Raw genomic sequence first — 60,948 nt, 5'->3', positions numbered from 1 at the left:
GGGCAGTGGAAAGTCCCGCCACTGACTGAGCAGGGTCCATTGCCAAGAGGCACTTTCTCGTAGTATGCCCTGAGTTAGGCTAAGAAACCTACAGGGAACTGCAATTGTGTCTGAGGTTGCAATAAACCTAGTCGACGTGACTTTACATCTTACTGGACTCTGTGGTTATTGGGGGTTCTCGTCGGGTCTGCTGTGTCAGCTATCTGCGCAGAGCTGGGGCAGCACACAGAGGGAACACACGCACACAGCCGAGTGATATCAACATTGGAGAAAGCAGAGCACCACACTGGTAGCACTCTGACAACACTTCTGACAACACTGGTGACCCCGACCGCTGATCTGGTGAGTAAGCGAACCTGCCGTGGTAAGAATCGCAATCCAACATGGCAGCAAACCTCGAGCTAGGGAACCCCCGATCCCCTCCCTTTTTTTCCCCACGGAGTTTGCTAACTCCTGGACCTGCTGGATTGCCAGTAAAGGGTGTGGAAGCAGGGAAAGAATTAATAAGGATTTGACGGGGATCTTAATGCATGTCAGTCAGTTAGCAAGAGTTAGCCCAGCTGTAACCCTAATGACGTGAGACTTCTAGAAGGAAGGATAGTGTGAGGCAGAGGGAAAGAACTGTGTAAAAAGTTATTACGACCTTGTAACTGATAACCAAATATGCAGCCTGGTGTCTTCTAGGAGTGAGAAAACAAGATAGCAGAATGGCTTATGTATAAACAAAATGAAGTTGTTGCTCTTTATTGTCTGTATTATTGCTAGTTATTGTCTGTAACAAAAGTATAAAGGCTTGCTGTAATTGGTTACCAGTTGAGAGACCTGTCCGGGACTGGGGCGACCCTGTGTCCTATGGCACTCTCTCCCTCCATTGTAATTACTGGAGAAATAATAAAGTATTTGATTTTGCTGCACCCAAAAGAAAAAGCGAGAACGGAGTTTTTCTCCGACAATTTGGGGGCTCGTCCGGGATGGCAACACCCACGGACCCACAGACGGCTACTACGGATCATTCCCCTTCGAACCCCATGGCGCCACATGAGAGGTATGAGACCTTTTGAAATCTCTATTGGGGTATCGGAGGAGGACTGTCCGTGAGGACGTCTGTCTCTGTTGGGCTCACGCCACTTGAACTTATTGACTGTGCAGCAAGATCAGATGCAGAGTGGTATTGGGGAAAGGCCCCAACAAGGTTAGTTTATAACAGTATTGGGAACTGCTGAGTTGGCCAACAAGCAGGGGTGAGCTGGAGCCGGTTCGCACCGGTTCGCGCGAACCCGTTGTTAAATTTAGAAGCGGTTTTAGAACCGCTTGTTAACTAGCTTCCCTGCGAGGGAAGCTTTGATGGGCTCTGCCTGGGAAGCCTGTAATTCCTCCTCCCGGCCGCCGGGGGGCGCTGCGCTGTGCTGCGAGAGCCATGTGAGCTGCTTCCTGGCCCTGTTGCTGCTCCTGCTCTTTGGACGTCTGGCCCTGGGACTCCTGCTGCTGCCTGGTGAGTCCCAGGCTGCGTCCTGCTGCTCCCAGCCCCTCCCCCCGTGTGAGTATCTGCGCCCCTCCCCCGCCTTCCCTGCCACAGCCGCCCCCTGCCCCCAGCCAGCCCCTGCCCCCAGCCACCCCCTGCCCCCAGCCGCCCCCCTGCCCGCAGCTACCCCCAGCCAGCTCCTGCCCGCAGCTACCCCCAGCCAGCCCCTGCCCGCAGCTACCCGCCGCTACCTGCAGCCAGCCCTTGACCCCAGCTCCCCAGCCAGCCCCTGCCCACATCCGCCCCTGCCCCAGCCACCCGCAGCCCGCCCCCGCCCGCAGCGACCCACCGCCCGCCCCCGCCACCCCCCCCCCCCCGCCGCCCCCCTCCCCCCACCCCGCCCCAGCCCCCCGCCAGCCCCAGCCACCCCCTGCCCCCAGCCAGCCCCCAGCCAGCTCCTGCCCCCAGCCAGCCCCAGCCACCCCCCTGCCCACCGCAACCCACAGCCAGCCCCAGCCACCCCCAGCCCCCAGCCCGCCCCCAGCGGGAAAAAAATTGGAACATGGGAGGGGTAGCTGGCGGTGAAACGTTTGTAGAGACTTGAGCTCAAGAATGGTAGAGCTTATGTTCTGTTAATGTGGCTAGTGGAACTAATGATGGGCCCAGGTGGGGTAGAAGATCTTGCTTATTGCTTTTGATTTGTGGGCTATATCATTTGGTTTGGACTTTGGTTACCTCAGAAAGGGGATGGAATTGAATGTGACCTGGCTGGAGGGCCGAGTCCCCATCCTAGACAACCAGAGTGTGAAGGAGGAGATGGGCTGAAGTTGCTGCAGTGCTGGGCCCTGTCATGAGGAGGTGTCTCTGGAAGAGCGAGTCTTGTAACAGCACTGCTGTTCTTGAATGTTTCCTTCACATTTTAAAACAGGAGAACAGAGTGAGGAAAACCCTCCTCATAACCACCTGCTGTTTCAGGGAGCATTGGAAGGCTTCTGACAAGAAGTACTTATACCCTGAGCCTGACAGCGGATATCTCGATCAGATAGGACACCCTGCACTGAAAATGCTGCAGCATGAGTTTGAGCATCAGACAATGCCACCCTGTTAAGATGGTGGGGGGGGGGGTGTTTGCTGACAAGATAACTTACTTCCGTTCCAGAACTTGGAATAGACAGAGGGCAAACTGTACAGGTGGCTGGGGAAGGAGGAGAGGAGTATGTGCAGTGTGGTTATGACCTAAGTTGGGGGTGCTCAAGGAAGTGAACTGTTGGCTCCGTGAGGACAGGCTACTCACTGCAGTGTGGTTACTGAGAACAGTTTTAGCAAAGCCGAGTTTTCTGTCCTAGCAGAGAGAAGCATCTTAGGCCTGGTCTACACTAGGACTTTAATTCGAATTTATCAGCGTTAATTCGAACTAACCGCTCAACCGTCCACACCAGGAAGCCATTTAATTCGAACTAGAGGGCTCTTTAGTTCGAATTTGGTACTCCACCCCGGCAGGTGGAGTAACGCTAAATTCGCACTTGCTAGCTCGAATTAGGCTTGGTGTGGATGCTAATCGAACTTAGCAGCTCCGGGAGCTATCCCACAGTGCACCACTCTGTTGACGCTCTGGACAGCAGTCCGAGCTTGGATTCTCTGGCCAGCCACACAGGAAATGACCCGCGAAAATTTGAATTCATTTTCCTGTCTGGGCGGTTTGAATCTGACGTTCTGGTTGCACATCGGGGCGAGCTCCGCAGCACCTGCAACGATGCAGAGCTCTCCAGCAGAGGAGTCCGGGCAATCCCAGACTAGAAAGAGGTCCCCAGCATGGACTGACCGGGAAGTCCAGGATCTGATCGCTGTGTGGGGCGAGGAGTCTGTGCTCTCGGAGCTGCGCTCCAACAAGCGGAACGCGAAGACCTTCGAGAAGGTCTCTAAAGCCATGAAAGACAAAGGATACAGCCGGGATGCGATGCAGCGCCGCGTGAAAGTGAAGGACCTAAGACAAGGGTATCAAAAGTCAGAGCGGCAAACGGACGCCCGGAGCCCAGCCCCAGACATGCCGCTTCTACGAGGCACTGCATGCCATTCTAGGTGGGTCTGCCACCAGTGCCCCACCAGTGACGGTGGACTCCGAGGACGGAATAGTGTACCGGGACAGATCCCCTCCCTGTTCGCCGATGGGGAAGATGAGGAAGGGTCTTTAGAGGACGGCGCAGGCGACATCGAACCCACTCCCGCTTTCCCTGACAGCCAGGATCTCTTCATCACCCTCACAGAGATCCCCTACCAACCGTCCGCCCGTTAACCAGGACTCGGAATCAGGGAAGGATCAGGCGGTAAGTGCTACAAACAGGGAAACATTTATTTTTAAGAAACAGGGATTTATATAAAAATAGAAATACTATATAAACATTTTTAAATATGAAACTAAACAAACAGCAGGTCTACACAAACAGCAATGGAGCAATAGTCCTCTGGGGATATTTCAAAAAAGCTCTCAGAGAGCAGCTGGAAAAGCCTCAGCAAGAGGTTTCTTGGGAGAGGTGCTTTATTGGGTGCTCCGTTGAAGCACACTCTTCCGCGCCATGCCATCCTCAGGTAGAGGGGGACCATCGCCTCTACGAGCATGGCAGCGTAGGGTCCTGGTCTGTGCAGGGCTTCTATTAACATCCGCTCTCTCTGTGTGCGCCTGACACGCCTCAGGGTGATGTCGTTGTGGAAGTGCTGCATCTAATTAGTGGAATTAGTGTACTGTTACTATTGTGCATGGTAGACTTTTACTTTGCATAAGAATGACCCTCGCTTAACAGAGTTTTACTTTGCATAAGAATGACCCTCGCTTAACAGAGTTTTACTTTGCATAAGAATGACCCTCGCTTAACAGCCACTTGTGGCAGGCCTCAGAGGAAAAGCATACAGGGGTCTTTCCCGTTCACTGGCGGGAGATGCCGCATAACGCTCATCTTTTCTGCTTTGCACATTGCCTCCAGCAGGAGAGCACAGCTAAGCACTAACTGATAAGCACTCTGTACTGTAAGGCTTACCAGGACTTTGTGCAAGAGGATGCAGCTGTCTCTCCTCGCTTGCGCTCTCCAGTGCAATGGCGCCGCCAATGAGCGTATTCCGAAATCTCGGACTAGTTCTGAGATCTCCTGAGACTTGGTTCCCTCTTTGGTCTTGTTCACTGAAACTGACTAGACTGTGTTTACTGTTGGCAAACATGTATGTGTTCAAGGAAATCACCTACTTTTTCACATCACACAGCTTCGGCTCCTTCCCGGACTGCCCCGCCATCCCCCTCGCAGAGGCTGGCTCGGATTAGACGCAGAAAGAAAAAGACAAGGGACGACATGTTCCAGGAACTGATGGCCAGCTCCAGAGCGGAGGCGGCAGAGCAGAGACAGTCGAGGGAGAGCCTGTGTCAGCAGCATCGCACACACCTGGAACGGGAGGATAGGTGGCGGCAGGAAGACCAGCAGGCGACTCAAACGCTGCTTGGTCTAATGAGGGAGCAAACGGACACGCTCCGGCGCCTTGTAGATGTTCTGCAAGACCGCAGTCAGGAGGAGAGAGCCCCCCTGCAGTGCATCTGCAACCGCCCTCCAACGCCAAGAAGTCCTGTCCCCCCCTCACCCAAAGTGACAAGACGGAGAGGCGGTAGGGGCCGTGAGAACTGTCCCTGCACCGCAGCACACCGATAATGTTAGAGACAACTGTCGCGCTGTAAATTTGTACAAGCTCTTTCTTTACAGCATCAACCAGTCCCAACTCCAAGTTCAAACCCCCCACTGTGTATTACATTATTAAAAGCGGTTTGGTGTTACTGACTGTTTCCGTCACGTTTCTGGTGTCAGAAGACTTTCTGTTGTTCTGTGGGGGGGGGGGGTAATTGTAATGTCACTGCATAGCCCACAGTGCCATGCTACAGACTTGGCTGCAGGGTCAACTGCAGGGCACACACAGACTGCAGTCACTAGGCACCAGGGACAGTCTGTGTGGTGTATGCTGCCCCGGTCTTTCCTTGAGGTGTATGCTTGTGCAGGGTCCTGGTGCCTGACATCCCCGAATGTAAAGGCAGGCTTCCTTCACATGCATTTGGACCGTAGTCACGATCCTCCCCGGTGCCCCGAGCCCCAAAAATAGACCTCATCCAGGGGCAGATACTCACCCTTCCCCCACACCCCTCACCCCTTCCAACGCCCAAACCCACAGCCGTCATGGTAACCCCTATCCAAGGACGGCACCCCTCGCCCCTTCCTGCAAACCCACCCATCAGTGCACACCTTAACCAGCACAGAATGCTTCCATGTTTCAACGAATAAACAGAAATGAAAAGTCAACGAAAGATTTATTATTAATTACTAAAACATGTCCTTAGTTTTAAAACGTCCTTGGGAAGTGGGGAAAACTTGGTTTATGATCAGGCTCTCTTAAAATCAAGTGGACAGTCACAGGTTACCCTGCTCTGCGAGGAAACTCGCTTTCAAAGCCTCCCTGATGCATATCGCTTCCTGCTGGGATATTCTCTCTCAGCACGGGTGTCTGGCTGATCGTAAACAGCAGCCAGGCGATTTGCCTCAACCTCCCAAGCGGCCAAACAGGTCTCGCCCTTGCTCTCACAGAGATTGTGGAGCACACAGCAAGCAGCAATAACTACGGGGATATTCTTTTCGCTGATGTCCGAGCGAGTCAGTAAGGTCCGCCATCTCCCCTTGAGACGTCCGAAAGAACACTCCACCACCATTCTGCACTTGCTCAGCCGGTAGTTGAAGAGTTCCTTTTCAGTGTCCAAGGCACCTGTATAGGGCTTCATGAGCCAGGGCATTAGCGGGTAGGCCGGGTCCCCGAGGATCACTGTAGGCATCTGCACATCCCCAACCGTTATTTTGTGGTCCGGGAAGAAAGTGCCTGCCTGGAGGCGTCTAAACAGACCAGAGTTCCTGAACACACGCGCGTCATGAACCTTGCCCGCCCACCCGACGTTGATGTTGGTAAAACGTCCACTATGGTCCACCACAGCTTGCAGCACCATTGAAAAGTAGCCCTTTCGGTTAATGTACTCGCTGGCCTGGTGGGCTGGTGCCAGGATAGGGATGTGAGTCCCATCTATAGCCCCACCGCAGTTTGGGAATCCCATCGCGGCGAAGCCATCTATGATGGCCTGGACATTTCCGACAGTCACTACCTTTGAGAGCAGTTGCTCAACGATTGCGTGGGCTACTTGAATGACAGCAATCCCCACGGTAGATTTGCCCACGCCAAAGTGGTTCGCTACTGACCGGTAGCTGTCTGGCGTGGCAAGTTTCCAGAGGGCTATGGCCACCGCTTCTGCACAGTCAGGGCTGCTCGCATCCTTGTGTCCTGGCGCTTCAGGGCAGGGGACAGCAAGTCACACAGTTCAAGGAAAGTGTCCTTACGCATCCTGAAGTTTCGCAGCCACTCTGTGTCATCCCAGACCTGCAGCACTATGCGGTCCCACCAGTCTGTGCTTGTTTCCGGGCCCAGAATCGCTGTTCCACACCATGAACTTGACCCATTGCCACCATGATCTCCACTGCCCGGCGTACCCTGCTTTGTGAGAGGTCTGCGCCACTCTCCTCACCGTGCTGCGGAGCCTCCTCGCCCGGTTTCTCAGCATCTGACTGTGGAAGAGGTGGACGATAACGTGCGAGGAGTTGACAACGGCCATAAGTGCAGCGATGATCGCAGCGGGCTCCATGCTCGCAGTGCTGTGGCGTCCGCGCTGTAACCGACCAGAGAAGGGCGCGAACAGATTTCTGGCGCTTTCAAGGAAGAGAGGAGGCGGGATTGACGGTTCAATGACGACACATTTTTCCCCCCAGCATGCATTGGGGTGAAATCCCACAATTCCAATGGGCAGCGGGGAGTGCGGGAACTGTGGGATAGCTTCCCACAGTGCACCGCTTCCAAAGTCGAAGCTGGCCCCGTGAATGTGGACTCAGAAGTTCGAATTTGTGTATTTAGTATGGATACACAAATTCGACTTATTAAGGTCGAATCCACAAATTCGACTTAAGTAGATTCGAAATAGTCCTGTAGTGTAGACAAGCCCTTACAGCATTCCTAGTGCAGAGATTGATTAGTTATCCTCAAAAAGAACAGGAGAACTTGCGGCACCTTAGAGTAACAAATTTATTTGAGCATAAGCTTTTACATGCTACTTCATGGGATGCATGCAGGGGAAAATACAGGAGGAAGATATCTATCTAATCTATCTATCTATCTATCTATCTATCTATCTATCTATCTCTCTATCTATATATACACAGAGAACATGAAACAATGCGTGGAAGGAGAGGCCCCGAGATAGGACAGACTCTTCTGCTGGGCTAAGAGAATAGCTGGAAAGATTAACAATATTGCTGGGTTGGTTAAGGATCCACTGTTGTGGCCCCTTGTGGTATGTAGTTAGTTTAGCTAGTTGAGTATCCTTTTCCTCTGTAGAGAAGCAAAGTGTGTGTTGTAAATGGCTTCTCTAGTTTTTGTAAAGTCCAGCCACGAGGAAGTTTGTGTGGAAGGTTGGTTTTTGATGAGAGTATCCAGTTTGGAGAGTTCATTCTTAATCTTTCCCTGTTTGCTGTATAGGATGATGGTCAGGTGGTTCCGCAGTTTCCTTGAGAGTGTGTGGCACAATCTGTCAGCATAGTCTGTGTGATACGTCGATTGTAATGGATTTTTTACCCTCAGTCCTTTTGATATGATGTCCATCCGTTTGCATTTGCAAAGAAAGATGATGTCTGTCTGTATCTGTGCGAGATTTTATGAAATTGATGAATTTCCACTCCATACGGCTGAATTCAGTGCCTTGCATAATGACAGGTTTCAGAGTAGCAGCCATATTAGTCTATATTTGCAAAAAGTACAGGAGTACTGGTGGTACCTTAGAGACTAACAAATTTATTTGAACATAAGCTTTCGTGGACTACAGTCCACTTCATCGCATGCATGTAGTGGAAATAAAGTAGGAAGATAGATAGAGATATATAAACACAGAGAACCTGAAACAATGGGTGTTACCATACACACTGTAATGAGAGTGATCACTTAAGATGAGCTATTACCAGCAGGAGAGAGAAGAACTTTTTGTAGTGGTAATCAAAACTTTATGTAATGACTCATACACTCCCCGTTTTTATTTAAGCCTAATGTAATGGTTTCCATTTGGCAAATTAATTCCAATTCAGCAGTCACTGGCTGGAGTCTGTTTTTAAGTTTTATTGTTGTAATTTTGCGACTTTTAGGTCTGTAATCGAGTGACCAGGGAGACTGAGGTGTTCTCCGACTGGTTTCTGAATGTTATAATGCTTGACGTCTGATTTGTGTCCATTTCTTCTTTTCCGTAGAGGCTGTCCGGGTTGGCCAATGTACATGGCAGAGGGACATTGCTGGCCCATGATGACATTTATCACATTGGTAGATGTGCAGGTGAACGAGCCTCTGACAGTGTGGCTGATGTGATTAGGTCCAATGATGATGTCCCCTGAATAGATATGTGGACAGAGATGGCAAAGGGCTTTGTTGCAGGGATAGGTTCCCGGGTTAGTGTTTTTGTTGTGTGGTCTGTGGTTGCTGGTGAGAATTTGCTTCAGGTTGAGGGGCTGTCTGTAAGCCAGGACTGTCCTGTCTCCCAAGATCTGTGAGAGTGATGGATCGTCCTTCAGGAGAGGTTGTAGATCCCCAGAGCAGTGCCGCTGATTGGAAGGGATATGTTGTCCCAAAATGTGAAATAGTTATGGGTGAGGAAAAAGCCACAAAGTTCAGCCCCCATGTTTGCCGTGACTTAGAACAATGCTTCCTCAGCTCTTGTCTCCTAACGCCCCTGCTTTCCTTGCGCTTGTTCTAAGTCACGGCAAACCTGGTGGCCGAACTTTGTGACTTTGTCCTCACCCATAACTAGTTCAAATTTGGGGACAACATATACCTTCCAATCAGCGGCACTGCTATGGGGACCCGCATGGCCCCACAGTATGCCAACATTTTTATGGCTGACTTAGAACAATGCTTCCTCAGCTCTCGTCCCCTAAAGCCCCTGCTCTACTTGCGCTACGTTGATGACATCTTCAGCATCTGGACCCATGGAAAAGAAGCCTTTGAGGAATTCCACCAGGATTTCAGCAATTTCCATTCCATCATCAATCTCAGCCTGTACCAGTCCACACAAGAGATCCACTTCCTGGACGCTACAGGGTTAATAAGCGATGGTCACATAAACACCACCCTATACCGGAAACCTACGGAGCGCTCTACTTACCTACATGCCTCCAGCTTTTATCCAGACCACACCACACGATCCATTGTCTACAGCCAAGCTCTACGATACAATCGCATTTGCTCCAACCCATCAGACAGAGACAAAAACCTACAAGATCTCTATCAAGTGTTCTTATAACTACAATACCCACCTGCTGAAGTGAAGAAACAGATAAACAGAGCCAGAAGAGTACCCAGAAGTCACCTACTACAGGACAGACCCAACAAAGGAAGTAACAGAACACCAGTAGCCGCCCCATTATCCCTCAACTAAAACCTCTCCAGCACATCATCAAGGATCTACAAGCTATCCTGAAGGATGATCCATCACTCTCACAGATCTTGGGAGACAGGCCAGTCTTTGCTTGCAGTCAGCTCCCGAACCTGAAGCAAATTCTCACCAGCAACCGCAGACCACACGACAAAAACACTAAGCCAGGAACCTATCCTTGCAACAAAGCCTCTTACCAACTCTCTGTCCACATATCTACTCAGGGGAAACATCATAGGACCTAATCACATCAGCCACGCTATCAGAGGCTCGTTCACCTGCACATCTACCAATATGATATATGCCATCATGTGCCAGCAGTGTCCCTCTGCCATGTACATTGGCCAAACCCGACAGTCTCTACGGAAAAGAAGAAATGGACACAAATCATTAAATAAGGCTTAAATAAAGACTGGGAGTGGATGGGTCATTACACAAGGTAAAACAATTTCCCCATGTTTATTCTCTCCCCCCCCCACCCCACCCACACAAACACTGGTCTTCACAACTTCTTGTCCACTGCTGCAAATAGACCATTTTGATTACCACTACAAAAAGTTTTTTCTTCTCTTTGAATATATATCTATATCTATCTTCCTACTGTATTTTCCACCTCATGAATCCGATGAAGTGGGCTGTAACCCACAAAAGGTTATGCTCAAGTAAATGTGTTAGTCTCTAAGGTGCCACAAGTACTCCTGGTCTTTTGCGGCTACAGACTAACACGACTGATGCCGTCCAGTAGCACTGGTTTTGAACGGAGAGAATGCAGATGGATTTTGATCCCCGATAGCAGCTGTTTCTTTGTGCTGCTATAGCATAGAGTTTGACGGGAAGGCTCCGAACTGCAGTATAGTTTACCTGCCAGACATCATGTGGTGGAATTTGAAACGGCATGGCCACGGGGACCATCCCTGGTGGTGTGTAGTCTCTCATCTGGTGACTGCTGGGAAGACAAAAAGCAACAAACAGGAACTTAGTAATAGCTTTAAAAGAAGGAAGTTTCAGAGTCTTTGCTATGATGAGACATCAGGGACAAATGGCTTTTCCTTCTCTTTTAAATGGATTTCTTTGTACAAAGGCCATTCCCATGGTATTAGCACTGTGTGGTGTATAGATACCCATAGAACTATAACCAGCTATGGTACAACAGCCTCCTCTGAGACAATATTTAGAAAAGGATAGGAATAAAAACCCTGATGGAAGCCTCTCTACTGTGTTTCAATGAACTGGGGAGAGCATTCCATGAAGATGACCTGCTGGAAACTGGGAAAAGAGATGATCTGAGAGAGAGTTGGAATGTCCCTTGGCTGTGGGACCCAGGAAGAAATAGGATCCTGCTTGATCTTTTACATCCTCTCTCCCTCCCCTTGGGCACCAGTCATTGCTACTTACTTTAAAGGTGGGCTGGACCCATGGATTTCCATGAGGAGCCTGAAAGAGAAGGGAAAGCAGAGTTAATGTCACACAGCCTAGAAGTATATTAGTCTTCTAAACATCAAGTGTTTTGGGAGAGGGGTTCCTTCTCAAATGTTGACACATTCACTTGGTATAATTCTCCGCCTAGAAGACCTACAGGCGCTCACGCAGCTCCCTTGATTCTAAAGTGGTGTTAGAAAAAGAAATCACCTTAGTGACTGAAGTGCTGAATTCCTCATTCTCATCTTCATTAATGACTGTACATATTTCTCAGTTATCCCTGCCCATAATAACTCAGCAAAAGATGGTTTGCTCTTTCTTATACTATTTACATCTCATGTGTACCAAACACCCTTAGTGATTTGGTTGTAAAGCATCACTTCTCTTTAGAGCAAAAACCAATCCTGGCAGTGTAAGGAAGGAAACAATGCTGAGAAAAGTGAGGCTGGTTTGATACTAATTATGTTGCATCTCCTGCAAGGAGACAGATCTCCCTTGTTGTCTCCAAATGGCCACTGGTGGTAGCTGCCTAGCATGGGAATAGAGAACTGCTGTGGAGGGCATGTCAAGCTGTGGGGTTGGATGTTTGCAAGTTCTCTTCCACCTCCCCCTATAGTATAATGGCAGTGGGTCACACAGTCAACATTTCATCCTCTTTGTCTTCTCTGAAATATAGTTCTAGTTTGTTGTGGCTGGAAATGCAGGATGTGGCCTCCAAAGAGGCACAAGGAGATTTTAAGAAGCACTAAATGTTTCATAATCGTTCAGCAAACTGAATGCTGCTGCTGCTGCTAAAAAAAAAGACATCCTCTGAAAAATGCAAGAAGGTGCAGCAAACAGCACATTCAGTCATCCAGTTCAATCCTCCCCTAGAGAACTGTAGAAATCACTTACCTCCTGACCCTCTGAAAGGAGAGGAAGTAATATGGCTGCTCTTTGGCTGCGCAGAGTTGCTGAAAAAGAGAAGGCATTCATTAGATGGGAAGACAGCTGCTACCGAATTGAGGAGATCGGGGGACATGGTTTGAGCTCAATAGCTTGTCCTTCAGAGGGACTTGACATTAAGAGTGGACCAAGCTGGGGTGTCTGTAAAATTAACGGCAATTATTGCATTCTCCCATGGTGCTGCTGGCCAGTTCCCAGCCCTCTCCATTCTTCTTTCCGAACCCCACCATTCAATGGGCTAAAGTGAGGCATGAGAGGGTGTGAGTCATGGAAAGTCCACACCACATTTAAGAGTTGACATGTTTTTATTTCTGCTCCTCGTCATCTAGAGCTCACTTGCCACATTGTCCCTTTAGGGGCACCCTCTGACTCTGTGCAAATTCAGGGTGTTCACAGCTCCCTCCACCCTCCCTGGCCTGTAGCTACAAGCTCACAGACAATCCTGTAATCTTCCCAGCGGATATTAATTGAAAGATTCCATAGTTGTTTCTTGGATGCTACCATTTTTGTTCAAACTCCTCCACCTAACTCTCCTTTTCAGTTCTTAGTTATTCAGGATAGTAAGGAACAGGGCAGATCCAACTGCAGACATTGGCAGTTAACTTGTTTGCCATAGCAATGACTGAGCCATCGAAGCATTGCACAAATGATATAATAAAAAAAAGACATTTCCCACTCAGCAAAGGAAAGGGATAGGAGAGAATAGGACTATCACTACACAGATAGTAGCAGGATGAGGTTGGGAGGGAGGAAAAGGACTGTTTGCATTGCAAGAAGATGTTAAGAGGAGGAAGAATGGTTGGGGCCTGTTGGTGGTCAGACAAAACCCCATCTTTCCTAAAACAACTGCAGAGAATTTGTCTTGTGAGTGCATTTTTTTAGAAGGGTGGCAACCGTATTCCATGTCTGCACTCAAAACCTTGTATGTATATGTACATCTACCCACTTGCCCTCCCTCTCCATGTGCACACAGACAAAGAATCCTAATGCTCACTCTCTGGCAGAGGGTCCACTCTCTTCCAGCAAAGCTATGTACTGGCTGTAGATCTGTGCCTCTGACAGACCGGGGGCAGGAAAAGGAAGGTCATTTCTTAAAGAGGCCCAGGAGGGAGCACTCATCCTAAAATAAAATGAACGACAAGGAAATATTAGCATCAGGAGCAATTCCCTTCTCTATCTCCTGCTTCCCATATGATATGATCCATGTTAACAACACCACATGATCCCACCTCCCAGTAAGATCCCTGTTAATCCAATTTCCTTCCGTTTTCCAATGAAAGCTGTATTTTATTAACTAGCAGAAATATCAAAGCCTATGTTTGAAACCAATCTCCTAAGTATCTCCAAAGTCTCATATCACGTCATTGGGCGAGAGACTCACTGGTGTTCCTCTCCAATGGCTGCCTAACCCTCCATGGCCTTCAGCCATCACAGCAGGTGCTTGTTCCATCACACCTTAGTAACTCAGTCAGAGATTAGGGGCCTATTACAGGAGTGGGTTGCTGCGGTTCTGTGGCCTGCAATGTGCATGAGGTCAGATCACGATGATTCCTTCTGACCTTAACATCTGTGAGCTATTGTTGTTGCTCTTGGTCACAAAGGAGAAAACTCCATCTCATCAGGAGGAGGTAGGACGTTACTCAGAGGCATTGAATCTTAAGGAATATTCTCCTTACAAGTGATTATTGGGCTCTTTAAAGGAACTGTCTGTTGCTCCTTCCCCAGACTGGACAGTAGAAATGGCTTGATAAAGACCCTGACAACATAGTAGTTGTCTTCCTCACCTTGAGCCTGCCCTACAGTCTACAGTGAAACACAAACAGTGAAACTGTCATCAACCTAGAGATGCGAGTACTTCATTTTCTGTCCCTGACTCCCTTCTTTCTCCTCTTTGAAGAGGAGCCTCATCACTTGAAAAGCGAGTCAATGCTGAGGGCCTGAGCCCTCCCAGAGTATTTTAAACCCAGACTTGACTGGGGTCTAGGCAGGATAGAGATCTCTGCCTGTGGGAAGTGTTTTTCAATGACTGCTGCATCCACACTTTCCGAATGGTGGGAGTTCGGCTCCCCGAAGTGCTGGATACTCAGGGGAGGAGGAAGCTGATCCCAGAATTACCTGCTGAATGAGGCTTGATATGCCTTTGTGGCATATAAGGCGCCTTCACTGGGCATAAAGAAGGCAGTGAGGGGCCAGAGGGATGCAGCAAATTTACTGCGGAGATGGGGTCTGGCCCTCGATGGCGCCTTCATCCTAAATAAAATGGAAACAACAAAATATTAGTAGTGAGTTCCCGATAATAATAATAAAGTATCAATAAGCACAGCAATTTAGGGACAGTGCTAGAAGGAAAACAGTGAAGAGTAGAGGAGCTAAATCATTGCTGACTCTAATATTGAACGGGAAACCCCATTGAAAATAGTGGCTTAATGCACCTTTCAGGTACCTAGAAAAAGGATATTGAGGAACGGGATCTCTGAGAGGAACCCAGACATTCAGCAACACAACAGTCAAGAGATTAAGAAGGAGACAGATTAAGAAGGAGACATGATTCGTTCTATACTAAGAGCTGCCTGCAGGGTTATCTGGGAAGCTGTCAGCCTCTGTGCCATTCGGAGACTGTTGGCTTAACTATGCGACTTTGACGCTCATCTTTCCCGACCGCCCACACGATATAGTGTGTGTAATGCAAAACTCTTTTCTTACCAAGAATCTAGCGTTGATTTCACGTAATCCATCCTCCTCTGATGGTACTCCGATTGTAACTGGATAAAAAGAGACATTCACACTAGACATTAATCAAATTTTCTAGGGAGTTAAACGGCAATCTCTGACAAAAGGAGTAAATTGCCTAGAATAGGAATTGAGGTTCCATCACTGGAGATCTTGAGAAATGATTTAAATTAGTGTATTCTCTATTTTCCACACTGTAGATATTCTTGTAAGAGAGTTCCCTTTCATGTACTTTCTCGATACTGCTTTGCTTTGTACTGAGTTTATTTCTTCAAACCATCAGAAAGGGCTGTGTTTACTTCTGATGGTCCATGGAGAATAGATAAAGAAGAACGGAGTTAGTTGAATTGATGGGAGATTCATATAGTGGAGAATCTGAAATGATGTGGGTGGGAGTAGGAGGGGTAGAGTCGATGATCAGCCAAATTCCACCCAAACCTGATCAGCAAGGAAGCTACTCAGGAAAGGGTACGTTTCTCATCATGACTGTCATCTTGTTTTATTATCACTGTACTCTGCAGGAGCAAAATCCATAGATGCTCTGGTGATTGGTAATACATACAAACCTTTGATCACTAGCTAGGGAAGGGATTAGAATCGACATTCGAAGGACTTTCCCCCAGGTGATTATCGCCTCATAAATGACACAGGACAGGAATTTATCCAGCAATGATGTGATTTGTGCAGCTGGGCCTGGTAGTCAAACTGTTTCCCCCAGTGAGCAAGTGTGACAATGGACTGCTCTGCTAGTTCCTTCAGGAGAAGTCCACAATTAGGCTGGTAGCCCTTGGAAAGGCATGTAGCTTCTTTACCCCACACACCAGCTGCTTTTTCAATTCAGTTAATGTCCCACAAAATAAATGACAAACCAGCATTTTCAACCAAGAGTGAAATAACTCCTCTGCCTCGCTGTGGCCGTTAACTCTCCCAGAGCCCTTATGTAAAGAAACGTCATCATATGCAGCCCTAGGGGCTGCATTCCAGCATGTGCTCTTTGACCAGTCCTTTCCCAGATGTACCCATCATGCACCACAGAACTGGATAATACACAGGGTGCTGCCCTCAGATCATCTAGGAGCTGCCTTAGGTATCTCATGAGTATGTCTGAAATCCCTAACCCAGGAAGCGGGCAGAACTTCTAAAATAGCTACAATTCAGCAACCCACTAATCAGCTCTTCCTGATACAAAGCTGAGCACTGACCTGAGCTGAATGCACTGATGGCTGGTCTTGGGCCAGGGGACTTCATTATGAGGGTGTGCCATGCCAACCAGGTCTGATCTCCATAAAGGGCAATGGACATACAGCCTTGCCCTGCCTACACAAGCCTTTGTGATCATAGTGCCCTCTCTAGAGACTAGTCCAGTCAAAGCCCAATAGGAACTTACAAAAGGGTTGGTGTCTTTAAGGAAATATTGATAAATGTCCTTAAAGACCGAACTTTTCAAGAAGGACTTTTTTGATACTAGTCAAAGTGCCTGCACTCAGCTAGCAACTAACTTGCTTCCAAGATTCTTAAAAGTGGCAACAATTATTAAGCCAGAATGTACACTGTGGAGTAGGTAACTATTATCTCTGTTTTAAAGATGGATAAACAGAGACTCAGTGATGATATTAGGATATTTATCAGCTATGAAAGAAATCACTTTCTGTTTCTGTGAATAAATATAGATGATATTAATAACATTTTCTACACTAAGGGTGTGATTGAAAGTTCACTGGAGTCCATAGGATCACCATTGAATGAATGCAATTGGTTTGGAATTAGCCCCTTAGATAACAAAACATTGTGCTTTCAAGGACCTCAAAATGCCAAAGAATAATTAATTCATAACTTTTTTAATACTTACCATTATCCCCGTTTTCAGGATGAATAAACTGAGACACCTCAAAGGTCGAGGATTGCCAAAATTAATGTTAATCAATGCCTGAAGTGAGTGAGGAGTTTTGCTTAATCCCGAATCTACCCACCAGAGCCCAAATGAGTGAGAATTCCTGCTGAATCTCCAGATGTAGTACAGCTCCCCCTCCCCCCCACAGACCCACCATGTGGACATTTTCTGAAAGCCACAATCTGATTAAAGTCAATGGGATTTTGGATTTTATTGTCCAAATGTATCAGTGAGCAGAGAACTCTGACTGACTATACTATAGTTGGACTCACCATGCCAGTGGACATTCTGCTAAAATTGCTCACATGCTGAGTTACAAGCTTGTATTTATTCCTTGTGTGTTACATGGGCATAGTGTAGCTTGACAAGGACAGAAGAAATGTTTTAAGAACTCCTAACTAGTCTGAGACCCCTGTGAAACCACAACTCAATTAGTATATAGCTTACACTGCTGTGTTACATTGGCCATCTGAAAAAATTCACTTACTTCTATCACAGGCCTGTCTGCCAAGTCTCACACTGATTGAAATATCCCTCAGCGCCAACCAGTTCTCCCAGAGGCTGTTGAGCACTGACTTGAGCTCAGTGCCCCAGTAGCTATGTGTGAGCCCGGTGATGCCATAATGAAAGCTGTACCACAATCGCCATGACAACTAGGTGCTAACTCCTACCAGGGGAATATGTTGGGTCTTATGTATGTGTGCATCACTGCTTGGTCTGCCCAAGTTTTTGTGATTATCTTGCTCTCTCTAGCCCAGAAAGAGGATAAAAGCCCAAATGTTAAGGAGATCTGACAGTGATGCTTCTTTCGTTCAAGTGACCGAGGCCCTTTTTTTGAATTTATGATCCTGAGAGCTTAGCACAGGAGCATAAAGTACCTGGCTTCTGTTGTGTCTGTCTGCATTCAGCCTCCGATTTAGTAACATCTGGGACCGTAGTTAATTCTAGCGGAGTTTGGAAGAGGAGCTTGAGAATCAGGAGAGCTGGTTTCCCATTGTAGTTATGCTCCTGGTTGTCTGTGACTTGCCAAAGTTACTGAACAACCCTGCCCCAGGGATAGAATGGGGATAAAAGCACCTAGACTCTTCTTTTTAGGTAAAGCAGTGTGTTTTTCATTCCTAGGATGCTTTGGGGGAGGGCCAAATAATTATTTTGTGCTCTAGGGGTGCATTGAGAGCAGAGTTCAATTGATTTGGATCACTGGTGAGAAGTAGGGAGAGGGTTTGGCCCAATCTATGAATCTTCTCTTAATTCTATTGATTACTTCAGAATTCCCAGTTCTCTCTCTGAGGTTTGACAGGTTCTTGTCCCAAGATCAGGCCTAGTATGATTAAAATTCCTATTTAGTTGGGAACCCTGATGTGCACAGTTGCAACACTTACATTTTAGGAACCCTTCCGCATTTACAGTAGTTAATACATTTAGCAAAGTCACAAACACTCTAACCCAGCAAGGTAGATAGAGGTGATACAGAATGTACATCTGAACATCCATATACTCACACCATCCTTGGAGAACAACCTGATATGCTAGCCATCACCTTCCTTATCATCACCAGTGGCTATCATCCTAGTATCTCCCAAGGGCTACATTTCTCTTTCCTCCTGCAGGCAGGCTGGGTAACAACTTTGATCATATGTTATGCTGATGCCACTATGTCCGATGTATATTCAGTGGGAGTTTCGTGCCTCTTCCTTATTTGAATGTCCTCGCTCTGCTCACGTTGGGTTGCCCTTCTCCTCTAGGTTAGTTTATTAACGATCTCAGCTTTTTGTAAGAGACATCAATTCGTTGCCATGGCACTGTTTTGGTCAGACTTCTGCAGATGTTCTATCCTAAGATATCCAAAAGCTGGTGTTAGCTCATGTTCATGTGGGTCGCTGGTGTTGTTATGGACCGACTTCTCCTTCAAACTCTGTTCCCAGTTCCCCAAACTTAAGGGCAACCGTTCAGCCATTTATCTGAGCCAGACTTGGAAGGCTTCAAGCCTTATGCTAACTGCTGCAGCCAGTGTCTTGTAGGCTAGAAGCCTGTAGGTTCCTTTGTTACTGCCAATTAAAATAAATGCTAAAGCTGGTTCTATGGGCTACAAGAGGGAGAGTGAATTTCCTTTTTGTGATTGGGGTGAGTTTGGGGGAGTTGGAGGAGTTGCTTTTTTTAGGAGTAATTTTTTTTTTTTTTTGGTGGGAGGGGAAGTTGAATTAGTTTTGTCTGTTTGGGTGATGATTTGGGTGTGGTTGCTAGGAGAGGCAATGGCATTGTCTTTTGTTACTCCAGAGTGTAGGGCTGGGAGCTGAAATGGGTTTAATTGTTAGGACATGTTTGGCTTGCATTAGCCCCAAGAGAAACACACATGAAAAGCTTCGATAATAAAGCCTCTATAATCAAAGCCTCTACAATAAGCACGTTTTTATGTCCTTTGGGGCTAATGCAAACCAAAAAGTTTGGGGATCCTTCGTTTGTTTAGGAAGTAGGGCTGTCAAGAAATTTTAAAAATTAGTTGCGATTAATTGCGGTGTTGAACAATAATAGAATACCATTCATTGAAATATTGTTGGATGTTTTCTACATTTTCAAATATATTGATTTCAGTTACAATGTAGAATACAAAGTGTGCAGTGCTCAGTTGATATTTTTCATATTTTTCTAACAAATATTTGCACGGTAAACCCCAAAAGAAATAGTAATTTTCAATACCTCATACAAGTACTCCTACAAGTACTGTAGTACAATCTCTTTATCATGAAAGTTAAACGTGCAAATGGCACCGTTGCAGCTGGCGTCGCAAGATAGTTACATGCCAGATGTGCTAAAGATTCATATGTGCCTTCATGCTTTGATCACCATTCCAGAGGACGTACATCCATACTGATGACGGGTTCTGCTCCATAATGATCCAAAGCAGTGAGGACTGGCGCATGCTCATTTTCACCTCCTGAGTCGATACCACCAGGAGAAGTTTGATTTTCTTTTTTGGTGGTTTGGGTTCTGTAGTTTTTGCATCGGAGTGTTGCTCTTGTAAGACTTCTGAAAGCATGCTCCACGCCTTGTCCCTCTCAGGTTTTGGAAGGCACTTCAGATTCTTCAACCTTGGGCTTGAGGTCTGTAGCTATCTTTAGAAATCTCACATTGGTACCTTCTTTGCATTTTGTCAAATCTGCAGTAAAAGTGTTCTTACAACGAACAACATGCTAGGTCACCATCCGAGACTGCTAGAACATGAAACATAGGGCAGAATGTGGGTAAAACAGAGAAGGAGACATACCATTCTCCCCCAAGGAGTTCAGTCACGAATTTAATTAAGACATCTTTTTAAGGAGTGTCATCAGAATGAAACCATGTCCTCTGGAATGGTGGCTGAAACATGAAGGGGCATACAAATATTTCGGACATCTGGCACGTGACTATCTTGCAACGCCGGCTACAACGGTGCCATGCAAATGCCCGTTCTCCCTTTCAGGTGACATTGTAAATAAGAAGTGGGCAGCATTATCTCCTTTCAATGTAAAAATACTTCTTAGTCTTAGGGATTGGCTGAACAAGAAGTAGCACCATGTGGACGTGTCGGCTCTAAAGTTTTACATTGTTTTACTTTTGAGTGCAGTTATTTTTTGGAACATGCCTCTACACCTGTAAGGTGCACTTTCATGACAGAGATTGCACTAGAATACTTGTATGAGGTGAATTGAGAAATGCCATTTCTTTTGCTTATCGTTTTACAGGGTACATATTTGTAATAAAAATATTAATAGAACGCGTGCTGTAATCAAAATCAATCTATTTGAAAATGTAGAAAACATCCAAAATATTTAATAAATTTCAGTTGGTATTCTATTGTTACGAGTGCGATTAAAACTGCGATTAATCACGATTTAATTTTTTTGAGTTAGGATACGAATTTCCCCTTAACAGCACACTAGGATCACCTAGTCCCAGCGGTTTATCTGGTATCATCTGGGTCGGACGTGTTCTTCTTTTACCTATAAAAGAAATAATAGAAAAATCTTCTCACTTCTCTCGGAGTCCAAACATTCGATTAACAACTAGGTACACAGTTATATTTGCAATTCTTTTCAGAATCTTCCTCCTATTACTTTAGTTGAGAGACGTGAAACCATTTTGATGCCCCCCTTTTCTATCTATCTATCTATCGAACGATCAATCGATAGTGGGACTGGCTTTATTTTATCTGTCACTCTTGTGGGTGCAAGATCCATTTTAGTTTTATTCTCTTTTTTAATATTGATCACATTTCTCAGGGCTATTTTATTAGTTTCTTCTTTCTTTTTACCTAGTCTAGCCTAATGAATACATTTTCATTTTTAATTTGATATCTTTCACTTTCAATTGATTGTTAATTTGGGGTAATATTTCTTAACTAAACTAGTATCTCTTAACAATCCCAAATATTTTTTCTCAAGATGCTTCTGGAGCTGTAATGGTTGTGCTCTTTGTGTTTGTTGGTTGGGTTTTTTTTGTTTGGTTATTTTTTTTTTAAATAGGGGCACGGTATATTCTTGTTGTCCCGCTTTTATTCTCTGAATGCTTTGTTAGTATACAAGGTACATACCTGTACCTATACATGACATTTTCTGTTTTAATTCTTATGTCACTAGGTTTTCTAACATGAAAACACACTTCCGTCTTCCAAATAAACAAAGGTTTTATCCCCTCCTAGTGTAAAAAGTAAATTACATTCCTCTTATTCATCAATACACATTGGATTTTTGGTATCCCATTCCTCATTTTAAAACAACACTCATCTTCTTTTCCAAAGCTTTCTTTTATTAAATATAGTTTGTTATTTAAACAAATAATGAAAGAACAATTGTAACAATATACACAACTAGTAAAAATGTGTAACTTTCCAGAGAACCTTTATTTACTAAATCAATTGTAACATTGAGGTTTTGTTTAATATCAATACCGATAACACCATAGTTTCCTATGCTCTTTAACAAAAATCATCCTTGTAAATCTTTTGTCCCTATCTGGAATCGCATAAAAGAACTTAAGGGGACTAAACTTCTATATCCATTGATCCCAAATATTGTCTTCCAGGATACTGGGGAATCATTTCTAAACATTCATTGGTTACTATCTGGGACACTTCGATGAGAGCAAGTGGCCTCCCTATTCAGATAGCACCACTGGCTATAAACACCTTCCTCAATGACTACTTGAGTCATTGGCCTTCCCCACTAATCCACCATGAGCTGTGCTACTATTCCTGGACATAGTTTTAAAGAGGGGGTGCTCTTGAAATAAACAGAATCTGTAAACTGTACCAATCCTTGCCTGCTCCTGGAACTCCTGGTCCATTCCTCTGAATTCTTTTCTTTTCTGGTAATTCCTCTATCCTAAGTAAAGACAGAGAATTGGGATTACTTACTAGTCTAACTGCAAGACTTCTAATGATAACTAGATAATTTGATTATTCTTTTTAAACAACTATACACTCCACTATTTTTAAATGGAATTTTACTCTCTGCTTTATTGAATCCTTGTAATATTTTCCATTAGTAAGCTTCACATCTTTTGTAGGGCTCCCCAGGTATCCTGATGAAAATATGCCATCGGCATGATCTTGTGTTGACCCTGGAGAGCTTGGGGGCATCTGGCCTCCGTAGGCTACTTCTCTGATGGTGGGGTTCAGCTCCCTTCTGATCTGCTCAGCTTCGAGCAGCTCGGCAGTGGATAGATAACCTGTCAGTTTGGTCCCTTCTCTCATATCACAATAGTCGCTTCCAAACCAAACTCCTGAATGAATCAAGGGCTCTCCATTTTCCCCTATTAGAACTTTGACCTTCCTTTATTTTGTTGGCCCCCTCTTTGCTGAGGACCATTGTCGGAAACTGATACCTTCTCAATCTTCCTTTTCGGGGATGGCCGCTCTTTCTTTTGTATTTTGGACTGTACTGAACCCAGTCAGCCACACTGGTTAACCACTGCAGAGAAGAATTGTATAGGTCATCAAGGGCCCCAGCAAAGTACGCGTACCAACAGGACACTAATTTTACACTTGTTCCATCGAGTCACAGGTATTTTCAGTGTGGGCACGGGTGACCCTAAAAATAGTGTTTCACCCTGTTATGTTGTATTTGTCTCCTGTTTAAGATAATTATTGTGTGGAACATATTCTTATGTGTTTGTGTTATTTCTTGGAAGTCTCCAACTATCTGGCAAGTAAGTGGAGATTACTCTGTAGGTGGAGTTTTCTGCCCAAGCTGCCCTGGTGACCCTGCCAGGAAGAAGCGAGGAGGTGGAGGCACCACCATATAATTTCATAGGGGAAAAAAAAAAGAGAAAAGATACACCCTGCTGAATGGGTGGCGGGATCCAAAAGAACCCAGCCCTGTTCATCGAAACCTGTAAGCGGATTGGCATTAAAGGAGGTAACCAGGTGGAGAGGAGCGCTACACCCTCATTGTACAAATTGGAGGACTCCCTAACCCAAGGATTGGTCCTTCCTCTTTATTGTGCAAGCCGGGGAAATCACCATCCCAATTTCTCCCTTGTGGCCCCTTTGCTGCCACTCTCGCTCCTTTTCTCACTTGCAACTCACTTTTCAGAGCATAATTTTGGCACTGACAGGCCTCGTGGCTAAGCTTATTTTCCTCCTCGACATCTGTAAGCACAGCTCTCACTGCAGCTTGCCCATCTAACACTTTTTGTTTTCACTCCGCCACTTCCTACCTTATCTTGTCCTGGTCTATGTGCCTCACTTGCCTCTTTCTGCGTGGCTATAGCCTGGGCTTCATGTGTTAAAGCATTTTTGTTAACCCTGTAGGGCAGCCTTTTATTTTCCTTTTTGTTTGGGCCTCCTGTACAGATTCCCTTTTTAATTAGGCTTATCCCATTGCTCATATAATTGGCGATATGCATCAGGTCCAATAAAAGCACCAGGCTTCCAAGGGCCATTCTGATATTTTAAAACAAAATCCTCTAACCCCATTTTTCCTAACCTAAATTTATTACCATTCAATTTTCCTTTCTTTGCTGACATTTTTTTATGTTATTTTGCACACTTAGCCAGATAATAATACCTGAGTGCTAAATTCCCTGGCTAACTCGGAGACTATGGCGGGAATGCAGATTATAACTCTAATTCCTATCCTCTCACTTACAGGATTGTGTTTTTTGGTTCTCGTCGTGACCACAATTATGTTTTCCACAAAAACACTCAAACTGTTATCTGTCCTGTTAGGGAATCTGCCATGTGTTATACAGATATCGCTTCTCAGGCGAGTCTACCTCTGTTTTCCACAAAAAAAGTAAACATTTCTTTTATCCTGGGAACTCTATCTATTTTTAGACTCAGCATTTCATTGGTTATCTGTTATATCATCCTACTTGTTTACATTCTGTTGGCTAGCTGCCTGTCAGCCCATGTGGGCCATTATCTGTCAATCATTGTTTAAAACTTTCCTAACCTTTAGCCTACATTCATTCAGTTATGACCCTTTTACCTACATTCACATACATTATGACCCTTTTACCTACATTCAGCGGCTACATTCCTACATTCCTTTACCTACATTCCTTTTCCCCTCAGGGTCTTAAGTCCAATCACCCCAATGTCCAACAAGCCAAAAGTCTTTGTCCCTGGTCAGTGCCGCCCCAGAGTTCAAAAGTTCATCTGCAGAGTTTTACCCCCCCAGCCTGGGTGAAAAGGAAGGGTGGGGCACACGAGGTGTTAAGAGGCACCTTACGTGGTCCGAGGCCGACTGCCCCGCCTCTCCATGGAGATCTGCTGCAGCCTTCACCATGAATGGCTCCGCTCCACCAGCCGATCCGCTCCTCCAGCTCCAGTCGTCCCCGCAAACTGCTCCGCTCTGCTCACTGTTCCGTGGGCTGCTCCAACCCTCCTGCAAACTGCTCCGCTCTGCCAGCCACTTAGCAATATATCTTCAGGCTCCTCCACTAGTTAACAGAGCACTCAGTGATCTCAGCTCAGTAATTTTAGCTCTTTTAGCAATTTCAGAATGTAGTAGGGAGCCCCAGTCCTGTTGCACCATTGTCCCAAAATGAATTCAGCTGATTTATACTTCATTTAAATGCTTAAAAATTTAGAGAATAAAATAGGATTTTAAAATCAATAGTATCCTGACAAATTTGAAAATTGCTCCAAATAGACCAGGCTTTGTACATTTCTATCCTAATAATAAATAATAATTAACAATAATAATTAACGCAGTCGACAGAGCTGTGTCCCTGCATTGTAATCAGAACATTTTAGTAGCAATATTTATTTGGGTGGCACGTGCACACCCATCTCGGGCTGTGAGCAGCAGTTACAGAATTTTGTGGTTTAACCACGTCAGTATCTCTCTTCTGCCGCCGAGATAAGACATGCAATAGTGTCTTCACTCAATGCTAAATAAAGGTAATGAAATAAAAAGAAAAATACTTAATCAAAGCCATCTGTCATGTTCCCCTCTTCCCCATGTAGTAAGAGGAGGCCCTGAGATATAAACCTTGGTATCAGAGGCCTGGTATGAGGCCTGAGGCCTAAACTAAAGTAATGGTCAAGACTTTGCTAACATAAAGCAAAGTTAAGCTGTGAGCCAGAGGCAGGCCCTGCTCACAGAAGCTGGCAAGGAAAGGGCTGATGCTGCAAGAAGATACATACCTAAAAGGTACTGAACACTAGATATCAGAACATTCACATACTTGCACATTCCACACAGATAACAAAGAACAGGCTGGCCCATCCCAAGGACAGGGGCAAAAGGGTAATATGATGGATAGAGTTGTTTTGATCGAACCAACATGTACAAGGTGAAAGGCAGCACCTTAATACGTAGAGGGGTTGTACCTTGCTACGTGGAGGGATTGTACCTCATACGTCAGGTGTGATGTGTAACTTGTTTGTATCTGTGTATAAGAATGCATCCCTGGGGCGGTGTCTTTGTCTGGCCGAGGGGGCAGTGGAAAGTCCCGCCACTGACTGAGCCGGGTCCATTGCCAAGAGGCACTTTCTCGTAGTATGCCCTGAGTTAGGCTAAGAAACCTACAGGGAACTGCAATTGTGTCCGAGGTTGCAATAAACCTAGTCGACGTGACTTTACATCTTACTGGACTCTGTGGTTATTGGGGGTTCTCGTCGGGTCTGCTGTGTCAGCTATCTGCGCAGAGCTGGGGCAGCACACAGAGGGAACACACGCACACAGCCGAGTGATATCAACATTGGAGAAAGCAGAGCACCACACTGGTAGCACTCTGACAACACTTCTGACAACACTGGTGACCCCGACCGCTGATCTGGTGAGTGTTTAACCTGCCGTGGTAAGAATCGCAATCCAACATGGCAGCAAACCTCGAGCTAGGGAACCCCCTGATCCCCTCCCTTTTTTTCCCCACGGAGTTTGCTAACTCCTGGACCTGCTGGACTGCCAGTAAAGGGTGTGGAAGCAGGGAAAGAATTAATAAGGATTTGACGGGGATCTTAATGCATGTCAGTCAGTTAGCAAGAGTTAGCCCAGCTGTAACCCTAATGACGTGAGACTTCTAGAAGGAAGGATAGTGTGAGGCAGAGGGAAAGAACTGTGTAAAAAGTTATTACGACCTTGTAACTGATAACCAAATATGCAGCCTGGTGTCTTCTAGGAGTGAGAAAACAAGATAGCAGAATGGCTTATGTATAAACAAAATGAAGTTGTTGCTCTTTATTGTCTGTATTATTGCTAGTTATTGTCTGTAACAAAAGTATAAAGGCTTGCTGTAATTGTTTACCAGTTGAGAGACCTGTCCTGGACTGGGGCGACCCTGTGTCCTATGGCACTCTCTCCCTCCATTGTAATTACTGGAGAAATAATAAAGTATTTGATTTTGCTGCACCCAAAAGAAAAAGCGAGAACTGAGTTTTTCTCCGACAAGTTGGGGGCTCGTCCGGGATGGCAACACCCACGGACCCACAGACGGCTACTACGGATCATTCCCCTTCAAACCCCATGGCGCCACATGAGAGGTATGAGACCTTTTGAAATCTCTATTGGGGTATCGGAGGAGGACTATCCGTGAGGACGTCTGTCTCTGTTGGGCTCAAGCCATCTGAACTTATTGACTGTGCAGCAAGATCAGATGCAGAGTGGTATTGGGAAAAGGCCCCAACAAGGTTAGTTTATAACAGTATTGGGAACTGCTGAGTTGGCCAACAAGCAGGGGTGAGCTAGAGCCGGTTCGCACCAGATCGCGCGAACCCGTTGTTAAATTCAGAAGCGGTTTTAGAACCGCTTGTTAACTAGCTTCCCTGCGAGGGAAGCTTTGATGGGCTCTGCCTGGGAAGCCTGTAATTCCTCCTCCCGGCCGCCGGGGGGCGCTGCGCTGTGCTGCGAGAGCCATGTGAGCTGCCTCCTGGCCCTGTTGCTGCTCCTGCTCTTTGGACCTCTGGCCCTGGGACTCCTGCTGCTGCCTGGTGAGTCCCCGGCTGCGTCCTGCTGCTCCCAGCCCCTCCCCCCGTGTGAGAATCTGCGCCCCTCCCCCGCCTTCCCTGCCACAGCCACCCCCCTGCCCCAGCCAGCCCCTGCCCCAGCCAGCCCCTGCCCCCCTGCCCCCAGCTACCCGCAGCCACCCCCTGCCCCCAGCCAGCCCCTGCCCGCTGCCCCCAGCCAGCCCCTGCCCCAGCTACCCGCAGCCAGTCCCTGCCACCCCCAGCCCCCCGCCAGCCCCAGCCCCCAGCCTCCCCCTGCCCGCCCCTGCCCCCAGCCACCCCCTGCCAGCCCCTGCCCCCAGCCAGCCCCTACCAGCCAGCTCCTGCCCCAGCCAGCCCCTGCCCCAGCCAGCCCCAGCCACACCCTGCCCCACCCCTGCCCACAGCCGCCCCTGCCCACAGCAACCCGCCGCCAGCCCCTGCCACCCCCTGCCCCCCGCCAGCCCCCAGCGGGAAAAACTGTGGAACATGGGAGGGGTAGCTGGTGGTGAAACGTTTGTAGAGACTTGAGCTCAAGAATGGTAGAGCTTATGTTCTGTTAATGTGGCTAGTGGAACTAATGACGGGCCCAGGTGGGGTAGAAGATCTTGCTTATTGCTTTTGATTTGTGGGCTATATCATTTGGTTTGGACTTTGGTTACCTCAGAAAGGGGATGGAATTGAATGTGACCTGGCTGGAGGGCCGAGTCCCCATCCTAGACAACCAGAGTGTGAAGGAGGAGATGGGCTGAAGTTGCTGCAGTGCTGGGCCCTGACATGAGGAGGTGTCTCTGGAAGAGCGAGTCTTGTAACAGCACTGCTGTTCTTGAATGTTTCCTTCACATTTTAAAACAGGAGAACAGAGTGAGGAAAACCCTCCTCATAGCCACCTGCTGTTTCAGGGAGCATTGGAAGGCTTCTGACAAGAAGTACTTATACCCTGAGCCTGACAGCGGATATCTCGATCAGATAGGACACCCTGCACTGAAAATGCTGCAGCATGAGTTTGAGCATCAGACAATGCCACCCTGTTAAGATGGTGGGGGGGGGGGTGTTTGCTGACAAGATAACTTACTTCCGTTCCAGAACTTGGAATAGACAGAGGGCAAACTGTACAGGTGGCTGGGGAAGGAGGAGAGGAGTATGTGCAGTGTGGTTATGACCTAAGTTGGGGGTGCTCAAGGAAGTGAACTGTTGGCGCCGTGAGGACAGGCTACTCACTGCAGTGTGGTTACTGAGAACAGTTTTAGCAAAGCCGAGTTTTCTGTCCTAGCAGAGAGAAGCATCTTACAGCATTCCTAGTGCAGAGATTGATTAGTTATCCTCAAAAAGAACAGGAGAACTTGCGGCACCTTAGAGTAACAAATTTATTTGAGCATAAGCTTTTACATGCTACTTCATGGGATGCATGCAGGGGAAAATACAGGAGGAAGATATCTATCTATCTATCTATCTATCTATCTATCTATCTATCTATACACAGAGAACATGAAACAATGCGTGGAGGGTCAGAAGGAGAGGCCCCGAGATAGGACAGACTCTTCTGCTGGGCTAAGAGAATAGCTGGAAAGATTAACAATATTGTTGGGTTTGTTAAGGATCCACTGTTGTGGCCCCTTGTGGTATGTAGTTAGTTTAGCTACTTGAGTATCCTTTTCCTCTGTAGAGAAGCAAATGTGTTGTAAATGGCTTCTCTAGTTTTTGTAAAGTCCAGCCACGAGGAAGTTTGTGTGGAAGGTTGGTTTTTGATGAGAGTATCCAGTTTGGAGAGTTCATTCTTAATCTTTCCCTGTTTGCTGTATAGGATGTTGGTCAGGTGGTTCCGCAGTTTCTTTGAGAGTGTGTGGCACAATCTGTCAGCATAGTCTGTGTGATACGTCGATTGTAATGGATTTTTTACCCTCAGTCCTTTTGATATGATGTCCATCCGTTTGCATTTGGAAAGAAAGATGATGTCTGTCTGTATCTGTGCGAGATTTTATGAAAATGATGAATTTCCACTCCATACGGCTGAATTCAGTGACTTGCATAATGACAGGTTTCAGAGTAGCAGCCATATTAGTCTATATTTGCAAAAGTACAGGAGTACTGGTGGTACCTTAGAGACTAACAAATTTATTTGAACATAAGCTGTGGACTACAGTCCACTTCATCGCATGCATGTAGTGGAAATACAGTAGGAAGATAGATATAGATATATAAACACAGAGAACCTGAAACAATGGGTGTTACCATACACACTGTAATGAGAGTGATCACTTAAGATGAGCTATTACCAGCAGGAGAGAGAAGAACTTTTTGTAGTGGTAATCAAAACTTTATGTAATGACTCATACACTCCCCGTTTTTATTTAAGCCTAATGTAATGGTGTCCATTTGGCAAATTAATTCCAATTCAGCAGTCTCTGGCTGGAGTCTGTTTTTAAGTTTTATTGTTGTAATTTTGCGACTTTTAGGTCTGTAATCGAGTGACCAGGGAGACTGAGGTGTTCTCCGACTGGTTTCTGAATGTTATAATGCTTGACGTCTGATTTCTGTCCATTTCTTCTTTTCCATAGAGGCTGTCCGGGTTGGCCAATGTACATGGCAGAGGGACATTGCTGGCCCATGATGACATTTATCACATTGGTAGATGTGCAGGTGAATGAGCCTCTGACAGTGTGGCTGATGTGATTAGGTCCAATGATGATGTCCCCTGAATAGATATGTGGACAGAGATGGCAAAGGGCTTTGTTGCAGGGATAGGTTCCCGGGTTAGTGTTTTTGTTGTGTGGTCTGTGGTTGCTGGTGAGAATTTGCTTCAGGTTGAGGGGCTGTCTGTAAGCCAGGACTGTCCTGTCTCCCAAGATCTGTGAGAGTGATGGATCTTCCTTCAGGAGAGGTTGTAGATCCCCAGAGCAGTGCCGCTGATTGGAAGGGGTATGTTGTCCCAAAATGTGAAATAGTTATAGGTGAGGAAAAAGCCACAAAGTTCAGCCCCCATGTTTGCCGTGACTTAGAACAACGCTTCCTCAGCTCTCGTCTCCTAACGCCCCTGCTTTCCTTGCACTTGTTCTAAGTCACGGCAAACCTGGTGGCCGAACTTTGTGACTTTGTCCTCACCCATAACTAGTTCACATTTGGGGACAACATATACCTTCCAATCAGCGGCACTGCTATGGGGACCCGCATGGCCCCACAGTATGCCAACATTTTTATGGCTGACTTAGAACAACGCTTCCTCAGCTCTCGTCCCCTAATGCCCCTGCTCTACTTGCGCTACGTTGATGACATCTTCAGCATCTGGACCCATGGAAAAGAAGCCCTTGAGGAATTCCACCAGGATTTCAACAATTTCCACCCCACCATCAATCTCAGCCTGTACCAGTCCACACAAGAGATCCACTTCCTGGACGCTACAGGGTTAATAAGCGATGGTCACATAAACACCGCCCTATACCGGAAACCTACGGAGCTCTCTACTTACCTACATGCCTCCAGCTTTTATCCAGACCACACCACACGATCCATTGTCTACAGCCAAGCTCTACGATACAATCGCATTTGCTCCAACCCATCAGACAGAGACAAAAACCTACAAGATCTCTATCAAGTGTTCTTATAATTACAATACCCACCTGCTGAAGTGAAGAAACAGATAAACAGAGCCAGAAGAGTACCCAGAAGTCACCTACTACAGGACAGACCCAACAAAGGAAGTAACAGAACACCAGTAGCCGCCCCATTATCCCTCAACTAAAACCTCTCCAGCACATCATCAAGGATCTACAAGCTATCCTGAAGGATGATCCATCACTCTCACAGATCTTGGGAGACAGGCCAGTCTTTGCTTGCAGTCAGCTCCCGAACCTGAAGCAAATTCTCACCAGCAACCGCAGACCACACGACAAAAACACTAAGCCAGGAACCTATCCTTGCAACAAAGCCCCTTGCCAACTCTCTGTCCACATATCTACTCAGGGGAAACATCATAGGACCTAATCACATCAGCCACACTATCAGAGGCTCGTTCACCTGCACATCTACCAATATGATATATGCCATCATGTGCCAGCAGTGTCCCTCTGCCATGTACATTGGCCAAACCAGACAGTCTCTACGGAAAAGAAGAAATGGACACAAATCATTAAATAAGGCTTAAATAAAGACTGGGAGTGGATGGGTCATTACACAAGGTAAAACAATTTCCCCATGTTTATTCTCTCCCCCCCCCCCCACCCCACCCACACAAACACTGGTCTTCACAACTTCTTGTCCACTGCTGCAAATAGACCATTTTGATTACCACTACAAAAAGTTTTTTCTTCTCTTTGAATATATATCTATATCTATCTTCCTACTGTATTTTCCACCTCATGAATCCGATGAAGTGGGCTGTAACCCACAAAAGGTTATGCTCAAGTAAATGTGTTAGTCTCTAAGGTGCCACAAGTACTCCTGTTCTTTTATGCGGCTACAGACTAACAGGACTGATGCCGCTCCAGTAGCACTGGTTTTGAACGGAGAGAATGCAGATGGATTTTGATCCCCGATAGCAGCTGTTTCTTTGTGCTGGTATAGTATAGAGTTTGCAGGAAGGCTCAGAACTGCAGTATAGTTTACCTGCCAGACATCATGTGGTGGAATTTGAAACGGCATGGCCACGGGGACCATCCCTGGTGGTGTGTAGTCTCTCATCTGGTGACTGCTGGGAAGACAAAAAGCAACAAACAGGAACTTAGTAATAGCTTTAAAAGAAGGAAGTTTCAGAGTCTTTGCTATGATGAGACATCAGGGACAAATGGCTTTTTCCTTCTCTTTTAAATGGATTTCTTTGTACAAAGGCCATTCCCATGGTATTAGCACTGTGTGGTGTATAGATACCCATAGAACTATAACCAGCTATGGTACAACAGCCTCCTCTGAGACAATATTTAGAAAAGGATAGGAATAAAACCCTGATGGAAGCCTCTCTACTGTGTTTCAATGAACTGGGAGAGCATTCCATGAAGATGACCTGCTGGAAACTGGGAAAAGAGATGATCTGAGAGAGAGTTGGAATGTCCCTTGGCTGTGGGACCCAGGAAGAAATAGGATCCTGCTTGATCTTTTACATCCTCTCTCCCTCCCCTTGGGCACCAGTCATTGCTACTTACTTTAAAGGTGGGCTGGACCCATGGATTTCCATGAGGAGCCTGAAAGAGAAGGGAAAGCAGGGTTAATGTCACACAGCCTAGAAGTATATTAGTCTGCTAAACATCAAGTGTTTTGGGAGAGGGGTTCCTTCTCAAATGTTGACACATTCACTTGGTATAATTCTCCGCCTAGAAGACCTGCAGGCGCTCACGCAGCTCCCTTGATTCTAAAGTGGTGTTAGAAAAAGAAATCACCTTAGTGACTGAAGTGCTGAATTCCTCATTCTCATCTTCATTAATGACTGTACATATTTCTCAGTTATCCCTGCCCATAATAACTCAGCAAAAGATGGTTTGCTCTTTCTTATACTATTTACATCTCATGTGTACCAAACACCCTTAGTGATTTGGTTGTAAAGCATCACTTCTCTTTAGAGCAAAAACCAATCCTGGCAGTGTAAGGAAGGAAACAATGCTGAGAAAAGTGAGGCTGGTTTGATACTAATTATGTTGCATCTCCTGCAAGCAGACAGATCTCCCTTGTCTGTCTCCAAATGGCCACTGGTGGTAGCTGCCTAGCATGGGAATAGAGAACTGCTGTGGAGGGCATGTCAAGCTGTGGGGTTGGATGTTTGCAAGTTCTCTTCCACCTCCCCCTATAGTATAATGGCAGTGGGTCACACAGTCAACATTTCATCCTCTTTGTCTTCTCTGAAATATAGTTCTAGTTTGTTGTGGCTGGAAATGCAGGATGTGGCCTCCAAAGAGGCACAAGGAGATTTTAAGAAGCACTAAATGTTTCATAATCGTTCAGCAAACTGAATGCTGCTGCTGCTAAAAAAAAAGACATCCTCTGAAAAATGCAAGAAGGTGCAGCAAACAGCACATTCAGTCATTCAGTTCAATCCTCCCCTAGAGAACTGTAGAAATCACTTACCTCCTGACCCTCTGAAAGGAGAGGAAGTAATATGGCTGCTCTTTGGCTGCGCAGAGTTGCTGAAAAAAGAGAGAAGGCATTCATTAGATGGGGAAGACAGCTGCTACCGAATTGAGGAGATCGGGGGACATGGTTTGAGCTCAATAGCTTGTCCTTCAGAGGGACTTGACATTAAGAGTGGACCAAGCTGGGGTGTCTGTAAAATTAACGGCAATTATTGCATTCTCCCATGGTGCTGCTGGCCAGTTCCCAGCCCTCTCCATTCTTCTTTCCAAACCCCACCATTCAATGGGCTAAAGTGAGGCATGAGAGGGTGTGAGTCATGGAAGTCCACACCACATTTAAGAGTTGACATGTTTTTATTTCTGCTCCTCGTCATCTAGAGCTCACTTGCCACATTGTCCCTTTAGGGGCACCCTCTGACTCTGTGCAAATTCAGGTGTTCACAGCTCCTCCACCCTCCCTGGCCTGTAGCTACAAGCTCACAGACAATCCTGTAATCTTCCCCAGCGGATATTAATTGAAAGATTCCATAGTTGTTTCTTGGATGCTACCATTTTTGTTCAAACTCCTCCACCTAACTCTCCTTTTCAGTTCTTAGTTATTCAGGATAGTAAGGAACAGGGCAGATCCAACTGCAGACATTGGCAGTTAACTTGTTTGCCATAGCAATGACTGAGCCATCGAAGCATTGCACAAATGATATAATAAAAAAAAGACATTTCCCACTCAGCAAAGGAAAGGGATAGGAGAGAATAGGACTATCCTTACACAGATAGTAGCAGGATGAGGTTGGGAGGGAGGAAAAGGACTGTTTGCATTGCAAGAAGATGTTAAGAGGAGGAAGAATGGTTGGGGCCTGTTGGTGGTCAGACAAAACCCCATCTTTCCTAAAACAACTGCAGAGAATTTGTCTTGTGAGTGCATTTTTTTAGAAGGGTGGCAACCGTATTCCATGTCTGCACTCAAAACCTTGTATGTATATGTACATCTACCCACTTGCCCTCCCTCTCCATGTGCACACAGATAAAGAATCCTAATGCTCACTCTCTGGCAGAGGGTCCACTCTCTTCCAGCAAAGCTATGTACTGGCTGTAGATCTGTGCCTCTGACAGACCGGGGGCAGGAAAAGGAAGGTCATTTCTTAAAGAGGCCCAGGAGGGAGCACTCATCCTAAAATAAAATGAACGACAAGGAAATATTAGCATCAGGGGAGCAATTCCTTCTCTATCTCCTGCTTCCCATATGATATGATCCATGTTAACAACACCACATGATCCCACCTCCCAGTAAGATCCCTGTTAATCCAATTTCCTTCCGTTTTCCAATGAAAGCTGTATTTTATTAACTAGCAGAAATATCAAAGCCTATTTTGGAAACCCATCTCCTAAGTATCTCCAAAGTCTCATATCACGTCATTGGGCGAGAGACTCACTGGTGTTCCTCTCCAATGGCTGCCTAACCCCTCCATGGCCTTCAGCCATCACAGCAGGTGCTTTGTTCCATCACACCTTAGTAACTCAGTCAGAGATTAGGGGCCTATTACAGGAGTGGGTTGCGGCGGTTCTGTGGCCTGCAATGTGCATGAGGTCAGATCACGATGATCCCTTCTGACCTTAACATCTGTGAGCTATTGTTGTTGCTCTTGGTCACAAAGGGAGAAAACTCCATCTCATCAGGGAGGAGGTAGGACGTTACTCAGAGGCATTGAATCTTAAGGAATATTCTCCTTACAAGTGATTATTGGGCTCTTTAAAGGAACTGTCTGTTGCACCTTCCACAGACTGGACAGTAGAAATGGCTTGATAAAGACCCTGACAACATAGTAGTTGTCTTCCTCACCTTGAGCCTGCCCTACAGTCTACAGTGAAACACAAACAGTGAAACTGTCATCAACCTAGAGATGCGAGTACTTCATTTTCTGTCCCTGACTCCCTTCTTTCTCCTCTTTGAAGAGGAGCCTCATCACTTGAAAAGCGAGTCCAATGCTGAGGGCCTGAGCCCTCCCAGAGTATTTTAAACCCAGACTTGACTGGGGTCTAGGCAGGATAGAGATCTCTGCCTGTGGGAAGTGTTTTTCAATGACTGCTGCATCCACACTTTCCGAATGGTGGGAGTTCGGCTCCCCGAAGTGCTGGATACTCAGGGGAGGAGGAAGCTGATCCCAGAATTACCTGCTGAATGAGGCTTGATATGCCTTTGTGGCATATAAGGCGCCTTCACTGGGCATAAAGAAGGCAGTGAGGGGCCAGAGGGATGCAGCAAATTTACTGGAGATGGGGTCTGGCCTCGATGGCGCCTTCATCCTAAATAAAATGGAAACAACAAAATATTAGTAGTGAGTTCCCGATAATAATAATAAAGTATCAATAAGCACAGCAATTTAGGGACAGTGCTAGAAGGAAAACAGTGAAGAGTAGAGGAGCTAAATCATTGCTGACTCTAATATTGAACGGGAAACCCCATTGAAAATAGTGGCTTAATGCACCTTTCAGGTACCTAGAAAAAGGATATTGAGGAACGGGATCTCTGAGAGGAACCCAGACATTCAGCAACACAACAGTCAAGAGATTAAGAAGGAGACAGATTAAGAAGGAGACATGATTCGTTCTATACTAAGAGCTGCCTGCAGGGTTATCTGGGAAGCTGTCAGCCTCTGTGCCATTCGGAGACTGTTGGCTTAACTATGCGACTTTGATGCTCATCTTTCCCGACCGCCCACACGATATAATGTGTGTAATGCAAAACTCTTTTCTTACCAAGAATCCAGCGTTGATTTCACGTAATCCATCCTCCTCTGATGGTACTCCGATTGTAACTGGATAAAAAGAGACATTCACACTAGACATTAATCAAATTTTCTAGGGAGTTAAACGGCAATCTCTGACAAAAGGAGTAAATTGCCTAGAATAGGAATTGAGGTTCCATCACTGGAGATCTTGAGAAATCATTTAAATGAGTGTATTCTCTATTTTCCACACTGTAGATGATCTTGTAAGAGAGTTCCCTTTCATGTACTTTCTCGATACTGCTTTGCTTTGTACTGAGTTTATTTCTTCAAACCATCAGAAAGGGCTGTGTTTACTTCTGATGGTCCATGGAGAATAGATAAAGAAGAACGGAGTTAGTTGAATTGATGGGAGATTCATATAGTGGAGAATCTGAAATGATGTGGGTGGGAGTAGGAGGGGTAGAGTCGATGATCAGCCAAATTCCACCCAAACCTGATCAGCAAGGAAGCTACTCAGGAAAGGGTACGTTTCTCATCATGACTGTCATCTTGTTTTATTATCACTGTACTCTGCAGGAGCAAAATCCATAGATGCTCTGGTGATTGGTAATACATACAAACCTTTGATCACTAGCTAGGGAAGGGATTAGAATCGACATTCGAAGGACTTTCCCCCAGGTGATTATCGCCTCATAAATGACACAGGACAGGAATTTATCCAGCAATGATGTGATTTGTGCAGCTGGGCCTGGTAGTCAAACTGTTTCCATATCTCTCATACAACAGAAATATGGAAATCCTTCTCTTCAGAAGCCCCCAGTGAGCAAGTGTGACAATAGACTGCTCTGCTAGTTCCTTCAGGAGAAGTCCAAAATTAGGCTGGTAGCCCTTGGAAAGGCATGTAGCTTCTTTACCCCACATTATTATTAATAACATTTTCTACACTAAGGGTGTGATTGAAAGTTCACTGGAGTCCATAGGATCACCATTGAATGAATGCAATTGGTTTGGAATTAGCCCCTTAGATAACAAAACATTGTGCTTTCAAGGACCTCAAAATGCCAAAGAATAATTAATTCATAACTTTTTAAATACTTACCATTATCCCCGTTTTCAGGATGAATAAAGTGAGACACCTCAAAGGTCGAGGATTGCCAAAATTAATGTTAATCAATGCCTGAAGTGAGTGAGGAGTTTTGCTTAATCCCGAATCTACCCACCAGAGCCCAAATGAGTGAGAATTCCTGCTGAATCTCCAGATGTAGTACAGCCCCCCCTCCCCCCCACAGACCCACCATGTGGACATTTTCTGAAAGCCACAATCTGATTAAAGTCAATGGGATTTTGGATTTTATTGTCCAAATGTATCAGTGAGCAGAGAACTCTGACTGACTATACTATAGTTGGACTCACCATGCCAGTGGACATTCTGCTAAAATTGCTCACATGCTGAGTTACAAGCTTGTATTTATTCCTTGTGTGTTACATGGGCATAGTGTAGCTTGACAAGGACAGAAGAAATGTTTTAAGAACTCCTAACTAGTCTGAGACCCTGTGAAACCACAACTCAATTAGTATATAGCTTACACTGCTGTGTTACATTGGCCATCTGAAAAATTCACTTACTTCTATCACAGGCCTGTCTGCCAAGTCTCACACTGATTGAAATATCCTCAGCGCCAACCAGTTCTCCCAGAGGCCAAGTTGAGCACTGACTTGAGCTCAGTGCCCCAGTAGCTATGTGTGAGCCCGGTGATGCCATAATGAAAGCTGTACCACAATCGCCATGACAACTAGGTGCTAACTCCTACCAGGGTCTTATGTATGTGTGCATCCCTGCTTGGTCTGCCCAAGTTTTTGTGATTATATTGCCATCTATAGCCCAGAAAGATGATAAAAGCACAAATGTAAACGAGATCTGAGAGTTATGCTAATATCGTTCAAATGACCGATGCCCTTTTTTGAATTTATGATCCTGAGAGCTTAGCACAGGAGCATAAAGTACCTGGCTTCTGTTGTGTCTGTCTGCATTCAGCCTCCGATTTAGTAACATCTGGGACCGTAGTTAATTCTAGCGGAGTTTGGAAGAGGAGCTTGAGAATCAGGAGAGCTGGTTTCCCATTGTAGTTATGCTCCTGGTTGTCTGTGACTTGCCAAAGTTACTGAACAACCCTGCCCCAGGGATAGAATGGTGATAAAAGCACCTAGACTCTTCTTTTAGGTAAAGCAGTGTGTTTTTCATTCCTAGGATGCTTTGGGGAGGGCCAAATAATTATTTTGTGCTCTAGGGGTGCATTGAGAGCAGAGTTCAATTGATTTGGATCACTGGTGAGAAGTAGGAGAGGGGTTTGGCCCAATATATGAATCTTCTCTTAATTCTATTGATTACTTCAGAATTCCCAGTTCTCTCTCTGAGGTTTGACAGGTTCTTGTCCCAAGATCAGGCCTAGTATGATTAAAATTCCTATTTAGTTGGGAACCCTGATGTGCACAGTTGCAACACTTACATTTTAGGAACCCTTCCGCATTTACAGTAGTTAATACATTTAGCAAAGTCACAAACACTCTAACCCAGCAAGGTAGATAGAGGTGATACAGAATGTACATCTGAACATCCATATACTCACACCATCCTTGGAGAACAACCTGATATGCTAGCCATCACCTTCCTTATCATCACCAGTGGCTATCATCCTAGTATCAAGGGCTACATTTTTTCTTCCTCCTGCAGGCAGGCTGGGTAACAACTTTGATCATATGTTATGCTGATGCCACTATGTCCGATGTATATTCAGTGGGAGTTTCGTGCCTCTTCCTTATTTGAATGTCCTCGCTCTGCTCACGTTGGGTTGCCCTTCCTCCTCTAGGTTAGTTTATTAACGATCTCAGCTTTTTGTAAGAGACATCAATTCGTTGCCATGGCACTGTTTTGGTCAGACTTCTGCAGATGTTCTATCCTAAAATATCCAAAAGCTGGTGTTAGCTCATGTTCGTGTGGGTCGCTGGTGTTGTTATGGACGACTTCTCCTTCAAACTCTGTTCCCAGTTCCCAAACTTAAGGGCAACCGTTCAGCCATTTATCTGAGCCAGACTTGGAAGGCTTCAAGCCTTATGCTAACTGCTGCAGCCAGTGTCTTGTAGGCTAGAAGCCTGTAGGTTCCTTTTGTTACTGCCAATTAAAATAAATGCTAAAGCTGGTTCTATGGGCTCCAAGAGGGAGATTGAATTTCCTTTTGATTGGGGTGAGTTTGGGGAGTTGGAGGAGTTGCTTTTTTAGGAGTAATTTTTTTTTTTTTGGTTTGGTGGGAGTTGAATTAGTTTTGTCTGTTTGGGTGATGATTTGGTGTGGTTGCTAGAGAGGCAATGGCATTGTCTTTTGTTACTCCAGAGTGTAGGCTGGGAGCTGAAATGGGTTTAATTGTTAGGACATATTGCTTTGCATTAGCCCCAAGAGAAACACACATGAAAAGCCAACTTTGATCCTATGTTATGCTGATGCCACTATGTCCGATGTATATTCAGTGGGAGTTTCGTGCCTCTTCCTTATTTGAATGTCCTCGCTCTGCTCACGTTGGGTTGCCCTTCTCCTCTAGGTTAGTTTATTAACGATCTCAGCTTTTTGTAAGAGACATCAATTCGTTGCCATGGCACTGTTTTGGTCAGACTTCTGCAGATGTTCTATCCTAAGATATCCAAAAGCTGGTGTTAGCTCATGTTCGTGTGGGTCGCTGGTGTTGTTATGGACCGACTTCTCCTTCAAACTCTGTTCCCAGTTCCCCCAAACTTAAGGGCAACCGTTCAGCCATTTATCTGAGCCAGACTTGGAAGGCTTCAAGCCTTATGCTAACTGCTGCAGCCAGTGTCTTGTAGGCTAGAAGCCTGTAGGTTCCTTTTGTTACTGCCAATTAAAATAAATGCTAAAGCTGGTTCTATGGGCTACAAGAGGGAGAATGAATTTCCTTTTTGTGATTGGGGTGAGTTTGGGGGAGTTGGAGGAGTTGCTTTTTTTAGGAGTAATTTTTTTTTTTTTTTTTTTGGTGGGAGGGGAAGTTGAATTAGTTTTGTCTGTTTGGGTGATGATTTGGGTGTGGTTGCTAGGAGGCAATGGCATTGTCTTTTGTTACTCCAGAGTGTAGGGCTGGGAGCTGAAATGGGTTTAATTGCTAGGACATGTTTGGCTTGCATTAGCCCCAAGAGAAACACACATGAAAAGCTTCGATAATAAAGCCTCTATAATCAAAGCCTCTACAATAAGCACGTTTTTATGTCCTTTGGGGCTAATGCAAACCAAAAAGTTTGGGGATCCTTCGTTTGTTTAGGAAGTAGGGCTGTCAAGAAATTTTAAAAATTAGTTGCGATTAATTGCGGTGTTGAACAATAATAGAATACCATTCATTGAAATATTGTTGGATGTTTTCTACATTTTCAAATATATTGATTTCAGTTACAATGTAGAATACAAAGTGTGCAGTGCTCAGTTGATATTTTTCATATTTTTCTAACAAATATTTGCACGGTAAACCCCAAAAGAAATAGTAATTTTCAATACCTCATACAAGTACTCCTACAAATACTGTAGTACAATCTCTTTATCATGAAAGTTAAACGTGCAAATGGCACCGTTGCAGCTGGCGTCGCAAGATAGTGCCATGCAAATGCCCGTTCTCCCTTTCAGGTGACATTGTAAATAAGAAGTGGGCAGCATTATCTCCTTTCAATGTAAAAATACTTCTTAGTCTTAGGGATTGGCTGAACAAGAAGTAGCACCGTGTGGACGTGTCGGCTCTAAAGTTTTACATTGTTTTACTTTTGAGTGCAGTTATTTTTTGGAACATGCCTCTACACCTGTAAGGTGCACTTTCATGACAGAGATTGCACTAGAATACTTGTATGAGGTGAATTGAGAAATGACATTTCTTTTGCTTATCGTTTTACAGGGTACATATTTGTAATAAAAATAATAACAGAACGTGTTCTGTAATCAAAATCAATCTATTTGAAAATGTAGAAAACATCCAAAATATTTAATAAATTTCAGTTGGTATTCTATTGTTACGAGTGCGATTAAAACTGCGATTAATCACGATTTAATTTTTTTTGAGTTAGGATACGAATTTCCCCTTAACAGCACACTAGGATCACCTAGTCCCAGCGGTTTATCTGGTATCATCTGGGTCCGGACGTGTTCTTCTTTTACCTATAAAAGAAATAATAGAAAAATCTTCTCACTTCTCTCGGGAGTCCAAACATTCGATTAACAACTAGGTACACAGTTATATTTGCAATTCTTTTCAGAATCTTCCTCCTATTACTTTAGTTGAGAGACGTGAAACCATTTTGATGCCCCCCTTTTCTATCTATCTATCTATCTATCTATCTATCTATCTATCTATCTATCTATCTATCTATCTATCTATCTATCTATCTATCGATCTATCGATCGATAGATAGATAGTGGGACTGGCTTTATTTTATCTGTCACTCTTGTGGGTGCAAGATCCATTTTAGTTTTATTCTCTTTTTTAATATTGATCACATTTCTCAGGGCTATTTTATTAGTTTCTTCTTTCTTTTTACCTAGTCTAGCCTAATGAATACATTTTCATTTTTAATTTGATATCTTTCACTTTCAATTGATTGTTAATTTGGGGTAATATTTCTTAACTAAACTAGTATCTCTTAACAATCCCAAATATTTTTTCTCGAGATGCTTCTGGAGCTGTAATGGTTGTGCTCTTTGTGTTTGTTGGTTGGGTTTTTTTTGTTTGGTTATTTTTTTTTTAAATAGGGGCACGGTATATTCTTGTTGTCCCGCTTTTATTCTCTGAATGCTTTGGTTAGTATACAAGGTACATACCTGTACCTATACATGACATTTTCTGTTTTAATTCTTATGTCACTAGGTTTTCTAACATGAAAACACACTTCCGTCTTCCAAATAAACAAAGGTTTTATCCCCTCCTAGTGTAAAAAGTAAATTACATTCCTCTTATTCATCAATACACATTGGATTTTTGGTATCCCATTCCTCATTTTAAAACAACACTACGCATCTTCTTTTCCAAAGCTTTCTTTTATTAAATATAGTTTGTTATTTAAACAAATAATGAAAGAACAATTGTAACAATATACACAACTAGTAAAAATGTGTAACTTTCCAGAGAACCTTTATTTACTAAATCAATTGTAACATTGAGGTTTTGTTTAATATCAATACCGATAACACCATAGTTTCCTATGCTCTTTAACAAAAATCATCCTTGTAAATCTTTTGTCCCTATCTGGAATCGCATAAAAGAACTTAAGGGGACTAAACTTCTATATCCATTGATCCCAAATATTGTCTTCCAGGATACTGGGGAATCATTTCTAAACATTCATTGGTTACTATCTGGGACACTTGATGAGAGCAAGTGGCCTCCCTATTCAGATAGCACCACTGGATATTCACACCTTCCTCAATGACTACTTGAGTCATTGTCCTTCCCACTAATCCACCATGAGCTGTGCTACTATTCCTGGACATAGTTTTAAAGAGGGGGTGCTCTTGAAATAAACAGAATCTGTAAACTGTACCAATCCTTTCCTGCTCCTGGAACTCCTGGTCCATTCCTCTGAATTCTTTTCTTTTCTGGTAATTCCTCTATCCTAAGTAAAGACAGAGAATTGGGATTACTTACTAGTCTAACTGCAAGACTTCTAATGATAACTAGATAATTTGATTATTCTTTTTAAACAACTATACACTCCACTATTTTTAAATGGAATTTTACTCTCTGCTTTATTGAATCCTTGTAATATTTTCCATTAGTAAGCTTCACATCTTTTGTAGGTTTCCCCAGGTATCCTTATGAAAATATGCCATCGGCATGATCTTGTGTTGACCCTGGAGAGCTTGGGGGCATCTGGCCTCCGTAGGCTACTTCTCTGATGGTGGGGTTCAGCTCCCTTCTGATCTGCTCAGCTTCGAGCAGCTCGGCAGTGGATAGATAACCTGTCAGTTTGGTCCCTTCTCTCATATCACAATAGTCGCTTCCAAACCAAACTCCTGAATGAATCAAGGGCTCTCCATGTTCCCCTATTAGAACTTTGACCTTCCCTTTATTTTGTTGGCCCCCTCTTTGCTGAGGACCATTGTCGGAAACTGATACCTTCTCAATCTTCCTTTTCGGGGATGGCCGCTCTTTCTTTTGTATTTTGGACTGTACTGAACCCAGTCAACCACACTGGTTAACCACTGCAGAGAAGAATTGTATAGGTCATCAAGGGCCCCAGCAAAGTACGCGTACCAACAGGACACTAATTTTACACTTGTTCTATCGAGTCACAGGTATTTTCAGTGTGGGCACGGGTGACCCTAAAAATAGTGTTTCACCCTGTTATGTTGTATTTGTCTCCTGTTTAAGATAATTATTGTGTGGAACATATTCTTATGTGTTTGTGTTATTTCTTGGAAGTCTCCAACTATCTGGCAAGTAAGTGGAGATTACTCTGTAGGTGGAGTTTTCTGCCCAAGCTGCCCTGGTGACCCTGCCAGGAAGAAGCGAGGGAGGTGGAGGCACCACCATATAATTTCACAGGGGAAAAAAAAAAGAGAAAAGATACACCCTGCTGAATGGGTGGCGGGATCCAAAAGAACCCAGCCCTGTTCATCGAACCCTGTAAGCGGATTGGCATTAAAGGAGGTAACCAGGTGGAGAGGAGCGCTACACCCTCATTGTACAAATTGGAGGAATCCCTAACCCAAGGATTGGTCCCTTCCTCTTTATTGTGCAAGCCGGGGAAATCACCATCCCAATTTCTCCCCTGTGGCCCCTTTGCTGCCACTCTCGCTCCTTTTCTCACTTGCAACTCACTTTTCAGAGCATAATTTTGGCACTGACAGGCCTCGTGGCTAAGCTTATTTTCCTCCTCGACATCTGTAAGCACAGCTCTCACTGCAGCTTGCCCATCTAACACTTTTTGTTTTCACTCCGCCACTTCCTACCTTATCTTGTCCTGGTCTATGTGTGCCTCACTTGCCTCTTTCTGCGTGGCTATAGCCTGGGCTTCATGTGTTAAAGCATTTTTGTTAACCCGGTAGGGCAGCCTTTTATTTTCCTTTTTGTTTGGGCCTCCTGTACAGATTCCCTTTTTAATTAGGCTTATCCCATTGCTCATATAATTGGCGATATGCATCAGGTCCAATAAAGCACCAGGCTTCAAGGGCCATTCTGATATTTTAAAACAAAATCCTCTAACCCCATTTTTCCTAACCTAAATTTATTACCATTCAATTTTCCTTTCTTTGCTGACATTTTTTTATGTTATTTTGCACACTTAGCCAGATAATAATACCTGAGTGCTAAATTCCCTGGCTAACTCGGAGACTATGGCGGGAATGCAGATTATAACTCTAATTCCTATCCTCTCACTTACAGGATTGTGTTTTTTGGTTCTCGTCGTGACCACAATTATGTTTTCCACAAAAACACTCAAACTGTTATCTGTCCCGTTAGGGAATCTGCTATGTGTTATACAGATATCGCTTCTCAGGCGAGTCTACCTCTGTTTTCCCCAAAAACGTAAACATTTCTTTTATCCTGGGAACTCTATCTATTTTTAGACTCAGCATTTCATTGGTTATCTGTTATATCATCCTACTTGTTTACATTCTGTTGGCTAGCTGCCTGTCAGCCCATGTGGGCCATTATCTGTCAATCATTGTTTAAAACTTTCCTAACCTTTAGCCTACATTCATTCAGTTATCACCCTTTTACCTACATTCACATACATTATGACCCTTTTACCTACATTCAGCGGCTACATTCCTACATTCCTTTACCTACATTCCTTTTCCCCTCAGGGTCTTAAGTCCAATCACCCCAATGTCCAACAAGCCAAAAGTCTTTGTCCCTGGTCAGTGCCGCCCCAGAGTTCAAAAGTTCATCTGCAGAGTTTTACCCCCCCAGCCTGGGTGAAAAGGAAGGGTGGGGCACACGAGGTGTTAAGAGGCACCTTACGTGGTCCGAGGCCGACTGCCCGCCTCTCCATGGAGATCTGCTGCAGCCTTCACCATGAATGGCTCCGCTCCACCAGCCGATCCGCCTCCAGCTCCAGTCGTCCCGCAAACTGCTCCGCTCTGCTCACTGTTCCGTGGGCTGCTCCAACCCTCCTGCAAACTGCTCCGCTCTGCCAGCCACTTAGCAATATATCTTCAGGCTCCTCCACTAGTTAACAGAGCACTCAGTGATCTCAGCTCAGTAATTTTAGCTCTTTTAGCAATTTCAGAATGTAGTAGGGGAGCCCCAGTCCTGTTGCACCATTGTCCCAAAATGAATTCAGCTGATTTATACTTCATTTAAATGCTTAAAAATTTAGAGAATAAAATAGGATTTTAAAATCAATAGTATCCTGACAAATTTGAAAATTGCTCCAAATAGACCAGGCTTTGTACATTTCTATCCTAATAATAAATAATAATTAACAATAATAATTAACGCATGATCGACAGAGCTGTGTCCCTGCATTGTAATCAGAACATTTTAGTATCAATATTTATTTGGGTGGCACGTGCACACCCATCTCGGGCTGTGAGCAGCAGTTACAGAATTTTGTGGTTTAACCACGTCAGTATCTCTCTTCTGCCGCCGAGAGAAGACATGCAATAGTGTCTTCACTCAATGCTAAATAAAGGTAATGAAATAAAAAGAAAAATACTTAATCAAAGCCATCTGTCATGTTCCCCTCTTCCCCATGTAGTAAGAGGAGGCCCTGAGATATAAACCTTGGTATCAGAGGCCTGGTATGAGGCCTGAGGCCTAAACTAAAGTAATGGTCAAGACTTTGCTAACATAAAGCAAAGTTAAGCTGTGAGCCAGAAGCAGGCCCTGCTCACAGAAGCTGGCAAGGAAAGGGCTGATGCTGCAAGAAGATACGTACCTAAAAGGTACTGAACACTAGATATCAGAACATTCACATACTTGCACATTCCACACAGATAACAAAGAACAGGCTGGCCCATCCCAAGGACAGGGGCAAAAGGGTAATATGATGGATAGAGTTGTTTTGATCGCACCAACATGTACAAGGTGAAAGGCAGCACCTTAATACATAGAGGGGTTGTACCTTGCTACGTGGAGGGGTTGTACCTCATACGTCAGGTGTGATGTGTAACTTGTTTGTATCTGTGTATAAGAATGCATCCCTGGGGCGGTGTCTTTGTCTGGCCGAGGGGGCAGTGGAAAGTCCCGCCACTGACTGAGCCGGGTCCATTGCCAAGAGGCACTTTCTCGTAGTATGCCCTGAGTTAGGCTAAGAAACCTACAGGGAACTGCAATTGTGTCCGAGGTTGCAATAAACCTAGTCGACGTGACTTTACATCTTACTGGACTCTGTGGTTATTGGGGGTTCTCGTCGGGTCTGCTGTGTCAGCTATCTGCGCAGAGCTGGGGCAGCACACAGAGGGAACACACGCACACAGCCGAGTGATATCAACATTGGAGAAAGCAGAGCACCACACTGGTAGCACTCTGACAACACTTCTGACAACACTGGTGACCCCGACCGCTGATCTGGTGAGTAGCGAACCTGCCGTGGTAAGAATCGCAATCCAACATGGCAGCAAACCTCGAGCTAGGGAACCCCCTGATCCCCTCCCTTTTTTTCCCCACGGAGTTTGCTAACTCCTGGACCTGCTGGACTGCCAGTAAAGGGTGTGGAAGCAGGGAAAGAATTAATAAGGATTTGACGGGATCTTAATGCATGTCAGTCAGTTAGCAAGAGTTAGCCCAGCTGTAACCCTAATGACGTGAGACTTCTAGAAGGAAGGATAGTGTGAGGCAGAGGGAAAGAACTGTGTAAAAAGTTATTACGACCTTGTAACTGATAACCAAATATGCAGCCTGGTGTCTTCTAGGAGTGAGAAAACAAGATAGCAGAATGGCTTATGTATAAACAAAATGAAGTTGTTGCTCTTTATTGTCTGTATTATTGCTAGTTATTGTCTGTAACAAAAGTATAAAGGCTTGCTGTAATTGTTTACCAGTTGAGAGACCTGTCCGGGACTGGGGCGACCCTGTGTCCTATGGCACTCTCTCCCTCCACTGTAATTACTGGAGAAATAATAAAGTATTTGATTTTGCTGCACCCAAAAGAAAAAGCGAGAACTGAGTTTTTCTCCAACAAGTTGGGGGCTCGTCCGGGATGGCAACACCCACGGACCCACAGACGGCTACTACGGATCATTCCCCTTCAAACCCCATGGCGCCACATGAGAGGTATGAGACCTTTTGAAATCTCTATTGGGGTATCGGAGGAGGACTGTCCGTGAGGACGTCTGTCTCTGTTGGGCTCAAGCCATCTGAACTTATTGACTGTGCAGCAAGATCAGATGCAGAGTGGTATTGGGGAAAGGCCCCAACAAGGTTAGTTTATAACAGTATTGGGAAATGCTGAGTTGGCCAACAAGCAGGGGTGAGCTGGAGCCGGTTCGTGCCGGTTCGCGCGAACCCGTTGTTAAATTTAGAAGCGGTTTTAGAACCGCTTGTTAACTAGCTTCCCTGTGAGGGAAGCTTTGATGGGCTCTGCCTGGGAAGCCTGTAATTCCTCCTCCTGGCCGCCGGGGGGCGCTGCGCTGTGCTGCGAGAGCCATGTGAGCTGCCTCCTGGCCCTGTTGCTGCTCCTGCTCTTTGGACCTCTGGCCCTGGGACTCCTGCTGCTGCCTGGTGAGTCCCCGGCTGCGTCCTGCTGCTCCCAGCCCCTCCCCCCGTGTGAGAATCTGCGCCCCTCCCCCGCCTTCCCTGCCACAGCCACCCCTGCCCCCAGCCAGCCCCTGCCACCTCTGCCCCCAGCCGCCCCCTGCCCGCAGCTACCCCAGCCAGCCCCTGCCCGCAGCTTCCCGCAGCCAGCCCCTGCCACCCCTGACCCCTGCCCGCATCTACCCGCAGCCAGCCTCTGCCCCCAGCCAGCCCCAGCCAGGCCCTGCCCCCAGCCAGCCCCAGCCAACCCTACCCCACCCCTGCCCCAGCTACCCCCAGCCAGCCCGTGCCCACAGCCACCCCTGCCCCCAGCCACCCACAGCCCCGCAGCTACCCGCAGCCAGCCCCTGCCACCAGCCGCCCCTGCCCGCAGCTACCCGCAGCCAGTCCCTGCCCCCAGCCAGCCCCTGCCACCCCTACCCCAGCCAGCCCCCAGCCAGCTCCTGCCCCCAGCCAGCCTCACCCAGCCCCAGCCACCCCCTGCCCACAGCTACCCGCAGCCAGCCCCAGCCACCCCTGCCCCAGCCAGCCCCAGCGGGAAAACTGTGGAACATGGGAGGGGTAGCTGGCGTGAAACGTTTGTAGAGACTTGAGCTCAAGAATGGTAGAGCTTATGTTCTGTTAATGTGGCTAGTGGAACTAATGATGGGCCCAGGTGGGGTAGAAGATCTTGCTTATTGCTTTTGATTTGTGGGCTATATCATTTGGTTTGGACTTTGGTTACCTCAGAAAGGGGATGGAATTGAATGTGACCTGGCTGGAGGGCCGAGTCCCCATCCTAGACAACCAGAGTGTGAAGGAGGAGATGAGCTGAAGTTGCTGCAGTGCTGGGCCCTGTCATGAGGAGGTGTCTCTGGAAGAGTGAGTCTTGTAACAGTACTGCTGTTCTTGAATGTTTCCTTCACATTTTAAAACAGGAGAACAGAGTGAGGAAAACCCTCCTCATAGCCACCTGCTGCTTCAGGGAGCATTGGAAGGCTTCTGACAAGAAGTACTTATACCCTGAGCCTGACAGCGGATATCTCGATCAGATAGCACACCCTGCACTGAAAATGCTGCAGCATGAGTTTGAGCATCAGACAATGCCACCCTGTTAAGATGGTGGTGTGGGGGGGTGTTTGCTGACAAGATAACTTACTTCCGTTCCAGAACTTGGAATAGACAGAGGGCAAACTGTACAGGTGGCTGGGGAAGGAGGAGAGGAGTATGTGCAGTGTGGTTATGACCTAAGTTGGGGGTGCTCAAGGAAGTGAACTGTTGGCTCCGTGAGGACAGGCTACTCACTGCAGTGTGGTTACTGAGAACAGTTTTAGCAAAGCCGAGTTTTCTGTCCTAGCAGAGAGAAGCATCTTACAGCATTCCTAGTGCAGAGATTGATTAGTTATCCTCAAAAAGAACAGGAGAACTTATGCACCTTAGAGTAACAAATTTATTTGAGCATAAGCTTTTACATGCTACTTCATGGGATGCATGCAGGGGAAAATACAGGAGGAAGATATCTATCTAATCTATCTATCTATCTATCTATATATACACAGAGAACATGAAACAATGCGTGGAGGGTCAGAAGGAGAGGCCCCGAGATAGGACAGACTCTTCTGCTGGGCTAAGAGAATAGCTGGAAAGATTAACAATATTGCTGGGTGGGTTAAGGATCCACTGTTGTGGCCCCTTGTGGTATGTAGTTAGTTTAGCTAGTTGAGTATCCTTTTCCTCTGTAGAGAAGCAAAGTGTGTGTTGTAAATGGCTTCTCTAGTTTTTGTAAAGTCCAGCCACGAGGAAGTTTGTGTGGAAGGTTGGTTTTTGATGAGAGTATCCAGTTTGGAGAGTTCATTCTTAATCTTTCCCTGTTTAGGATAGGATGATTGTCAGGTGGTTCCGCAGTTTCTTTGAGAGTGTGTGGCACAATCTGTCAGCATAGTCTGTGTGATACGTCGATTGTAATGGATTTTTTACCCTCAGTCCTTTTGATATGATGTCCATCCGTTTGCATTTGGAAAGAAAGATGATGTCTGTCTGTATCTGTGCGAGATTTTATGAAAATGATGAATTTCCACTCCATACGGCTGAATTCAGTGCCTTGCATAATGACAGGTTTCAGAGTAGCAGCCATATTAGTCTATATTTGCAAAAAGTACAGGAGTACTGGTGGTACCTTAGAGACTAACAAATTTATTTGAACATAAGCTTTCGTGGACTACAGTCCACTTCATCGCATGCATGTAGTGGAAATACAGTAGGAAGATAGATATAGATATATAAACACAGAGAACCTGAAACAATGGGTGTTACCATACACACTGTAATGAGAGTGATCACTTAAGATGAGCTATTACCAGCAGGAGAGAGAAGAACTTTTTGTAGTGGTAATCAAAACTTTATGTAATGACTCATACACTCCCCGTTTTTATTTAAGCCTAATGTAATGGTGTCCATTTGGCAAATTAATTCCAATTCAGCAGTCTCTGGCTGGAGTCTGTTTTTAAGTTTTATTGTTGTAATTTTGCGACTTTTAGGTCTGTAATCGAGTGACCAGGGAGACTGAGGTGTTCTCCGACTGGTTTCTGAATGTTATAATGCTTGACGTCTGATTTGTGTCCATTTCTTCTTTTCCGTAGAGGCTGTCCGGGTTGGCCAATGTACATGGCAGAGGGACATTGCTGGCCCATGATGACATTTATCACATTGGTAGATGTGCAGGTGAATGAGCCTCTGACAGTGTGGCTGATGTGATTAGGTCCAATGATGATGTCCCTGAATAGATATGTGGACAGAGATGGCAAAGGGCTTTGTTGCAGGGATAGGTTCCCGGGTTAGTGTTTTTGTTGTGTGGTCTGTGGTTGCTGGTGAGAATTTGCTTCAGGTTGAGGGGCTGTCTGTAAGCCAGGACTGTCCTGTCTCCCAAGATCTGTGAGAGTGATGGATCGTCCTTCAGGAGAGGTTGTAGATCCCCAGAGCAGTGCCGCTGATTGGAAGGGGTATGTTGTCCCAAAATGTGAAATAGTTATGGGTGAGGAAAAAGCCACAAAGTTCGGCCCCCATGTTTGCCGTGACTTAGAACAACGCTTCCTCAGCTCTCGTCTCCTAACAGCCGTGCTTTCCTTGCGCTTGTTCTAAGTCACGGCAAACCTGGTGGCCGAACTTTGTGACTTTGTCCTCACCCATAACTAGTTCACATTTGGGGACAACATATACCTTCCAATCAGCGGCACTGCTATGGGGACCCGCATGGCCCCACAGTATGCCAACATTTTTATGGCTGACTTAGAACAACGCATCCTCAGCTCTCGTCCCCTAACGCCCCTGCTCTACTTGCGCTACGTTGATGACATCTTCAGCATCTGGACCCATGGAAAAGAAGCCCTTGAGGAATTCCACCAGGATTTCAACAATTTCCACCCCACCATCAATCTCAGCCTGTACCAGTCCACACAAGAGATCCACTTCCTGGACGCTACAGGGTTAATAAGCGATGGTCACATAAACACCGCCCTATACCGGAAACCTACGGAGCGCTCTACTTACCTACATGCCTCCAGCTTTTATCCAGACCACACCACACGATCCATTGTCTACAGCCAAGCTCTACGATACAGTCGCATTTGCTCCAACCCATCAGACAGAGACAAAAACCTACAAGATCTCTATCAAGTGTTCTTATAACTACAATACCCACCTGCTGAAGTGAAGAAACAGATAAACAGAGCCAGAAGAGTACCCAGAAGTCACCTACTACAGGACAGACCCAAAAAAGGAAGTAACAGAACACCAGTAGCCGCCCCATTATCCCTCAACTAAAACCTCTCCAGCACATCATCAAGGATCTACAAGCTATGGATGTAGATGATCCATCACTCTCACAGATCTTGGGAGACAGGCCAGTCTTTGCTTGCAGTCAGCTCCCGAACCTGAAGCAAATTCTCACCAGCAACCGCAGACCACACGACAAAAACACTAAGCCAGGAACCTATCCTTGCAACAAAGCCCCTTGCCAACTCTCTCTCCACATATCTACTCAGGGGAAACATCATAGGACCTAATCACATCAGCCACACTATCAGAGGCTCGTTCACCTGCACATCTACCAATATGATATATGCCATCATGTGCCAGCAGTGTCCCTCTGCCATGTACATTGGCCAAACCGGACAGTCTCTACGGAAAAGAAGAAATGGACACAAATCATTAAATAAGGCTTAAATAAAGACTGGGAGTGGATGGGTCATTACACAAGGTAAAACAATTTCCCCATGTTTATTCTCTCCCCCCCCCCACACCCCCCCACACAAACACTGGTCTTCACAACTTCTTCTCAACTGCTGCAAATAGACCATTTTGATTACCACTACAAAAAGTTTTTTCTTCTCTTTGAATATATATCTATATCTATCTTCCTACTGTATTTTCCACCTCATGAATCCGATGAAGTGGGCTGTAACCCACAAAAGGTTATGCTCAAGTAAATGTGTTAGTCTCTAAGGTGCCACAAGTACTCCTGTTCTTTCCAGTAGCACTGGTTTTGAACGGAGAGAATGCAGATGGATTTTGATCCCCGATAGCAGCTGTTTCTTTGTGCTGGTATAGTATAGAGTTTGCAGGGAAGGCTCAGAACTGCAGTATAGTTTACCTGCCAGACATCATGTGGTGGAATTTGAAACGGCATGGCCACAGGGACCATCCCTGGTGGTGTGTAGTCTCTCATCTGGTGACTGCTGGGAAGACAAAAAGCAACAAACAGGAACTTAGTAATAGCTTTAAAAAGAAGGAAGTTTCAGAGTCTTTGCTATGATGAGACATCAGGGACAAATGGCTTTTTCCTTCTCTTTTAAATGGATTTCTTTGTACAAAGGCCATTCCCCATGGTATTAGCACTGTGTGGTGTATAGATACCCATAGAACTATAACCAGCTATGGTACAACAGCCTCCTCTGAGACAATATTTAGAAAAGGATAGGAATAAAAACCTGATGGAAGCCTCTCTACTGTGTTTCAATGAACTGGGGAGAGCATTCCATGAAGATGACCTGCTGGAAACTGGGAAAAGAGATGATCTGAGAGAGAGTTGGAATGTCCCTTGGCTGTGGGACCCAGGAAGAAATAGGATCCTGCTTGATCTTTTACATCCTCTCTCCCTCCCCTTGGGCACCAGTCATTGCTACTTACTTTAAAGGTGGGCTGGACCCATGGATTTCCATGAGGAGCCTGAAAGAGAAGGGAAAGCAGAGTTAATGTCACACAGCCTAGAAGTATATTAGTCTGCTAAACATCAAGTGTTTTGGGAGAGGGGTTCTTTCTCAAATGTTGACACATTCACTTGGTATAATTCTCCGCCTAGAAGACCTACAGGCGCTCACGCAGCTCCCTTGATTCTAAAGTGGTGTTAGAAAAAGAAATCACCTTAGTGACTGAAGTGCTGAATTCCTCATTCTCATCTTCATTAATGACTGTACATATTTCTCAGTTATCCCTGCCCATAATAACTCAGCAAAAGATGGTTTGCTCTTTCTTATACTATTTACATCTCATGTGTACCAAACACCCTTAGTGATTTGGTTGTAAAGCATCACTTCTCTTTAGAGCAAAAACCAATCCTGGCAGTGTAAGGAAGGAAACAATGCTGAGAAAAGTGAGGCTGGTTTGATACTAATTATGTTGCATCTCCTGCAAGCAGACAGATCTCCCTTGTCTGTCTCCAAATGGCCACTGGTGGTAGCTGCCTAGCATGGGAATAGAGAAGTGCTGTGGAGGGCATGTCAAGCTGTGGGGTTGGATGTTTGCAAGTTCTCTTCCACCTCCCCCTATAGTATAATGGCAGTGGGTCACACAGTCAACATTTCATCCTCTTTGTCTTCTCTGAAATATAGTTCTAGTTTGTTGTGGCTGGAAATGCAGGATGTGGCCTCCAAAGAGGCACAAGGAGATTTTAAGAAGCACTAAATGTTTCATAATCGTTCAGCAAACTGAATGCTGATGCTGCTAAAAAAAGACATCCTCTGAAAAATGCAAGAAGGTGCAGCAAACAGCACATTCAGTCATCCAGTTCAATCCTCCCCTAGAGAACTGTAGAAATCACTTACCTCCTGACCCTCTGAAAGGAGAGGAAGTAATATGGCTGCTCTTTGGCTGCACAGAGTTGCTGAAAAAGAGAGAAGGCATTCATTAGATGGGAAGACAGCTGCTACCGAATTGAGGAGATCGGGGGACATGGTTTGAGCTCAATAGCTTGTCCTTCAGAGGGACTTGACATTCAGAGTGGACCAAGCTGGGGTGTCTGTAAAATTAACGGCAATTATTGCATTCTCCCATGGTGCTGATGGCCAGTTCCCAGCCCTCTCCATTCTTCTTTCCGAACCCCACCATTCAATGGGCTAAAGTGAGGCATGAGAGGGTGTGAGTCATGGAAAGTCCACACCACATTTAAGAGTTGACATGTTTTTATTTCTGCTCCTCGTCATCTAGAGCTCACTTGCCACATTGTCCCTTTAGGAGCACCCTCTGACTCTGTGCAAATTCAGGGTGTTCACAGCTCCCCTCCACCCTCCCTGGCCTGTAGCTACAAGCTCACAGACAATCCTGTAATCTTCCCCAGCGGATATTAATTGAAAGATTCCATAGTTGTTTCTTGGATGCTACCATTTTTGTTCAAACTCCTCCACCTAACTCTCCTTTTCAGTTCTTAGTTATTCAGGATAGTAAGGAACAGGGCAGATCCAACTGCAGACATTGGCAGTTAACTTGTTTGCCATAGCAATGACTGAGCCATCGAAGCATTGCACAAATGATATAATAAAAAAAAGACATTTCCCACTCAGCAAAGGAAAGGGATAGGAGAGAATAGGACTATCACTACACAGATAGTAGCAGGATGAGGTTGGGAGGGAGGAAAAGGACTGTTTGCATTGCAAGAAGATGTTAAGAGGAGGAAGAATGGTTGGGGCCTGTTGGTGGTCAGACAAAACCCCATCTTTCCTAAAACAACTGCAGAGAATTTGTCTTGTGAGTGCATTTTTTTAGAAGGGTGGCAACCGTATTCCATGTCTGCACTCAAAACCTTGTATGTATATGTACATCTACCCACTTGCCCTCCCTCTCCATGTGCACACAGACAAAGAATCCTAATGCTCACTCTCTGGCAGAGGGTCCACTCTCTTCCAGCAAAGCTCTGTACTGGCTGTAGATCTGTGCCTCTGACAGACCGGGGGCAGGAAAAGGAAGGTCATTTCTTAAAGAGGCCCAGGAAGGAGCACTCATCCTAAAATAAAATGAACGGAAAGGAAATATTAGCATGCCTATAGAGAATGCATATAGAGAATGCGTTTATTCTCCTATGTTTCATGCTAGAAACAAAGTAAATGTGAATCCAAAGAGAAGGCTAGATCATCAGCTGTTGTAAATAAAGATGATCCACTGACATCAACAGAGCTAGACTAATTGACACCAGCTGAGGATCAGTTGCATTAATTTGATGCAATTAAATTAATGCAACTTCTGTTATCTTCTGTATCTTACAGATGTACAGAACCTTCTGTATCTCCTGCTTCCCCATATGATATGATCCATGTTAACAACACCACATGATCCCACCTCCCAGTAAGATCCCTGTTAATCCAATTTCCATCCATTTTCAAAGGAAAGCTGTATTTTATTAACTAGCAGAAATATCAAAGCCTATTTTGGAAACCCATCTCCTAAGTATCTCCAAAGTCTCATATCACGTAATTGGGTGAGAGACTCACTGGTGTTCCTCTCCAATGGCTGCCTAACCCCTCCATGGCCTTCAGCCATCACAGCAGGTGCTTTGTTCCATCACACCTTAGTAACTCAGTCAGAGATTAGGGGTCTATTACAGGAGTGGGTTGCTGCGGTTCTGTGGCCTGCAATGTGCATGAGGTCAGATCACAATGATCCCTTCTGACCTTAACATCTGTGAGCTATTGTTGTTGCTCTTGGTCACAAAGGGAGAAAACTCCATCTCATCAGGGAGGAGGTAGGACATTACTCAGAGGCATTGAATCTTAAGGAATATTCTCCTTACAAGTGATTATTGGGCTCTTTAAAGGAACTGTCTGTTGCTCCTTCCCCAGACTGGACAGTAGAAATGGCTTGATAAAGACCCTGACAACATAGTAGTTGTCTTCCTCACCTTGAGCCTGCCCTACAGTCTACAGTGAAACACAAACAGTGAAACTGTCATCAACCTAGAGATGCGAGTACTTCATTTTCTGTCCCTGACTCCCTTCTTTCTCCTCTTTGAAGAGGAGCCTCATCACTTGAAAAGCGAGTCCAATGCTGAGGGCCTGAGCCCTCCCAGAGTATTTTAAACCCAGACTTGACTGGGGTCTAGGCAGGATAGAGATCTCTGCCTGTGGAAGTGTTTTTCAATGACTGCTGCATCCACACTTTCCGAATGGTGGGAGTTCGGCTCCCCGAAGTGCTGGATACTCAGGTGAGGAGGAAGCTGATCCCAGAATTACCTGCTGAATGAGGCTTGATATGCCTTTGTGGCATATAAGGAGCCTTCACTGGGCATAAAGAAGGCAGTGAGGGCCAGAGGGATGCAGCAAATTTACTGCGGAGATGGGGTCTGGCCCTCGATGGCGCCTTCATCCTAAATAAAATGGAAGCAACAAAATATTAGTAGTGAGTTCCCGATAATAATAAAGTATCAATAAGCACAGCAATTTAGGGACAGTGCTAGAAGGAAAACAGTGAAGAGTAGAGGAGCTAAATCATTGCTGACTCTAATATTGAACGGGAAACCCCATTGAAAATAGTGGCTTAATGCACCTTTCAGGTACTTAGAAAAAGGATCTTGAGGAACGGGATCTCTGAGAGGAACCCAGACATTCAGCAACACAACAGTCAAGAGATTAAGAAGGAGACAGATTAAGAAGGAGACATGATTCGTTCTATACTAAGAGCTGGCTGCAGGGTTATCTGGGAAGCTGTCAGCCTCTGTGCCATTCGGAGACTGTTGGCTTAACTATGCGACTTTGACGCTCATCTTTCCCGACCGCCCACACGATATAATGTGTGTAATGCAAAACTCTTTTCTTACCAAGAATCCAGCGTTGATTTCACGTAATCCATCCTCCTCTGATGGTACTCCGATTGTAACTGGATAAAAAGAGACATTCACACTAGACATTAATCAAATTTTCTAGGGAGTTAAACGGCAATCTCTGACAAAAGGAGTAAATTGCCTAGAATAGGAATTGAGGTTCCATCACTGGAGATCTTGAGAAATGACTTAAATTAGTGTATTCTCTATTTTCCACACTGTAGATGATCTTGTAAGAGAGTTCCCTTTCATGTACTTTCTCGATACTGCTTTGCTTTGTACTGAGTTTATTTCTTCAAACCATCAGAAAGGGCTGTGTTTACTTCTGATGGTCCATGGAGAATAGATAAAGAAGAACGCAGTTAGTTGAATTGATGGGAGATTCATATAGTGGAGAACTTACAAAAGTGTTGGTGTCTTTCAGGAAATATTGATAAATGTCCTTAAAGACCGAACTTTTCAAGAAGGACTTTTTTGATACTAGTCAAAGTGCCTGCACTCAGCTAGCAACTAACTTGCTTCCAAGATTCTTAAAAGTGGCAACAATTATTAAGCCAGAATGTACACTGTGGAGTAGGTAACTATTATCTCTGTTTTAAAGATGGATAAACAGAGACTCAGTGATGAAATTAGGATATTTATCAGCTATGAAAGAAATCATTTTCTGTTTCTATGAATAAATATAGACAATATTAATAACATTTTCTACACTAAGGGTGTGATTGAAAGTTCACTGGAGTCCATAGGATCACCATTGAATGAATGCAATTGGTTTGGAATTAGCCCTTTAGATAACAAAACATTGTGCTTTCAAGGACCCCAAAATGCCAAAGAATAATTAATTCATAACTTTTTAAATACTTACCATTATCCCCGTTTTCAGGATGAATAAAGTGAGACACCTCAAAGGTCGAGGATTGCCAAAATTAATGTTAATCAATGCCTGAAGTGAGTGAGGAGTTTTGCTTAATCCCGAATCTACCCACCAGATCCCAAATGAGTGAGAATTCCTGCTGAATCTCCAGATGTAGTACAGCCCCCCCCCCACAGACCCACCATGTGGACATTTTCTGAAAGCCACAATCTGATTAAAGTCAATGGGATTTTGGATTTTATTGTCCAAATGTATCAGTGAGCAGAGAACTCTGACTGACTATACTATAGTTGGACTCACCATGCCAGTGGACATTCTGCTAAAATTGCTCACATGCTGAGTTACAAGCTTGTATTTATTCCTTGTGTGTTACATGGGCATAGTGTAGCTTGAGAAGGACAGAAGAAATGTTTTAAGAACTCCCTAACTAGTCTGAGACCCCTGTGAAACCACAACTCAATGAGTATATAGCTTACACTGCTGTGTTACATTGGCCATCTGAAAAAATTCACTTACTTCTATCACAGGCCTGTCTGCCAAGTCTCACACTGATTGAAATATCCCTCAGCGCCAACCAGTTCTCCCAGAGGCCAAGTTGAGCACTGACTTGAGCTCAGTGCCCCAGTAGCTATGTGTGAGCCCGGTGATGCCATAATGAAAGCTGTACCACAATCGCCATGACAACTAGGTGCTAACTCCTACCAGGGGAATATATTGTGTCTTATGTATGTGTGCATCCCTGCTTGGTCTGCCCACGTTTTTGTGATTATCTTGCCCTCTCTAGCCCAGAAAGAGGATAAAAGCCCAAATGTTAAGGAGATCTGAGAGTGATGCTTCTTTCGTTCAAGTGACCGAGGCCCTTTTTTTGAATTTATGATCCTCAGAGCTTAGCACAGGGAGCATAAAGTACCTGGCTTCTGTTGTGTCTGTCTGCATTCAGCCTCCGATTTAGTAACATCTGGGACCATAGTTAATTCTAGCGGAATTTGGAAGAGGAGCTTGAGAATCAGGAGAGCTGGTTTCCCATTGTAGTTATGCTCCTGGTTGTCTGTGACTATCCAAAGTTACTGAACAACCCTGCCCCAGGGATAGAATGGGGATAAAAGCACCTAGTCTCTTCTTTTTAGGTAAAGCAGTGTGTTTTTCATTCCTAGGATGCTTTGGGGGAGGGCCAAATAATTATTTTGTGCTCTAGGGGTGCATTGAGAGCAGAGTTCAATTGATTTGGATCACTGGTGAGAAGTAGGGAGAGGGGTTTGGCCCAATCTATGAATCTTCTCTTAATTCTATTGATTACTTCAGAATTCCCAGTTCTCTCTCTGAGGTTTGACAGGTTCTTGTCCCAAGATCAGGCCTAGTTTGATTAAAATTCCTATTTAGTTGGGAACCCTGATGTGCACAGTTGCAACACTTACATTTTAGGAACCCTTCCAAATTTACAGTAGTTAATACATTTAGCAAAGTCACAAACACTCTAACCCAGCATGGTAGATAGAGGTGAAACAGAATGTACATCTGAACATCCATATACTCACATCATTCTTGGAGAACAACATGGCAGATTCCCTAACGGGACAGATAACAGTTTGGGTGTTTTTGTGGAAAACATAATTGTGGTCACGACGAGAACCAAAAAACACAATCCTGTAAGTGAGAGGATAGGAACTAGAGTTATAATCTGCATTCCCACCATAGTCTCCGAGTTAGCCAGGGAATTTAGCACTCAGGTATTATTATCTGGCTAAGTGTGCAAAATAACATAAAAAAATGTCAGCAAAGAAAGGAAAATTGAATGGTAATAAATTTAGGTTAGGAAAAATGGGGTTAGAGGATTTTGTTTTAAAATATCAGAATGGCCCTTGGAAGCCTTGGTGCTTTTATTGGACCTGATGCATATCGCCAATTATATGAGCTATGGGATAAGCCTAATTAAAAAGGGAATCTGTGCAGGAGGCCCAAACAAAAAGGAAAATAAAAAGGCTGCCCTACAGGGTTAACAAAAATGCTTTAACACATGAAGCCCAGGCTATAGCCATGCAGAAAGAGGCAAGTGAGGCACATATAGACCAGGACAAGATAAGGTAAGAAGTGGCGGAGTGAAAACAAAAAGTGTTAGATGGGCAAGCTGCAGTGAGAGCTGTGCTTACAGATGTCGAGGAGGAAAATAAGCTTAGCCACGAGGCCTGTCAGTGCCAAAATTATGCTCTGAAAAGTGAGTTGCAAGTGAGAAAAGGAGCGAGAGTGGCAGCAAAGGGGCCACAAGGGAGAAATTGGGATGGTGATTTCCCCGGCTTGCACAATAAAGAGGAAGGGACCAATCCTTGGGTTAGGGATTCCTCCAATTTGTACAATGAGGGTGTAGTGCTCCTCTCCACCTGGTTACCTCCTTTAATGCCAATCCGCTTACAGGTTTCGATGAACAGGGCTAGGTTCTTTTGGATCCCGCCACCCATTCAGCAGGGTGTATCTTTTCTCTTTTTTTTTTCCACTATGAAATTATATGGTGGTGCATCCACCGCCCTCGCTTCTTCCTGGCAGGGTCACCAGGGCAGCTTGGGCAGAAAACTCCACCTACAGAGTAATCTCCACTTACTTGCCAGATAGTTGGAGACTTCCAAGAAATAACACAAACACATAAGAATATGTTCCACACAATAATTATCTTAAACAGGAGACAAATACAACATAACAGGGTGAAACACTATTTTTAGGGTCACCCGTGCCCACACTGAAAATACCTGTGACTCGATGGAACAAGTGTAAAATTAGTGTCCTGTTGGTACGCGTACTTTGCTGGGGCCCTTGATGACCTATACAAGTCTTCTCTGCAGTGGTTAACCAGTGTGGCTGACTGGGTTCAGTACAGTCCAAAATACAAAAGAAAGAGCGGCCATCCCCGAAAAGGAAGATTGAGAAGGTATCAGTTTCCGACAATGGTTCTCAGCTAAGAGGGGGCCAACAAAATAAAGGGAAGGTCAAAGTTCTAACAGGGGAAAATGGAGAGCCCTTGATTCATTCAGGAGTTTGGTTTGGAAGCGACTATTGTGATATGAGAGAAGGGACCAAACTGACAGGTTATCTATCCACTGCCGAGCTGCTCGAAGC

General features: G+C 45.2%; 2 long non-coding RNA genes across 3 annotated transcripts; both read right to left on the bottom strand.

Moving 5' to 3' along the window:
- Nucleotides 1–10,811: 10,811 nt before the first annotated feature.
- LOC120394417 lies at nucleotides 10,812–32,541 on the bottom strand. 2 transcript variants are annotated; one of them, XR_005592281.1, is made up of 3 exons: nucleotides 32,524–32,541; nucleotides 11,388–11,426; nucleotides 10,812–10,938 (listed from the first exon to the last, which is right to left on the bottom strand). It is a non-coding gene; the product is annotated as an uncharacterized LOC120394417 (long non-coding RNA). The 2 variants fall into 2 exon arrangements; XR_005592280.1 differs by lacking the exon at nucleotides 32,524–32,541 and adding an exon at nucleotides 12,306–12,323.
- Nucleotides 13,431–15,118, bottom strand: LOC120394420. The gene is made up of 3 exons (XR_005592284.1): nucleotides 15,060–15,118; nucleotides 14,472–14,606; nucleotides 13,431–13,476 (listed from the first exon to the last, which is right to left on the bottom strand). It is a non-coding gene; the product is annotated as an uncharacterized LOC120394420 (long non-coding RNA).
- Nucleotides 32,542–60,948: the final 28,407 nt, after the last annotated feature.

Source organism: Mauremys reevesii, unplaced genomic scaffold (assembly GCF_016161935.1).
Source record: "Mauremys reevesii isolate NIE-2019 unplaced genomic scaffold, ASM1616193v1 Contig57, whole genome shotgun sequence".
NCBI classification, from domain to species: domain Eukaryota; kingdom Metazoa; phylum Chordata; order Testudines; family Geoemydidae; genus Mauremys; species Mauremys reevesii.
This window is presented reverse-complemented; position numbering and strand designations above follow the sequence as displayed.